The sequence below is a fragment of the Papaver somniferum genome, chromosome 5 (assembly GCF_003573695.1).
Source record: "Papaver somniferum cultivar HN1 chromosome 5, ASM357369v1, whole genome shotgun sequence".
Classification (NCBI taxonomy): domain Eukaryota; kingdom Viridiplantae; phylum Streptophyta; class Magnoliopsida; order Ranunculales; family Papaveraceae; genus Papaver; species Papaver somniferum.
This window is the reverse complement of record NC_039362.1, coordinates 185,465,807-185,535,128: the sequence shown is the minus strand read 5'-3', so window position 1 is coordinate 185,535,128 and position 69,322 is coordinate 185,465,807. Positions and strand designations below refer to the sequence as shown.

Below are 69,322 nucleotides of genomic sequence, written 5' to 3'. Positions count from 1 at the left end.
AAAAAAAAAAAATCTAAAATCCTAAAAACAAGTCCGCGTCGGCGGCGCCAAAAATTGATGTAATTTGTAGATAGTGGTAAAAGTGGTTCGATTCTCAGACTTGTGAAGGATATTAATTAGACTTAAATCCTAATATTCAAATAGAAAACTCACTAAAAATTATAGGCCACGGATTCTGCGACTGTCTTCGTCTGTCCAATGTCTTTCAGCTTCGTCTTCTTCCTCCTGCTGTTGCAACTTTCTCTGCAGTGTGATTTCTTCGTACCAGAGCTTCCCCTAAACTACGTAAAGGCCCCAAACTACTCGATAATCCCCCTTTGTGATACTCTCCTCTTATTTATATACCACAGGTCATATGAATCCCGAGAATATCTTCATTTTTCTTCTCTCCCAAGTTCCGTAACTTCCTGTTGTTTTCCTTACTTTCACGCCTCTCTGATTTGGTTAAAACTCTTCAAAACAGAGAGTAAAATCTCTCGAGAATATATCCTCTCTTAGCTTCACACGTACCTTCCCTTTAATGAACAGGAATTCCCGAAAATATGCTAACTTCCTGTTTTACCCAACTCGAAGATATTTCCTTCTATTTCTCTTCTGCACGCGTTAAACAGAGTCTGCGACCTTCTAAACCTTTCCTTATTCGAAAGATACGAATCCTGGAGGAATTTATCTTCTTCTTGTTGCACGTAATTCCCATATTTAGACACATAAAAATCCCAAGACTTACCACTACCTGTTTTGCGTCAAATCAATAATCAGACTTGTTTAATCGACCAAAACTCCTATGTTATCCATGTTCATCACTAACAGGCAAAAATAAATCCATTCCCGTAAAAATCTCTTGTTAAATCTCGTCCAAATCCAAACCAGCAAATACACAGAGAGTTGTAACCATTTTCCCGCCAAATTTAATTTTTCAAACGGAGAAGATGACCTCCCCCTAACCAACTGTCGGGTGTCTTTAACACTTGGGGTGTCCTGGTTGTAAATAACAAGTGGGTGCCCTTTAGTAATTGAGTGTCCCTTATCCAAATGAGGGGTGTCTTTAGTGATTTTCTCCCACGAGCGCAAATAACACTTTTCGAGCCAATTTCGCCGCATAATCTTATTTTTCCAAAAACACCTACAAAGACATAAAAAGCCAAAATAAATACAAAATCGAGCACTAACAATATATACAATTGAGATTATATCAGACACTAAAATGTGTCTTTCAACATTTAAGTTTCTAAAATTGTGTCTAAAATGATAAACACTTCCGAATTTTTCGTAAAAACTCTACATTTGATATTGTTATTTGTGCTCATTGCGTAGATTTTTTTATAACCTTTCCAACGAGATAAAATTTGTAAAATTCTAAAACACGGATTTTTAGATATGTTATATTAAAGTTTGTTTTCCAATTATACCCCTTAAAGAATAGGATACAAACCAGCAAACCAGCAACAGAATGAACACAAAAAATACTGCAACAAACCCATTTTATTGCACTAGAGGAAGATTAAAAACTCGTCCATCACATGGACCAAAACAGGCCATTCACCAAAATTATTGATCTCTAAGCTATTTATACATGTTAAAGATCAGGTCAAAACTGCGTAAAACGGCTTGCACATCCTACAGACAGCCACATGTCCACAGGTAGTTTTCCTAACCGCCAATCTGCTTTTGAACTGCCATCTTTTGTGTTGTCTTGCAGATTAATGCCACACATGTATTGAATGGTTAGGGACACTCTAATAAGGTTATGAACTCATTTCATAACCCTTCCAACTTGTCCTGCACCTTTGGCACGCTTGTGAAGCCAATAACCAACTTGTAACAGCCACCTGAGCCATATTGCATAACTGTTGTGCTTCACTGAATTCTGCCTTGATCCATTGTTCAGCCATCTTAAACCTGCATGCTTATCACTTTCAGCTAATGCACGGACAATCCTTGTGCTTCAATCATCGAGTCCAGCTCTTTAAGCTCATTCTGGTTGCTAATGGGTCATATGTTTCACTTAGCCAATTTGCTTGACAATGGTAATGCCACTCTTGCATTACTAGCTTGTTTGTATTATTCAATATTTGGCCTTGCCTTGAACTAATGCATGGACTAATTCTTAGTCTATTTTACCCGCTTGCATCATCCTTGAGTTTGGGCCAACTCAATTCCACAGACATGCCATAATGTCAAAATCGCATGTTTCATGTTGCATCTTGAAACTTTGGCTTTGTCTTACCTTTTCCTTAATGAAGCTTTATTGTGTCGGCCAATATACTTCATTACTTAGCCAAATTCATTTACAATATAGCGTCACGCTTGCGCTAAATTGGCCCTGTAGGGTTATGCCATTCTTAGCACTTGAAAGTCTATGCTGTGTCGCACAATCATTGTCGGACACTGACTTGGCCTACAACTCTGTAACGTGCAATCATTGTGCGCCACTTTCCAGGCACGTCACAGACATCCCCCACCTAATCCGTTCAACGCGCTCGTTGAACGCAACCAAGTATAAACTCTATACTGGTCTCAATCTTCCTGCATGCACTTTCAGAACCTTTTCTGAAATTCAGCAATCTTTGCTAGCTTTTTTAAAACGCACTTTGCCAACTTCTATGCTTTAGCATCAGCACCACTTATCTTCACTTCTTCTCCATTGATCTCATATACTTGAGCCACTTCTCGGCGGCATGCATTACGCTTACACGGTTACTCAAATCATGCATCAATACCCAAATGCACTTGCAATCTGTTCTATGCACTTTCAGAACTCCTCTGAAATTCAGCAGTACTCTTTGTACCATATCTTGTTTTTGAGTGTTTTGCTCCATTTCGTCGCACTTGTTCTACTTCTGTTGGACTTGGGAACTTGGATTCTTGGAGTAATTATCTTCCAAGATCATTTGTAGATTTTACAAGAATGATGTTGGTGAATCACGAAGAAGGAAGTTCAAGAATGGGCAGTAGTACGCATTGTTATGGATTCTTGAATGTTCACAATCATCTGATGTGAACCATGATGCATGGTCTTTAATGACTTTGTATGTTCTTCTTTGTTAAGAAAATATTTTTATACGCCTTTGGTAACTACTCTTGGTGTAAATCCGTGTGAAAAAGATTGATTCTACCTTCCATGGGCAAAGATTATTTTTGCAATATTAATCTTTATGATTTTATATGTTGCAAATTGTTATGAGATATGTTGTTTACGTCTGTGAACCTGTGACTGTCCCATACTTGTTCAAAAGTTATCTCTATTATGTCGATATTAATGTGTTGATAAAAGATAGCATGAACTTTTGACAAACAAAAGTTAAAGCCTTTTATGTCATTATTTTTATGGAAGAAAGGATGAACCTTTGTTTACAAAGATTAAGTCAATTATATGTCATTGTGCAAATAGTGATGAAAGATAGAATGAATCATTGTCTATTCCACAGTATTGGTCGATCTCCGATCCACATATTGTGTATGTACTGTGTTGCTCCATAAGTTTTCTTATGATTGAGCATAATCAATTGAATTGATCATTCTCGTGGTTAATTTAGTTGTATTGCTCCGTAAGGTCTCTTATGTCGAGAATGGCTAATTGAATTGATCACCTTCTTGTAGTTAATTTAGTTGTGTATTCCGATTGAATTAATCATGGGTTCTCTTGTGGTTAATTCAATTCAAATTTTGGATACAAATTCATGTTTTCATGTGATTTGGTTATATCCAAAGAAATCCTTCTTTTCTTGTAAAAGCAAGGTCTCCTTTGTTGTTCTTTCGAGAATGACATCATATGAGGGAGAGTTATTTTGAACTTGCTCTTAATTTCCATATCCTTGTGGGGAGTGCGGCTGTGGAATATTATAGGAGTTATCTTGTATCTTTATAAACTCCTTGATGAATGCATTTATCTTTGACTATATGATTGTATCTTTGGTCTTGAAGCATCTCCTTGGAAATTTCATTATAGGAGTTATCTTGTATCTTTATAAAGTTGATATGTTCTTTTCTTTGGTCTTGAAGCATCTCCGTGGAAATTTCATTAGGATCCCGTTTTCATACCTTTGCCAATTTTATTGACAAAAAGGGGGAGAATTAATATGTAGCACACACTACAAATACATATGGTTTTTGGATCATTGTGTAAGGGGGAGTGGTTTTCATGTTGAGATGAAAGTATTGACTAAGGGGGGGTGATACATATCACCATAGTATTGTTGTCAAAGTTGTGATACAATTGAACTTTGATATTGTGTAATAATATTATGACATTGTATAACAATGATCTAGAGCTTTTGTTTTCTCATTGTTATGGCTACGGATCTTCAACAACTATGATGCTGAACTGAACATCTATGGAATAATGGGAGTGCTTGGAAATGACGAAGTTTTCGAGTAATATTGAAGAACCAAGGAGATCAAGCATGTGGACGAGAAGCTACAAAGTTTTTATTTATTTTATAATCCATATGTATTGATAGTTTCGCCACTAAAATTGACAAAGGGGGAGATTGTTAGAGCACTTCTCGGTCAAACTCGCAAGCGTTGCTAACTCAAGCTTGTTTGTCAAATTTAGTTGTCAAAACTATATGTCTTGATTTCTAGTCTACTTATAGCTAAGTCTCGGACTAGGATAGTTAAGTGTATTTGAGCTCCAGACTCCACCGCGATCATCTTACGAAGACGAAGAACTACTCAAGGAACCAATGTAACTTCATCCGACCAAAGGTATGTGGAGACTTGAACTTATCTATCACTCGAAAGTCTATCTACTCTATCTCCTACTCTTGAGCCAAAAGTCGTATACGTATGTAGTTTTCACTTATACACATTTGCTATTTCGAGCCGAGTTTATCTCGCCTATCTATTTCTCGAAATATGTCTTTTCGCTTTAACCAAATTCATCTTTTCCCGTGACGAAAGTCATGATGATATTTCAATATCTTGAAAATTACTTTGATGAAAAATAGTTTGTGAATAACAACTATATAACATTCTCTAAGAATTTTTCAATGATTGAAATGTAGAGTTAAGAATATGTAACCATCTTTGGATATAAGCATATATAGTGTGTTCGCACATTAGTGTATAAATCCATAGACTGGAAACCAAGTGTATGCATATGTGTGCATACGGAATTGGTGAAGGAGACGGGTTAAGTATGCGTACCCGTACACATACTGGCGGAAGTTCACGTCCATGAATATCTGCTGAGTTTGGAGTTTATAAACTTGCTTAACCAGTCACCTAGAGTATGCGTACCTGTACGCATACTAGCGGAACTTTTCTTCCCGTAAAATTCTGTTTAGTTTGGAAACCAAAACCAACTCAATTCTGGTTGCTTGAGTAAGCATACCTGTATGCATACTTAGGATGGTTATTTCTCAAATCGGTAGTTCATGAACTTAAACAAATAAATTATAAGGAATGGGATCTTTGCAAACCATGGCTATATTGTTCATGAATTGATTCAAATGAATCAAACCGGTTTTGTTTCAATTGTGTCTATGCATAAAGACCTAAGCAATTGAACAACTCTTCAACTAGTTATTTTGAAGTCATTTGAACTAGTTGTGATGATGATGAATACGGTTAATGTGAAAGTGCTCATATGGCTAACCATTGGTTAACTATTGTTGAACCAACTAAGTGTACACGTTCAGGTATGGTTACCCAAACATAAATGAAATAAATTTCATTTGTATATGACAAGCTAAGTTTCGATCTAACGGTTGAAAGATATTATCTTGGTTGAATCAGGTTTTTCATCTAACGGTGAATATTGAATACTTTGTTACCAAGGTAACTTAGATTGCAAACCCTGATTTGAAAACTATATAAAGGAGAACTCTAGCAACTGGGAAACCTAATCCCCACACCTCTTGTGTGATACTAGTTGGTTTAGCTAGAGTCGATTCTTCTTTAACCTTAGATTTCTTCTCGAGACCCTGTAGGTTAACGACTTAAAGACTTCATTGGGATTGTGAAACCAGACGAAACTACTTCTCTTGTAGTTGAGAGATATGATATTGCCATTTTCTATCGTATGAGTTCAACTGAAAGATTGAATTGAGATTAAATCTCCGATAGGGCAAGATAAAAAGAAATCACAAACATCTTCGTCTCATCGTTTGTGATTCCGAAATATCTTGTTTCGCTACCATACGATTAAGATTATTGTGAGGTGATTGATAATTCTAGGTTGTTCTTCGTGAATATAAGTCAGGGTTATCGATTGGTTTCTATTCACCTTGATTGTATCAAAAGACGGAACAAAACTCGTAGGTTTATCAGTGGGAGACAGATTTATCTATTACCGTAGACTTTTCTGTGTGATACAGATTTGTTTATTCAAGTTTTCGACTTTGGGTCGCAGCAACTCTTGGTTGTGGGAGAGATTAACTAAGGGAATCAAGTGTGTAGCATCCTGCTGGGATCAGAGATGTAAGGAGCGCAACTGTACCTTGAATCAGTGTGAGATTGATTTGGGTTCAACTGTAGTCCATAGCGAAGTTAGTTTGTAGTAGGCTAGTGTCTGTAGCGTCTTAATACAGTGTGGTGTTCAATCTGGACTAGGCCCTGGGGTGTTTCTGCATTTGCGGTTTCCTGTATAATAAAACTTCTGGTGTCTGTGTGTTATTTCTATTCCGCGTTATATTTTGTTATATAATTGAAATATCACAGGTTGTGCGTTGTATCGATCAATAGTGAAATCCAACCTTTGATTGTTGATTGGAAATTGAATAATCCTTGGATATTGGTCTTTGGTACCATCCAAGTTTATTTCTCTTGTATTTAATAAAGACTCGCAGATTTCTATTTGCTTGAGTAAAGATTAAATCAAGAGATCGAGATATTAACTCCTCGATATACTTTTATTAATATTTAGTCTGACTGTCTAGTTGATTCTCTTAAAAGTATATTGGAGGTAGTCCATACAGATTGCCATCTTCTCGAAATATGTGTTGGAAAGATTTTTGCTTTAACTACGTTCATCATTATTCTTCTTGAGTTTAGTTTGAAACAATTTATTTTTTGGAAACTTAATAATGAGTCAAAAGGTGATCATGTGAAAATCTCCTTGTAACATCTTACATGATTTGTGTGAGACCGTCATTTGATGTAGACTTGGAATGTTTCGTATTGAACATTCGATCACTTGAAAATTACTTATAAGCTAATAGTCTGTGTGAGACAGCTATTGTCTTCTTCTAAGGATGTTTCAATGATTGAAATGGGAGTTTATAACAATGAAACCATTATATGGATATAGCATATTATGCATACACGTATGCAAACTGTTGTGAAGTAATTCAGGTCCGAGAACGAAGTATGCATACCCGTATGCAAATGATTTTACTGTGAAAGTCCAGGAAATAAGTTTTCATACCCGTTTTCAAACTGTTTCACCTGAGTTCGGTCCGGAACAACAGTATGCATACCCGTTTGTGAACTGTCGAACATGACCAAGGTCCGGAACGACAGTATGCGTACCCGTTTAAGAACTGTCGGACATGACCAAAGTCCGGAACTCTAGATTGCGTACCCGTTTGCAAACTGAGTTGGTTTAAGTTTTTAAATCGGTTAAGTATGATTTCATACTCATGAACAAATACATTTATAAATTAAGGAATGCAATCTTTGCATACCGTGGCTAAAGTGTTAATGAACTAAAAAAAATTTAATCAATCCGATTTTGCTTCAATTGTGTCTTGTATATTTCTATGAGAATATAAACAATTGAACAAATCTATGAGTAACACAATTAGATTTATTTGATTATCATTTGATCTAAAAGTGTTAGATGAATGTGGTTAATGTAAAAGTGTTCATATGGCTAATTTCGGTTAAATATTATGAGCCAACTCAATATATACATTTAGGTACGGTTACCCATATCTAAATGAAGGTATATTTCATTTGTGTGTAACAAGCTAAGACCATATAACGGTGGAGAGATGTTTCTTTGGTTTTAAGAAAACTTAACTTGTACCTTAGATCAGATTTTCTTCTAATGGTGAATATGGAATGCTTTGTCAGCAAATCCTGATTTGAGAGGCTATATAAAGGAGAACTCTACAAACTGAAAAACCTAATCCTCAAACTTCATGTGTGATACTAGTTGCAACTAGATTCGGTTCTCCTTTAACCTAGGTTTTTCCTAAAACCATTATAGGTTAACAACTTGAAGACTTCATTGGGATTCTGAATCCCGACCCAACTATTTTCTCAATAGTTGAGTTTTCTGATCTTACTTGTTATATTGTATTGCGTACTATCTTCTCTAAGATTTTCTCGAGATTTATCTCCGATAGGTAATCTATAAAAAGTAATTATAATTAAAGCGCTTCGTCTCATTCTTTGAGATTCCGCAATAACTTGTTCTACTACCATGTAGTTAAGTTATTATGAGATGATTGATATTTATAGGTTGTTCTTAAGGAATATAAGACCGGGTTGTCAATTGGTTCCTGTTCACCTTGATTTACCAAAACACAGAACAAAACATCATAGGTATTTCCATGGGAGACAGATTTATCTATCAAAATAGACTCTTTTGTGGGAGACAGATTTGTTTATAAAGTCTTCTACCTTGAGTCGTAGAAAATCTTAGTTGTGGGTGAGATTAGCTAAGGGAATCAAGTGCGTAGAGTCTTGCTGGGATTCAGAGGCGTAAGGAACGCGACTGTACCTTAATCGGTGTGAGACTTGGTTAGAGCTCAACTATATTCCAGTCCGAAGTTAACTTGTAGTAGTCCAATGTCTGTAGAGGCTTAATACAGTGTGGTGTTCAAAACTGGACTAGGGTCTCTGGGTTTTTCTGCATTTTCGGTTTCCTCGTTAACAAAACTTCTGGTGTTTGTGTTATTTATTTTCCGTATTATATTTTCTATTTAATTTAAATATCACAGCTAGTGCGTAGTTCAATCAATTATTAAATCCAACCTTTGGTTGTTGATTAAAATTGATTGACACTTGAATATTGGTTTTTGGTACCGTTCAAGTTGTTTCTCATAATAATCATGCTCACGGATTCGATCGGTTTGATTTGCTGGTTACATTGAGAAACTGAGATAAAACTCTTGGATATATTTCCTTGATTGAGTATGACTGTCTAGTTGATTCTCTTGGAATTATATTGGAGTTAGTCCATACATATTGCCTAACGAAATATTGGGTGTGGTTGTTAGACCCCCGCTTTTTCAATTGGTATCAGAGCAGGAAAACACGTTAAAGACCTCATAATTTTGTGTTTGTAGAAATCTGAATCTATGGACAATAGTGTTATCTTGGAAAACGCATCACCAGAGACAAAAGTTTTGTTTCTATGAAATCTATTAAAGAGAAAGACTTGTCGATCTCGCATATAGATGAACATTCTGTTCCCATGAAATAAAAAAGTATTGATAAGTGTTACCCTGATTATCTTACTGACGAGTATGACTCTGAAGTAGAAAGGGAAGCAGCCCAAAAGATTGCAACGATTCTAAAACTTGTTAGAATCCAGGAAGTTGAAATCAATATGCTGAAACACAAGGTCAATATGATGATTGGTATGGTAAAAGATCGTGATTCCCGATTAAGGGTTCTTTATGATGGGTTTCTGAACAATTTACCTTCTTAACCGAAACCAAAAACCTCTTCTCCATTTAGACCATCCAATCAGATAATAGACCATATATATATATATATATCCACAGAAAACCTCTTCATCATAACTTCTTTCTATACACCCCACCTAAATACGCAGTACAAAAAAACTTTAAAATTTCTTTACGTATAAAAACAAGGGGAAATTAGGGGGAGACCCAAAAAAATAATATTCTCATTCTCAGACCCACAATTAATTTTGTATACCGTGACACCCATAATTATTTCTCTGACACCCAAAATTATCCAAAATTATTAAGAATTAATACATAACTCGTTATGCATACTATTTTTTCAGGCATAACTCATTATGCAACCTAATTTTTCAGGGGTATAATTGGCAGCGCAACTTGGATATAACATATCTAAAAATCCGCGCCTTGGAATTTTACAAATTTTATATTGTTGGAAATATTTTTAAGAGAGCTACACAACGAGTACAAACAACAATATCAAATTTTTGTTTTTCACGAAAAAATCGGAGGTGATCATCATTTTAGGCTAAATTTTCGAAAACTTGATACATAACCATTATGCAGTCACCAAAAAAGATGCATAACACCTTCTGCAGACGCATAACGAATTATGCAACCATTTTCTCCACTGCATAATTTGCATAACAAAGTTATGCATCTATAACAAGTTATGTAGTCATTGTATTAGTGCGTAACTACATAAAAAATTGATGCATAATGCATTATGCATCTATTTTCTCGATGCATAAAAGATCGTGCAACAATTTTCTCGATGCATTATGCAGACATACTTTCGGATGCATAACAGGTTATGCATCCATTTTCACGACTGCATAACATGTTATGCAGATATTATTATAGGTGCATGACAAGTTATGCGGTCTTTGTTTTTGTTATGCAGATATTATTATAGGTGCATAACAAGTTATGCTCTCTTTATTTTTATTGGTTTCAATAGTCACAAAAAAGTTACTACATAACGTGTTATGCAACCATTTTCTAAATTGCATAACAAGTTATGCAACAACTTTTGTATATGAATAACAGGTTATGCAACCATTTTCAAATCTGCATAACGAGTAATGCATCAATCAAGTCTTAGCTTCCTTGTTCAGGTCATGGCAGCAGCAACACCTCTGATTCAATCGACTACTCATACAGCATGCATCCTCTTCCCTCCACTTCCTTTCTTATTCTCTGACCAGCTAACCAACAACAATATCTCATCTATTCTCGACTAGTGCAGCCAACAAACATCTCAACTTCGAATTCAAATCAGCCAACAAACAGTCCATCTCCGAGTTCAAAGACTATAACACCTTTTAAAATCAACATATATAAGCCAAGTGCGGCGGGGACCACCTCCATCATCGCAGCCACTATCATCGTCGCTGTCATTGTCGTCGCCGCCACCATTGACGTGTCGTTATGGCTTTACGGCAGAGATTATCTACCAATAGCAGTCGCCACTACTAGAGTAAAAAACATTGGATTGAATACACCTATAAGGAAGTGGCACAATAAGTGTATCCCGTCACTTTGTGTTGTGTAGTTCTGCACCTTGCTCTCATCTTTTTATTGAATGCCCATTCAGTAAGGTCTTTTGGTTTGGTCTAGGTATACCTTGCCCTACCATTAGAAATAATTCTTTAGGATGAAAATCATGGAGTGACTAAGATGAAATACTTATTGTCTGGGAAATTTGGATGTGTACGAATAAAGTGGTTTTTGAAAATTTGAAACCCAATCCTACAGATGATCAGTGCAGATGGTCTGACTACGGACGGTCAAATACGGGATTAGTGCTACAGATTTTGGAAGAAACGATTTTGCTTTTAAGTTTTTGACACAGAAAATCCACATATGTGTCTGGTTCACTACCAGATTCTCTTTCTGTTCATCACAGCAGTTTCTTGCTTGAAACCCCCATCAACCACTATATTCTTCAATAGCAACAACCCATGGCAGTAACAGCTCCATTAACCTTCTCAGACGCTATAATCAACCAAACCCATTTTTTATTTCATCACATAACTTCAATTTATCCTTCTTTGTTCTCTATTGCAGCTCAACTTCATGTCTTCATTGTAAACTCTAACACAACCACCGTAAATCCATTTTTCCATCTACGAATTCAAACCCCCCTTCCTATAATTCAATTTTTATACCTTCAGTAAACCCTAACCTTCTATATAATAACCTAATTAAACCCATCAGAACACACTCCTCAATCGTCAACAACATCAGCGATTCAACTTCCAAATCCCACATCGATTTTCAACAGTAAAACCACTTCAAATAATATTTTTACTGGGAAGAAGAAGGTCCAGAAACAGCATCAACAGATCTAGAAGCAAATATCAATGAAGCAGATAATAATCTTTTTCCTCTTCTTCTCAATACAGCGGCAGCCATGGATAAAAAAGAAATCTCGGGAAAACATGATTTTTATATATTTTGGGTTTGAGAATAATTTTCTTTCAGAATTTGGGTGCGCGCCTGTAGTTTTGGGAGCGTGAGTTTCACAGTAGAGACATCAGGGAGAATGGGTCTCCCCGTAGTTTTCACTAAAAACAAATACAAAGGCCATTAAGATTTCAAATTTGCGTTGTTTAGATATTCTACACATTCTGTTGTTTACTTTCGTTTTTGCACGGCGGGCCTTCTTAATGGGCTTTCTCCATCAGGAACTTGGTTCAAACCTTCACGATGGGCCGGTGGTCAAAGAGATTGGCTGCTTCGATTATGCCAGTGCAGGGACTAGGGAGTCCATGATAGACAAAGTGGGTGGAAAAGTGATATTTTGACACCAACAGAATGTCACAATATCACTTTTCGAGAAACGGAAAATTAATCGATCCATAAACCAAAATATGGTTGCATGATGTGTTATGCATCCTTTGTGGTGATTTTTATAATGACTATGTATTCAATTTTCGAAAATTGTGTCTAAAGTGAAAGTATCATTTTTCTTGAAACGGAATACGTACATACATAAAAAAATATATTTTGAAGCATGTACATACATTTTATTAGTTGCAACGGAAAATTAGTTGATGTATAAACCAAAATATGGCTACATAAAGTATTATGTATCCTTTGTGGTGATTTGCATAATGGATATACATTTAATTTTCTAAAATTGTGTCTAAAATGATAAACACTTCCGAATTTTTCGTAAAAACTCTAGATTTGATATTGTTGTTTGTGCTCATTGCTTAGATTTTTTTATAACCTTTCCAACGAGATAAAATTTGTAAAATTCTAAGACACGGATTTTTAGATATGTTATATTAAAGTTTGTTTTCCAATTATACCCCTTAAAGAATAGGATACGTAAGAAAAACTAGGATACAAAAGGAATTATGTGAAAACGCTTCACCAAAAAAAGCCTCACCAAATTGAACATTTTTGTTAGGTTTCAATTTACAAAAAAGTGGTCATAAAAGGGACTCCCTCCCTTGGGGCCCTCCGGTCGGTCTGCCCAATTATAAATTTACAACACAAGATACTGAAATAACACAACATACTGAAATAAATGTGATTTCTTATGCATTAAACAAAAGAGGTATTATTCTCGAAAGAAAAAAAGGATATTGCGTGTGAAAAATAGTCTTCACATGCACCTTGAATTCTAATATATAATGTGAACCTGAGAAAGTGTCACATGCCCATTTGATCGTATAAAATTTTCATGGGACATGACCGGCAATGAATGTGGTTCAGTGAATCAACTTCACCCAAAATCACTCATCCTTGCATACTTGTATCAAAGTACGCATCTGCCTTTACTCTAAAGGATTTTCACAACGGAAGACTTTACTTATTTCTCTCTAACTCTTCATGCCCCTATAAGCATAAGAGGTTCTGTCATGTACTTGAACAATTCTCACACAAACCAGCAACACAATGAACACAAAGAATACTGCAACAATCCCATTTTATTGCACTAAAGGAAGATTAAAAACTCTTCCATCACATGGACCAAAACAGGTCATTCACCCTCTTAGTGAATGCCAAAAACACTCTCTACATTAGTGGTTCTTCTCTCAATTGAACAACACCAAAATTATTGATCTCTAAGCTATTTATACATGTTAAAGATCAGGCCAAAACTGTGTGAAACCGCTTGCACATCCTACAGACAGCCACATGTCCACAGGTAGTTTTCCTAACCGCCAATCTGCTTTTGAACTGCCATCTTTTTTGTTGTCTTGCAGATTAATGCCACACATGTATTGAATGGTTAGAGACACTCTAATAAGGTTATGACCACATTTCATAACCCGTCCAACTTGTCCCGCACCTTTGGCACGCTTGTGAAGCCAATAACCAACTTGTAACCGCCACCTGAGCCATATTGCATAACTGTTGTGCTTCACTAAATTCTGCCTTGATCCATTTTTCAGCCATCTTGAACCTGCATGCTTATCACTTTAAGCTAATGCATGGACAATCTTTGTGCTTCAATCATCGAGGCCATCTCTTTAAGCTCATTCTGGTTGCTAATGGGTCATATGTTTCACTTAGCCATTTTTCTTGACAATGGTAATACCACTCTTTCATTACTAGCTTGTTTGTATTATTCAAGATTTGGCCTTGCCTTGAACTAATGCATGTACTAATTCTTAGTCTATTCTACCCGCTTGCACCATCCTTGAGTTTGGGCCAACTCAATTCCACATACATGCCATAATGTCAAAATCGCATGTTTCATGTTGCATCTTGCAACTTTGGATTTGTCTTGCCTTTTCCTCAATGAAGCTTTATTGTGTCGGCCAATATGCTTCATTACTTAGCCAAATGTCTTTACAATGTAGCGCCACTCTTGCGCTTCATTGGCCCTGTAGGGTTATGCAATTCTTAGCACTTGAAAGTCAATGATATGTCGCACAATCATTGTCGGACACTGACTTGGCCTACAACTCTGTAACGTGCAATCATTGTGCGCCACTTTCCAGGCACGTCACAGACAGCCCCCGCCTAATCCGTTCAACGCGCTTGTTGAACGCAACCAAGTATAAACTCTATACTGGTCTCAATCTTCCTGCATGCACTTTCAGAACCTTTTCTGAAATTCAGCAATCTTTGCTAGCTTTTTTAAAACGCACTTTGTCAACTTCTATGCTTTAGCATCAGCACCACTTAGCTTCACTTGAGCTACTTCTCGGCGTCATGCATTACGCTTACACGGTTACTCAAATCATGCATCAATACCCAAATGCACTTGCAATCTGTTGCTATGCACTTTCAGAACTCCTCGAAATTCAGCAGTACTCTTTGTACCATATCTTGTTTTTGAGTGTTTTGCTCCATTTCATCGCACTTGTTCTACTACTGTTGGACTTGGGCACTTGGATTCTTGGAGTAATTATCTTCCAAGATCATTTGTAGATTTTACAAGAATGATGTTGGTGAATCACGAAGAAGGAAGTTCAAGAATGGGCAGTAGTACGCATTGTTATGGATTCTTGAATGTTCACAATCATCTGATGTGAACCATGATGCATGGTCTTTAATGACTTTGTATGTTCTTCTTTGTTAAGAAAATCTTTTTATACGCCTTTGGTAACTACTCTTGGTGTAAATCCGTGCGAAAAAGATTGATTCTACCTTCCATGGGCAAAGATTATTTTTGCAATATTAATCTTTATGATTTTATATATTGAAAATTGTTATGGGATATGTTGTTTACGTCTGTGAACCTGTGACTGTCCCATACTTGTTCAAAAGTTATCTCTATTATGTCGATATTAATCTGTTGATAAAAGATAGCATGAACTTTTGACAAACAAAAGTTAAAGCCTTTTATGTCATTATTTTGATGGAAGAAAGGATGAACCTTTGTTTACAAAGATTAAGTCTATTATATGTCATTGTGCAAATTGTGATGAAAGATAGAATGAATCATTGTCTATTCCGCAGTATTGGTCGATCTCCAATCCACATATTGTGTATGTACTGTTGCTCCATAAGTTTTCTTATGATTGAGCATAATCAATTGAATTGATCATTCTCGTGGTTAATTTAGTTGTGTTGCTCCGTAAGGTCTCTTATGTCGAGAATGGCCAATTGAATTTATCACCTTCTTGTGGTTAATTTAGTTGTATATTCCGATTGAATTAATCATGGGTTCTCTTGTGGTTAATTCAATTGAAATTTTGGATACAAATTCATGTTTTCATGTGATTTGGTTATATCCAAAGAAATCCTTCTTTTCTTGTAAAAGAAAGGTCGCCTTTGTTGTTCTTTCGAAAATGACATCATATGGGGGAGAGTTTTTTTGAACTTGCGCTTAATTTCCATATCTTTGTGGGGAGTGCGGCTGTGGAATATTATAGGAGTTATCTTGTATCTTTATAAACTCCTTGATGTATGCATTTATCTTCGGCTATATGATTGCATCTTTGGTCTTGAAGCATCTCCGTGGAAATTTCATTATAGGAGTTATCTTGTATCTTTATAAAGTTGATATGTGCTTTTCTTTGGTCTTGAAGCATCTCCGTGGAAATTTCATTAGGATCCCGTTTTCGTACCTTTGACAATTTTATTGACAAAAAGGGGGAGAATTAATATGTAGTTCACACTACAAATACATATGGTTTTTGGATCATTGTGTAAGGGGGAGTGGTTTTCATGTTCAGATGAAATTATTGAATAAGGGGGAGTGATACATATCACCATAGTATTGTTGTCAAAGTTGTGATACAATTGAACTTTGATATTGTGTAATAATACTATGACACTGTATAACAATGATCGAGAACTTTTGTTTTCTCATTGTTATGGCTACGGATCTTCAACAAATATGATGCTGAACTGATCATCTATGGAATCATAGGGGTACTTGGAAAAGACGAAGTTTTCGAGTAATGTTGAAGAACCAAGGAGATCAAGCATGTGGACGAGAAGCTACAAAGTTTTTATTTATTTTATAATCCATATGTATTGATAGTTTCACCACTAAAATTGACAAAGGGGGAGATTGTTAGAGCACTTATCGGTCGAAATCACAAGCGTTGCTATCTCAAGCTTGTTTGTCAAATTTAGTTGTCAAAACTATATGTCTTGATTTCTAGTCTACATATAGCTAAGTCTCGGACTAGGATAGTTAAGTGTATTTGAGCTCCAAACTCCACCGCGATCATCTTGCGAAGACGAAGAACTACTCAAGGAACCAGTGGAACTTCATCCGACCAAAAGTATGTGGAGACTTGAACTTAGCTATCACTCAAAAGTCTATCTACTCTATCTCCTACTTTTGAGACAAAAGTCGTATAAGTATGTAGTTTTCACTTATACACATTTACTATTTCGAGCCGAGTTTATCTCTCCTATCTATTTCTCGAAATATGTGTTGGTAAGCTTTTCGCTTTAATCAAATTCATCTTTACCCGTGACGGAAGTCATGATGACATTTCAATATCTTGAAAATTGCTTTGATGAAAAATAGTTTGTGAATAACAACTATATAACATCCTCCAAGAATGTTTCAATGATTGAAATGTAGAGTTGATAATATGTAACCATCTTTGCATATAAGCATATATAGTGTGTTCGCATATTAGTGTATAAATCCATAGACCAGAAACCAAGTGTGTGCATACGGAATTGGTGAAGGAGACAGGTTAAGTATGCGTAACCGTACACATACTGGCGGAAGTTCACGTCCATGAATATGTACTGAGTTTGGAGTTTACAAACTTTCTTAACCAATCACCTAGAGTATGCGTACCCGTACGCATACTAGCGTAACTTTTCTTCCCGAATATTCTGTCGAGTTTGGAAACCAAAACCAACTCAATTCCGGTTGCTTGAGTACGCATACCCGTATGCATACTTAGGATGGTTATTTCTCAAATCGGTAGTTCATGAACTTAAACAAAAAAATTATAAGGAATGCGGTCTTTGCAAACCGTGGCTATATTGTTCATGAATTGATTCAAATGAATCAAACCTGTTTTGTTTCAATTGTGACTATGCATAAAGACCTAAGCAATTGAACAACTCTTCAACTAGTTCTTTTGAAGTCATTTGAACTAGTTGTGATGAAGATGAATACGGTTAATGTTAAAGTGCTCATATGGCTAATCATTGGTTAACTATTGTTGAACCAACTAAGTGTACACGTTTAGGTACGGTTACTCAAACATAAATGAAATAAATTTCATTTTTTTATGAAAAGCTAAGTTTCAATCTAACGGTTGAAAGATATTAGCTTGGTTGAATCAGGTTTTTCATCTAACGGTGAATATTGAATGCTTTGTTACCAAGGTAACTTAGATTGCAAACCCTGATTTGAAAACTATATAAAGGAGAACTCTATCAACTGGGAGACCTAATCCCCACACCTCTTGTGTGATACTAGTTGGTTTAGCTAGAGTCGATTCTTCTTTAACCTTAGATTTCTTCTCGAGACCCTGTAGGTTAACGACTTAAAGACTTCATTGGGATTGTGAAGCCAGATGAAACTACTTCTCTTGTAGTTGAGAGATATGATATTGTCATTTTCTATCGTATGAGTTAAACTGAAAGATTGAAATGAGATTAAATCTCCGATAAGGCAAGATAAAAAGAAATCACAAACATCTTCGTCTCATCGTTCGTGATTCTGAAATATCTTGTTTCGCTACCATACGATTAAGATTATTGTGAGGTGATTGATAATTCTAGGTTGTTCTTCGGGAATATAAGTCCGGGTTATCAATTGGTTCTTATTCACCTTGATTATATCAAAAGACGGAACAAAACTCGTAGGTTTATCTGTGGGAGACAGATTTATCTATTACCATAGACTTTTCTGTGTGATACAGATTTGTTTATTCAAGTTTCCGACTTTGGGTCGCAACAACTCTTGGTTGTGGGTGAGATAAACTAAGGGAATCAAGTGTGTAGCATCCTGCTGGGATCAGAGACGTAAGGAGCGCAACTGTACCTTGAATCAGTGTGAGATTGATTTGGGTTCAACTGTAGTCCATATCGAAGTTAGTTTGCAGTAGGCTAGTGTCTGTAGCGTCTTAATACAGTGTGGTGTTCAATCTGGACTAGGTCCCGGGGTGTTTCTGCATTTGCGGTTTCCTGTATAACAAAACTTCTGGTGTCTGTGTGTTATTTCTATTCCGCGTTATATTTTGTTATATAATTGAAATATCACAGGTTGTGCGTTGTATCGATCAATAGTGAAATCCAACCTTTGATTGTTGATTGGAAATTGAATAATCCTTGGATATTGGTCTTTGGTACCATCCAAGTTTATTTCTCTTGTATTTAATAAAGACTCGCAGATTTCTATTTGCTTGAGTAAAGATTAAATCAAGAGATCGAGATATTAACTCCTCGATATACTTTTATTAATATTTAGTCTGACTGTCTAGTTGATTCTCTTAAAAGTATATTGGAGGTAGTCCATACAGATTGCCATCTTTCTCGAAATATGTGTTGGAAAGCTTTTTGCTTTAACTACGTTCATCATTATTCTTGTTGAGTTTATTTGGAAACAATTTATTTTTTGGAAACTTAATAATGAGTCAAAAGGTGATCATGTGAAAATCTCCTTGTAACATCTTACATGATTTGTGTGAGACCGTCATTTGATGTAGACTTGGAATGTTTCGTATTGAACATTCGATCACTTGAAAATTACTTATAAGCTAATAGTTTGTGTGATACAGCTATTGTCTTCTTCTAAGGATGTTTCAATGATTGAAATGGGAGTTTAAAACAATGAAACCATTGTCTGGATATAGCATATTATGCATACACGTATGTAAACTGTTGTGAAGTAATTCAGGTCCGAGAACGAAGTATGCATACCCGTATGCAAATGATTTTACTGTGAAAGTCCATGAAATAAGTTTTCATACCCGTTTGCAAACTGTTTCACCTGAGTTAGGTCCGGAACAACAGTATGCGTACCCGTTTGTGAACTGTCGAACATGACCAAGGTCCGGAACGACAGTATGCGTACCCGTTTAAGAACTGTCGGACATGACCAAAGTCCGGAATTCTAGATTGCATGCCCGTTTGCAAACTGAGTTGGTTTAAGTTCTTAAATCGGTTAAGTATGATTTCATACTCATGAACAAATACATATATAAATTAAGGAATGCAAACCATGGCTAAAGTGTTTTAATCAATCCGATTTTGCTTCAATTGTGTCTTGTATACTTCTATGAGAATATAAACAACTGAACAAATCTATGAGTAACACAATTAGATTCATTTGATCTAAAAGTGTTAGATGAATGTGGTTAATGTAAAAGTGTTCATATGGCTAACTTCGGTTAAATATTATGAGCCAACTCAATATATACATTTAGGTACGGTTACCCATATCTAAATGAAGGTATATTTCACTTGTGTTTAACAAGCTAAGACCATATAACGGTGGAGAGATGTTTCTTTGGTTTTAAGAAAACTTAGATTGTACCTTAGATCAGATTTTCTTCTAATGGTGAATATGGAATGCTTTATCAGCAAATCCTGATTTGAGAGGCTATATAAAGGAGAACTCTATAAACTGAAAAACCTAATCTCCAAACTTCATGTGTGATACTAGTTGCAACTAGATTCGGTTCTCCTTTAACCTAGGTTTTTCCTAAAACCATTATAGGTTAACAACTTGAAGACTTCATTGGGATTCTGAAGCCCGACCCAACTATTTTCTCAATGGTTGAGTTTTCTGATCTTACTTGTTATATTGTATTGCGTACTATCTTCTCTAAGATTTGCTCGAGATTTATCTCCGATAGGTAATCTATAAAAAGTAATTATAATTAAAGCGCTTCATCTCATTCTTTGAGATTCTGCAATAACTTGTTCTACTACCATGTAGTTAAGTTATTATGAGATGATTGATATTTCTAGGTTGTTCTTAAGGAATATAAGACCGGGTTGTCAATTGGTTCCTGTTCACCTTGATTTACCAAAACACAGAACAAAACATCATAGGTATTTCCATGGGAGACAGATTTATCTATCAAAATAGACTCTTTTGTGGGAGACAGATTTGTTTATAAAGTCTTCTACCTTGAGTCGTAGCAAATCTTAGTTGTGGGTGAGATCAGCTAAGGGAATCAAGTGCGTAGAGTCTTGATGGGATTCAGAGGCGTAAGGAACGCGACTGTACCTTAATCGGTGTGAGACTTGGTTAGAGCTCAACTATATTCCAGTCCGAAGTTAACTTGTAGTAGGCCAGTGTCTGTGGAGGCTTAATACAGTGTGGTGTTCAAAACTGGACTAGGTCCCTGGGTTTTTCTGCATTTTCGGTGTCCTCGTTAACAAAACTTCTGGTGTTTGTGTTATTTATTTTTCGTATTATATTTTCTATATAATTTAAATATCACAGGTAATGTGTAGTTCAATCAATTATTAAATCCAACCTTTGGTTGTTGATTAAAATTGATTGACACTTGAACATTGGTTTTTGGTACCGTTCAAGTTGTTTCTCATAATAATCATGCTCACGGATTCGATCGGTTTGATTTGCTGATTACATTGAGAAACTGAGATAAATTTCTTGGATATATTTCCTTGATTGAGTATGACTGTCTAGTTGATTCTATTGGAATTATATTGAAGTTAGTCCATACAGATTGCCTGTGGTTGTTAGACCCCCACTTTTTCAATTGGTACCAGAGCAGGAAAACACGTTAAAGGCCTCATAAGTCTGTGTTTGTAGAAATCTGAATCTATGGACAACAGTGCTATCTCGGAAAAACGCATCACCAGAGACAAAAGTTTTGTTTCTATAAAATATATTAAAGAGAAAGACTTGTCGATCTCTCATATAGATGAAAGTTCTGTTCCCATGAAATAGAAAAGTATAGATAAGTGTTCCCCTGATTATCTTACTGACGAGTATGACTCTGAAGTAGAAAGGGAAGCAGCCCAAGAGATTGCAACGATTCTAAAACTTGTTAGAATCCAGGCAGTTGAAATCAATATGCTGAAACACAAGGTCAATATGATGATTGGTATGGTAAAAGATCGTGATTCCCAATAAAGGGTTCTTTATGAGGAAAATGCTATAGGCTGTTCTTCCCGAACCTTACCCGAAGATAAACTCAAGGAAGATGCCCTGGAAATTGAACGCATGTTGAGTAAACTCTCTATTCAATGTAAAGGATGTCCCGAGGAATCCGTCATACCAATTCCTTCCGACACATCTGTGATATTAGAAAACATGGATACTAGTAATATTGTTTCTCTGATGAAACCAGCTTCAGAAGCTAAACTACAAACCCTTCTTATTGCTAAAGAGGTGCTTGGTTCTTCCACTAACCAAGGAACCACCACATCTCATGGAATGAAGAAATCTTCTAGCTATATTTCTAATCCTACACACTCTAATTACTCCGGAGATCAGAAAGTATGTCTCTTTTGTGATTCAGAAGGACATGTTCAATGGAAGAGCAAATATCTCTAACTCAGTTGATTGTTGTTTTATTTGATGATTTTTTTTTATTTTTTGATTATTGATCAGCAGACGAGTTTATGAACAAGAAGAAGACTGCCGCAATTAAGGTATATTTTGACAAACCCTAACTTTATTTCTCTTTTATGTTATTTTGCATGTTCAATTTTTGTTCTTATTTCGGGTTTTTTCTTTATCAATTTAATATTAAGGATTTCTGTTTGCAGATTTGTTTAATGGATTTTAAATCATGGGTTTTTATTCGATTATGAAATTAGGGTCTTCATAGTTGTTTATGAGTGATATTAACTCTACTAGTTTGTCACCCGTGCTACGCATGGGTTTGGTTCTTGCTTATGAAATAATTTTATTATAATAATTTAATAAAAAAGATAAAATTTCATAAAATATTACAGAAAACTAATAAAAGTTCAATCAACACTTGAATAATTTAGAAGTTATGCTCGTCCAAACAGGGCGGAGCCAGCCCATTGTAAGGGTGTACACTTGCATCTCCTGCCCAGATGGCTCCAAAGCCTACTTAGGCCCAATAAGAAGTTTTTTTCTATATTTTAAGCCTACTTTTGCATTTTGCACCCCCTAAAGAATATTTTTTTGCACCCTAAAGCAAATTTTGCACCTCTATAACAAAAATTTTGGCTGCACCCCTATGTCCAATCTCTTTTCAAAATTTGATATTCCATAAGTTTTTGGAGCTATATTTTTGTTCCTTTTCTTTTTATGTACTTTTGCTCTTTTGGTCCACCAACCATTATATGCCTCTTTTGTGCGATACATGATGGAATATCATTAAGAAACTTGATTTTTATACATTCTCCCATCTCAATTATGCTATATGATTTTGTTGGTGTTTTATTGTGATATAATTGATATCTAGCAACGGTTTCTTTCGATAGCTTCATAATCTTCTTTTTATTTTCCATATTTCTACACAAACCAGAAAATATTTTACGTGCACACATATACCCCCTTTGGCCCTGATGTAATTCCTAACAAATCATGGATGGATCAAATTATTATCGTGAGTGATATAGTCATCAAATATATATATATAGTTGTATGAAATTATGAATTGTGTTGGATAAAAATATCAAGAAACAACATAAAAAATAATTTTTTCCATCTCCTTTGTTACCAGTGGAGTTGAGAGGGTGAGTAAAACATGCACCCAGAATTAGCCCGTTGTCGAACGTTTCTTTGTACCTCGAAAAAAGACTTCTCTCCATTCATACATCAAATAGATAGTGCCATATTTAAGAAATAAGAAAAGTATCTTGATAATAACTTCTGTATCTATAGGGTTTCTAACCCACAAACTGCTTGAAATTAGAAAAATGAATAAAGGAGATGTTTGTGATCGATTACTTGAGTAGCGCCAGCCGCGAAATCTATAACTTTTTCGACAACATCCAACTTATCGAAGCTGATCTCACAGTGAATGAGAGTAAAAGTGTTAAACCTTACGACAATGTTAAGAGATATTACCTTTATTTTGGGAAAAGTGATAATTTCACTTTTTTTTTGTTCTGTTTGGATTAATATTCGGTAGATTTTCCATGTTCCTTTTATTTTCTATGTTCCTTTTATATATTTTACATGTATTTAAATTTAATGTTATGTTAGTGTTTAGTAGACATACACGCACTTATACAACTTATCACTTAGTAACCAGGCAATGAGCATATCTAAATGATTGGAATTTATTGTCATTTGAGTCATCTAGAAAAATTGGTGCCGAAATTGTAAGTGTAATCTTATCAATGGATTTCCGCTCTCTGGTATCCGTCAACTTGTGCTTCATACAATTTATTAAGTTATTATTTCTCGTTGTTCAATACCGCTGGTGGTGTAAAATTTCACATTTATGTTCATGCATAGTTGTGCATGCATATAATTGATCTAGAACATCTAAATGACATGGATGCACAATTCGTGTCTACAAAAATACTCCAGAATACTAATGGCACAAAAATTTGTTTCTATAATGTAATACAGAAAAAACTTTGCAATTTCATTTTTTGACGATTTAATTTATATATTTATATTGATGACGTAACTTGAGTTACAACTCCATGATGAATTCTTGTAGTATCAACTCACCCTTTAACAACATGTATTTTATTTGAAAGTCGTTAGGCTTTTCGAAAACCTTATATTTAGTAGGAGTCAGTGACTGCTTCTTTGAAATCGTGGGTTCTATTCACTACACGGCATCGTATAACGGTACAAATATGTAAATATTAATTATACAACCTGCTTGGGAAGGGCCTGCATTTAAGTAACCCCATCTTCAAGCCTGAAGACGTCTTTGGTAGTCGAAATTATTTGAGTAACAATAATGTCCATATATCATTTTTGATTCTCAAACTCCATTGGGAAACTAATTTGACGAAGATAAACAAATAATTGGGACCAACATTTTAAAAGACAAATTTCTAGTCGTAGTTAGTTGTTAACCTGTTCCTGGGTGGATCATTTAATTGAGTTTAATTTTTTCATTCTTTTGAATTCGTGCTAATAAGGTTGTTTTCCTTATTCATATTCTCTTCACCATGTCATTCTCAATGGACCATATTTTTTAAGTGATTCAACGAAAAAATTGACCATTTTTCTTTTAGCAAAAAGAATAGGGACACAGATAGTGGAAAAAGAAATAGCATGGTTTCTACCTGCTAAAACAAAAACTGATAAGCCCAATTAGATTCCGAAAAAAAAACATGACGTAAAAATGCTCATTAAACAATGTTTGAAGCAATAATTCCCAGGTAAAAATATTTGTATACGGTGCTAAACTATTAATCACTTTAACATATAACGACTGACGACTGGTTGATGGTCAGTATTCAGGAAAAAAAAACAGTTAAGGCAAAAATGCATGAAAACCGTTAAGAGATGCTTACAACTGCATAAAGGTCAGTTCAATTTGGTATGCGCGCACACACAGAAAAAAAATGAAAAAAACTAAATTGACTTGATTTTTTAGTACCATATATATCGTAGGTATATCATACATCATTTTATCTTGTCAGATTCCATGTGGACGAATTTGTCATTTGGTTTGAAAAGGATTGAGTCAATAAGGAGAAGACTTTAAACTTTTTTCTTAAAAATTTTATGAGATTTTTTCTTCACAAATTATGTACGTCCTGTTTATATTTATAATGGCGCAACTGGAATATTTTTCTTTTCTTAAGCATATATATGGAAAAAAATCAGGTTGGCTCTTTTTCTAAATGTAAAAGAACTCCAATCATGACCTCCTATTTCCATGATGAGTTTTCCTACTCAAACACTTCCACCCCTTCAAAAGCTAATGGCACATGTAAACAAACTAATGTGTAACGAGGAATGTAATAAGAGAGGTACAGAATACCACCTGTTCAAGGAAACTTATAGAACATGCCATCTTTGGTTCGAATAAAAGATGAATTTCATCCATATTACACCATCAAAGTTTTCAACTTGTGTCGATTCAATCAGTTCTCCCTCACCCTCTTCGTACATATAGTGTACCCCCTGATTGATTGACAAAAATCAAGTTGTAGTTGAAGCAAAAAGAACAGGGACACGGATAATGAAAAAAAACATGGTTCCACCTGCTAAAAGAAAAACTTGTAAGCCCAATTAGATTTCGAAAAAAGACAGCTCTAAGAGACAGAAAAAAAAAATTAGGGCCAACAAAATACCCCTTAAATCTTGTGGTTCAGTAATGGCTACTAACTCATTCTTTTCATAAATGAGACTACAAACTGCAAAAGAGAGAAACCTTGCGGATCACAAATTGATGTTATCCCACCATAAAAAAAGAAAGCAAAACAAAAAACCAATAAGAACTTCTATAGCCAATAGAAAAAAGAACAAAAAAACCTGATGAGCTGCTTTCAAAAGAGAGAACATCATCCATCGAATACACTTTTTTCGATACCTGTAACACAAACGACAATCACAGGTCAACGAAATCAATGTAAGCAGATTGAAAACTCGCCTAACCATCAATAAAGCCCGCACAAATGAAATCTATCTGTAAAATTTACAGGTTATCATAACATTAAGAGGACTGATTATCATGTATCAAAACAAAAAAAAGAGGATTGATTATCAGAAACAATTAAAAACTTTATCACCGAACTAATAAGACTTCAAAGCAATTAAATTATTACCCGAGTTGTTTTTTAAAGACAAAAGCGGCACCAATCTACTACGGATGCAAGCAAACTCGAAGGTTCCTGCAAAAAAACACGTAAGAATCCATATAATAAAACCCTATTACAGAAACCCTAATAAAAAATATGAAAAAAAAAGCGGCGTCGACGGGAAATACTGAAATAGATTTATTTATATACAAGCTTATTAACGCCCGGGACAATAATTTTCGGAAATAATGTTAAATAATATCTAAACATATCTAGAATTTTAATATACTTACCTAAATATATTTGTTGTTGTCTTATTTTTATTAATTAAAACCGGTTATGAAAATATCATTTCTATAATTTTGGAAAAATTATATTAGAAGAAAATAAAAATATACTTAACTTAATATCATTTCTATATCATTTCTGAATTTTAATCTTAAATGTTGTTAGTATTAAAATATTCTAAACGATTTTTTTCAATATATTTTTGGTAATTTGTTATAATATTTTATGACAGTTAGTATTTTGGTAATATTTTTTCTTAAATTTCATTAGTCAAAAAATATATTGTAGAATCAAAAGATCCTTCTCAAATTCTGTTGGTTGAAAATTTAAATGGTGGGGCCAGAATCAACCAGAAGCTCTGATTATTCACATCGCTCGAAAAACTCTGTTTTTATATAGAGAATTGGTTAGATGATGTCTTTTGATTGTAAAGTGGTATGTTTGTTTGTTAGTGAAGATGCTCTTTGTTTTTGTGGTGAAATAGTGATAGTATTCTCTATATTAGTGTGCTCTGAAAGCCTGGATCCTACCAGTTTTTAAACTTCTAGGTATCCAAATCAAAAAAATGGTACCCAACTGTTTGACGATATGTTTAGATGATCAAGTTTATGTCTGTGCCGCTTGAAAACATTTTTGACTCACCCAGAAATGGAATTAGTTACGGTTCCTTTCTAAACCAATATAGGCCTACGAGAGACGATTTCGAAATAATACTAATGTTACTTTCCACTATTACTTACCCCTAATTTAAGATGGGTCTTCGTTTAGTGTTTTTCAGTCATTGTTCATTTTTTTTCCTGCTATATTATGACTTAGCTATTGGCGGTTTCTTATAACTTATGGAGATGGGTAAGGTGAGTCTTCTTGGTTATGTTTGAGGTCAGATCAGGTCTTAAGTGATCTAAAGAACATAAGGGCAAGTTACGGATGCTCTGATATATCAGCTACAGTCAAAATATGAGCATTTTATGTCTTGTTTTTCTTACTATGGTGAGGTTAAATTGAGGATGATCTGATGAAGTTTATGTCGTACATGGTTTCTAAAAGAATGTTCTCGTTAGCATGTCTTCATATTGCTTAGTTTCTGTAAAATTCCATGGGGCTATGTTCATTGTGTTTTTGTTTGAGTTTCAGGTGGGAATATATCGAAAAGGAAGGCGAGGCAGGGAAAGACGAATACTACATTTTGCTTGACTGACTTGTGAGTTGGCTGGTTACGGGATAGAAATTGTTGCCTGTTTTTCTGGTATACATTTTATTTTGGGATAATGTTACTTCAGATGTTTTGCTTACACATATATTTTGTGTTACATACTTTATCTGCACATGTTAGGAAATTTGTACATAGTTGTACGGGTATCTAATATATCGTTTTATTTTCCCCGAATTCTGAATGGTTTGATGACTTATCAGTTTTTTAGTTGGGGATAATCATGTGGTAGCTGAACTGTTAAGTTTTGGATTGGTCATCCAGATTACTACACATTATTTTGTTTCTTTTGATGCAGAGCGTGTAGAATAATACAATCATGGTAGACTTAAAAAGGTTAGGTAATCATTTTGGTGAAATGGACATGTATCATGTTAATGATTCTATCCCTGTTATAAGCTGGTTTGTTGGTAAAGATGATATGTTTCTGAAATCAAGTATAAAGTATTGAAGATAATATTGCTCCATGTTAGTTAAAATATGCTCACATAAGATGATATGTTTCTGAAATCAAGTATAAAGTGGTGAAGATAATATTGCTCCATGTTAGTTAAAATATGCTTCCAAGTTAGTGATACCATAAAGTTTGTTCTATTATGATAGATATGTATGTTAGTCATGATTATTAATGTCCCATAAGCTAGAGTTTTCTGTTTCTGGCGCAGTCTAATTTGTGTAGTCATACTTCCCTTTTGTTTTCTTGTCGTTAATTATAATCTAGTTTGTGTTGGGGGTTATAGAATGACTGAACAATGTGAGAAAGGATTTGATGACTATTGAATATAGGTGTAGTTCTTTTTATATAGAAGGGGTGGCTAAGTTTATTGCTTTTGCATACAAGAACAGAATTAGAAACTCGCAGTTCTGTTCCTGTCCTTGTCGTCGTTTTCATAATAGGAAATCCATGACTTTTACACTGGTGATACATGATTTACTAGCATATGGCATGCTTGATTCATATGTATCTAAGTCTCTACATTGGGAGAAGTCGAAACCGAGATCAACATCATCATCACGTCAGTGTCATATGTAAATCAGAACAATGAAGCAGATACAGTTGAAGAAGAAACAGTAGTGGAGGAAGTTGTTCAAGAGAGTCATCGAGATGATAGGTTAAATAAATTTGTTGATAACGCATTTGAAATATTCGGAGGATTAAATGAGAATGTCAATGCTGGTGATTCTGAACATCCCTTTCAGGAGCCTGATGTAGGTGAAAAATACAACAAGAGTACCAAAAGTTAGCGGAAGAGAAGATTTATCCAACATGTGAGAATGGTGCGATAACTCTTTTTGTGATTTTGGAACTGCATCATGTCAAGAAGATATTTGTTTGGTCTGCAAATAGCGTCACTTACCTTTTGGGATTACTAAGAAAATAGTTTCCAGAGGGTAACACTTTCCTTGCAAAGTACTCGGTAATGAAAGAGATGTTGAAGGATATGGTAATATAGGAAGATAACATCCATGCTTGCATTAACCACTGCATGTTGTTCCAAGAAGATTTGAAAGATGAGATAGAATGTCCAATTTGTGGAGCATCTAGGTACAAATTCATACAAGGGAAAGATGGAGTTCAAAGAGTAAAAAAGGAGAATGTTTTAGTATTGCGATATTTTTTACTTCCTCTCAGACTTAAGAAATGCTATATTATACCATGGATTTCTGAGGATATGACGTGGCATGATCATGCAGAAGCTTATTCCGAGTATATGCGACACCCAATCGACTCTCCACAATGGCAAAACATGAAGATAAAGTTTCATGAGTTTGCAAAGGAAGCACGAAATGTGTGGATGGGCATTTCTACTGATGGTTTTAATCCTCGCGGCATCCAGTGTACCAGTTACAGTTGTTGGCCAGTCATCTTGGTTCCTTAAAATATGCCGCCATCACTGTGTATGAATCCATAGTTTCAGATCATGTCACTACTAATACCAGGACCTAGGGAACCGGGTCAAGACATATGCGTTATGCTTAGGCCATTAATAGATGACCTGATTAAACTTTGGGAAGGAGTCGATACTGTAGATATGCATATAAAGCAGTCATTCAAGTTGTGAGCTATCCTAATGTGGGTTATACATGATTTACCTGCATATGGTAATGTTTCTGGTTGTGTAGTTCACGGGTAAAAAGAGTGTCCTAGATGTGGAGATGATACTGGAAGCAATTGGTTACATCATTCAAGAAAGATTGTGTGACGAAATTTTCGAAGATTTCTGAAGTTGACTCATCCTTTCAAGAAAGGAAAGTACTTGGGACTGAAAACAGTGGAGAGTGAACTGGCGCCATCTCGATTAAGTGGAGAATAAATACAGATAAAGACTAGGAATGTTCATTATCTTCCCAGTAAGATTACCAAATACGATAAGAAGAGAAAGAGAGATTTTTATGAAGTTATACCTGATGAACCCAATGCAACAACTAAAGCATTTTACAAGAGGCCAAAGTTGTTTGATGTTCCTACATGGGTCTCTAATACTTATCGTCATTGTCTCGACGTAATGCACTGCGAGAAGAATTTTATTGAACATCTAGTAAATGAACTTCTCGGCATAAAGAAGAAATCAAAAGATAGTGTGAATGCAAGAGAAAATATGAAGGATCTGAACATTCAAAGAGAGCAGTGGATCACTACAGATCCGAAAACAGTGAAAAATGTAATCCTATGTAAGTATACATAAAGTTAAAGTCAAAGATCTGAACTTAGAATTTTCGGGCGGGATAAATGAAAGAAAACCCTTAATCCTAAGAGGAAACATCCTATGGAAGTACACATAAAATTTTCTTTGCGAGTGATAAGAAGAGAATGTTTGTAAACATTTTCAAAAGTGACTTTGAAATAAAATAAAAAAATCAGAAAAGGTCGGAATTAAACCGGAAATAAAATTTAAGAATGATTTCTTGGAGTAAAAAAATTAACAAAACTTTCATTACTAACCCTATTCCGGTTGTCTTACCATCGCCACCCAAAGGAATGTTAATAGAAGTCGGAAGAAGCCTCCCATGACGATTATTGTAATGATCTACCAAATCCATAAGATTCATGTTGGTTTTCCCTCCAAATTTGTGCTAACTTTGAATAATCCTCCTCCTTCTCCTCCATTAACTAAAACAATTGACAGAAAAATCTTCATAAAGAAGAAGATGATAAGATATCGAGGAATGGGGAAAATATATTTCTACTAATGCAAGGAATGGGGAAAAAATTGACAGAGCAACCTCCAAATTCCGAGAGTAGTAGTTCAAGTCATTTATACTCAAGGTCGGTCCTGCGAAATTGATGCCCTGAAGTTAATCTTTGGGATGTTGCCCATATATAAGTCTATATACATAATAACAAGAGAAACTAGATATTTTCTTAGGCCATCTTCTTAACAATGTTAGGCAACTATTTATTTTATTATATCTTGATTAAAAATATAATAGAACAAAAAGATGAAGTCAAAAAATATATTAAATAAGAGCGAACATATTAGCTAACTTTTTTCAAGTACCAGTTGTGTTTAAACTTTGTGGACTATTTTCCTCATTTGAAAATTTTTCTTACACCATGTAGTATTGCTAACATAGGATCTTAGTTACAACAAAGATAAACCACAATTTAGTTTGAGCAGAAACCATAGTATTCTAGATAAGTTCGAAGAAACTAAATAAATGTAGAGTATGAGGTTAAACATATCACCCATATACATAAGCTAAAACTAAGGAACTGCATTAGAAGTTTGTATATATCCGAATCTTTACAAACCCCACATGTACTCTACTCTGTTTATTGTACTTTGATGTATAACTGGGGATGTTTGGGATGCTTGAGTCTCAACAGTTGCAGGGATGGGGAAAAGTTTTAAGGAATGGGGAAAAGATATTAACCTAAATATTTTCTTTACTTTTCTACGGATACCCTTGATAAAAGTCTTCGAGCATTAACATTGTTACCACATTTAAGAGAAGTTATAAGAACATTATTGATGCTAGTAGTAGCAAAAGAAACTCCTAATAATAAAAGAGCATTATTGATGCTAGTAAAGACTTTGTTATTCAAATGTCAACAACGGAATTTACTTTTCGAATATGTACAAGATATTGTGCCGTTGAAACTTGGAATCATACATACGTAGAATGAGTTATTTTGTAATTCGCTTATCTCCATATGTAATAGAGTTAATTATATTATCAAGTTAAAATTATATTTAGGGTAATAGAGTTAATTATATTTTGTAACTAGCATTAGCAGCACCATCAGCTGTTTTCTTTATTATCAAGTTATCAGGATGAGCAGAATTGGTTGTGGCGATGAAAAAAGTAAAACCATGTCCACCACCACTATTGAAACAACAAAAACAAAAACAACAATAATTAAGAAGAATATAGCCCACATAAGAAAGAAGTGTCGTCATCATGATTTAATCATCGAGGAAATACTAACCAAGGTTCTAGTTAAAACACTGCTTCGTTGTATTGCAGTCACTAAAATCTGGTATAACTCGATTCATAATGATAAACGCTTAACCTATTCCCACTTGCGTCAATCGCAAAAACAACCTGGTTTTATGCTTTACGTTTTAAATGGTATGTTTGGGGTTACTGATACTGGTAGGGTTAGACAACAATTTTATATTACCACAATATGTTTACTATATGCAATAATACTAACTTAATTATAAAAAAAAATGTTTTTTTTGTGATAAACACATAATAAATAAATGTGATTTCTTGAAAAATATGGAAAATTGTGATATAAGTTGAGTCCCTTCATTTTAAACCCATTATATATTTTCCTACATCAGTTGTGTCCATTTATTTTAAAACCGTTACTTTGCACTTCGTTGTATAAGTTGTGTCTCTTCATTTGAAAATATTTTAAACCCATTGTCTAATAACCACACCCAACAATTCGTTTGGAAATCTGAGAGGACTTACTCCAATATACTTTCTAGAGAATCAAATAGAAAGTCAGACTCAATCTAGAATAAAGTATATCAAAGAGTACAATATCTCTAACTCTTAATTCAATCCGTAATCAGCAAATAGAAATCTGCGAGCCCTATCGAATATAAGAGGATTTACTTGAATGGTACCAAATACCAATGTTCAAGTGTCAATCAATCAACAACCAAAGGTTGGATATTCTAATTAATTGATCTTAACGCACAACCTGTGATATTTCAATTATATAACAAAATATAATGCGGAATAGAAATAACAGATACACCAGAATTTTTTTAAAGAGGAAACCGCAAATGCAGAAAAACCCCGAGACCTAGTCCATATTTAACACCAAACTGTATTAAGACGCTACAGACACTAGCCTACTACCAATTAACTTCGGACTGGAATATAGTTGAACCCTAATCAATATCACACTGATTCAAGATACAGTTGCGCTCCTTACGTCTATGATCCCAACAGGATACTACGCACTTGATTACCTTAGCTTATCTCACCCATAACCAAGAGTTTCTACGAACCAAAGTCGAAGACTTGATAAACAAATCTGTCTCACATAGAAAAGTCTATAGGATTGAATAAATCTATCTCCCACAAAAATACCCAAGAGTTTTAGTTCCGTCTTTTGATAAATCAAGGTGAACAAGAACCAATTGATAAACCGTTCTTATATTCCCGAAGAACATCCTAGTATTATCAATCACCTCACAATAATATTAATTAACTAGCGAAACAAGATATTGCGGAATCACAAACGATGAGACGAAGATGTTTGTGACTACCTTTTTATCTTGCCTATCGGAGATATAAATCTCAAGCCAATTTTACAGTTGTACTCGTACGATAGAAACAACAAGATCAGATCACACAACTACAAGAAAAGTAGTTTCGGTCTGGCCTCACAATCCCAATGAAGTCTTTAAGTCGTTAACCTACAGGGTCTCGAGAAGAAACCTAAAGTTAAAGGAGAATCGACTCTAACAATACAACTAGTATCACACAGGAGATGTGGGGATTAGGTTTCCCAGTTGTTGGAGTTCTCCTTTATATAGTTTTCAATTCAGGGTTTGCAATCTAAGTTACCTTGGTAACAAAGCATTCAATATTCACCGTTAGATGAAAAACCTGAATCAACAAAGCTAATATCTTTCAACCGTTAGATAGAACTTAGTTTGTTACACACAAATGTAATGTACCCTCATTTAGGTTTATGTAACCGTACCCAAACGTGTACACCATGTTGGTTCACAAATAGTTAGCCATATGTTTACTCTCATATTAACCTTATTCAGCTTCACCATAACTAGTTCAAATGACTTCAAATGAAACTAGTTAATGAGTCGTTCAATTGCATAGAAGACACGGTCGAAACAAAATCTTTTGATTCACTTGAATCAATCATGAAAATTATAGCCACGGTTTGCAAAGATTGAATTCCTTATGATTTAAATATTTAAGTTCATGAACATACCGATTTGATAAAATAACCAGCTTAACTATGCGTACGGGTATGCGTACCTAAGCAACCGGATTTGAGTTTGTTAAGTTTCCAAACTCAGCAGAAATTTTCGTTCGAAAACTTCCGCCAGTATGCGTACCGGTACGCATACTTAAGGTGACTAGTTTAGGAGTTTGTAATTCCCAAACTCAGCAGATATTTTCGGTTCGAAAAATTCCTCAAGTATGCATAACAAACTCATCAGATACAGAGGAATTTTTCGTTTAACAGAGTAAAGATGGTTACAAAGCAAGATGTAAATATTGTCTCCTTCACTTATATTTCAAGATGTAAATCAACAACCAAAGGTTGAATATTCTAATATATTGATCTTAACGCACAACCTATGATATTTCAATTATATAACAAAATACAATGCGGAATAGAAATAACACAGACACCAGAATTTTGTTAACGAGTAAACTGCAAATGCAGAAAAACCCCGGGACCTAGTCCAGATTGAACACCACACTGTATTAAGCCGCTACAGACACTAGCCTACTACCAATTAACTTCGGATTGGACTGTAGTTGAACCCTAACCAATCTCACAATGATTCAAGGTACAGTTACGCTCCTTACGTCTCTGATCCCAGCAGGATACTACGCACTTGATTCCCATAGCTGATCTCACCCACAACCAAGAGTTTCTATGACCCAAAGTCGAAGACTCGATAAACAAATTTGCCTCACACAGAAAAGTTTATATGATTGAATAAATCCGTCTCCTACAGAAGTACCCAAGAGTTTTTGTTCCGTCTTTTGATAAATCAAGGTGAACGGGAACCAATTGATAAACCGATCTTATATTCCCGAAGAACAGCCTAGTATTATCAATCACCTCACAATAATCTTAATCGACTATTGAAACAAGATATTGTGGAATCTAGAAATACAAATAGTATCGCATAGAAGGTGTGGGGATTAGGTTTCCCAGTTGTTAGAGTTCTCCTTTATATATCTTTCAAATCAGGGTTTGCAATCTAAGTTACCTTGGTAACAAACCATTCAATATTCACCGTTAGATGAAAACCTTGATTCACCCAAGCTAATATCTTTCAGCCGTTAGATCGAACTTAGATTGTTACACAAAAAATGAAATGTATCCTTATTTAGGTTTATGTAACCGTACCCAAACGTGTACACCATGTTGGTTCACAAATAGTTAACCGAGGTTAGCCATATGTTTACTCTCATATTAAACTTATTCATCTTCACCATAATTAGTTCAAATGACTTCAAATGAAACTAGTTAATGAGTTGTTCAATTACATAGAAGACACAATCAAAATAAAATCGGTTTGATTCACTTAAATCAATCATGAACATTATAGCCACGGTTTGCAAAGATTGCATTCCTTATGATTTAAATGTTTAAGTTCATGAACAGACCGATTTGATAAAATAACCATCTTAAGTATGCGTACAGGTATGCGTACCTAAGCAACCAAATTTTAGTTTGTTAAGTTTCCAAACTCTGCAGAAATTTTAGGTTCGAAAACTTCCGCCAGTATGCATACGGGTACGCATACTTAAGGTGACTAGTTTAGGAGTCTGTAATTCCCAAACTCTGCAGATATTTTCGGTTAGAAACTTCCTCCAGTATGCGTATTAAGGTGACTAGTTTAGGAGTTTGTAATTCCCAAACCCAGCAGATATTGTCGGTTTGAAAACTTCTACCAGTATGCGTACGGGTACGCATACTTATCTTGTCTCATTCACCAATTTGGTATACACACATATGCATACACTTGGCTCCTGGTTTATGGATTTATACACTAATGTGCGAACACACTATATATGCTTGTATCCAAAGATGGTTACATTATCAATTCTACATTCCAATCATTCTTAGAGGATGACAATAGCCGTTTTCACACACTATTAACATCAAAGCAATTTTCAAGTTATTGAAATGTCAACATGACTTTCGTCACGAGTAAAGATGAACATGGCTAAATAAAAAGCTTGCCAACACATATTTCGAGAAATATGTAAGCGAGATATACTCAGCTCGAAATCTCAAATCTGTATTGTGGAAAACTATATCGTAAATACGACTTATGTCTCAATATAAGAGATAGAGTAGAAATAGACTTTCCTAGTGATAGATGATTTTAAGTATCCGCATACCTTTTTTGTCGATGATTTTCCACAATCTCCCCTTAGTAGTTTTTCGTCTTCAAATGATGAACGCCGAAAAATCTAAGCTCAATTACACTGTCTATGTCCTAATCCGAGAATCTATAAATAGGTTAGAGATCAAGACTTATAGTTTTGATCACTAACATTGACAAACATGCTTGATATAGAAATGCATGCGATTTCGACCGAGCAATGCTCTAACAATATTGTTGATTCTTGTGCAAGACATGTCTATATTTTGGCCAAAAAAAAACGAAGATGAATTATGTTTCCCTGTATTTTAAAGTTATTAGAGCATTGCTCGGTTGAACCCACCAAGCGTTGGTACGTCAAGTTTGGATGTCATATTTTAGTGAACCAAAAATCATTTAAAGAGTCATTTAATTATATACTAGACTCAACTTCGTATAGGTTAGCTAGAAAGTTACTAGGATATGAGACATACAAGTATTACTCGAAGACTTGAATAATGTGAAGAAGTAAAGAGATACATTGCAACATCATCCTTCCTCTTGAGGTTAATAATATTTTGACTTGAACTGTTTCGTTTTTCACGTATCTTTCAAGTACCAAGTCTTAGTAATTGGTGTAACCGATCCTATGACTTATGCAATCGATCACAAGTAAATACCATAAGAATGTGGTAACCGATCCTAGTACATGGTTAACCAATTTTTGGAAACTAGTGTAACCGATCCTTGTACCCACATGGAGGTGGAACCAAAACTTATGCTTGGTATAACCGTTAAACCCATGATTAGTGATTTGATATGATGATCAATCATATAGTTCTTGGCAATTAGATGAACCAATTCTAAACTTGTTTGGAAGTGTGGCAAATCGATTCCAATATTGTCAATATGAAAAAAGAATTTACAAAGAAAGATGTCGACATACTTTGAACATGTGCAATAATTCTGATCTATTATTGTTCAAAGATATATTCCTTAATAACTAAAGTAAAATCCCGTATCGAAATAAATTGAGAATCTTTTAATTAAGGTTTTTAGTTTTATATGCTTTTAATTTCCAGCAATTAAATGCATATCTTTAGAAGAAAAAAAAATTAGTAATGTGCATTTACTAATTGGAGATTTTCTACTGAGATTTCGGTCAATATTTGGATAGAGCATTTCCAGGAATTATGAAAACCGATTTGGGGATTTATTGCATATCTTTGAGAATATTCGGTTTTGGAAATTCCTTGGTATCCAAACTTCCTTTGTCTATAAATATTGAAGTTTGCATTTCGAGCAAACTAATCCTTAGAACCAACAAAACTACCTATTTGTGTTGTTACTGGTGGAGCCGTCTATTGGGAGAGGAAAGTAACCTAATTAGGCGAAATCTCTTACGACCGCTCGTTTTAAAGCATCTTTGGGATTGAGAAGCTCTATGAGTACCGTTGGTGGGAAACTAGGTAATTGCAGTATTATTAGTTTTTGATTTGATTTGATAGACTAACAGTTGTTGAACTTTGATTGCACCTAGTTTGTTTATGCTTGAGAATCTTCTCTTCTGATATAAGATTCACTCAAACTAGATCGAAATGTCGACGGGGATCTTTAGACTGTTTGTAGATCTAAAGATATCTTTTGATAATCCATCGTTAACAGACTCCATTCAATGTGTTATTGATCACAAGAAATTCAAGTTGTTTGTGTGAAGGTGTTTATTGAAGATCTAAGAAGATTTGAAGAAAAAGAAGATTTCTTATTTGAGTTCATAATCTTTGGTGTGCACAAAACTTGATCGGAAAGGGATCCAACTATAATTGGTTTATCTTTGTGATAGATTGGATTGATTAGTTGCGTATCCTAGACAATTACTTTGGTAGTTGTTGAATAGATTGATCTAAGAACCCGACAAAGGAGTTTATTGGGATAAACGGAAGAGCCTTTTGTCAAACTCATATCACGTTGTTTAAGAGTTGTTACTGAATAAATTTGTTGTTCCTTTACTGTTTGGATTACGAGCCAAATGAATTGTTCCAAGTGCGTGACTTATTGCAAGTTGGAGGCGCTGGGATACTGAGGGAACTAGGTGAACTATAGGTTTAGTTGCTTGGTCTCAACTATGCGAAGTTGGTTTAGATTTTGTATAGCGTATTAATTCTGAGAGATTCAATTCTGGACAAGGTCCCGGAGTTTTACTGCATTTGCGGTTTCCTCGTTAACAAAATCTTGCTGTGTCATTTACTTTTATTTCCCGCAATTATAATTGTTTATTATAATTTAAAGTAAATCACATAGACGTTAATTCATTATTACTTGATAACAATCCTATAGTGTTTGGTTAAGTCTGAACCTATTATCAAGTAATCACACTTTATTTGTTGTATTGTTTCGATCTCGTATCCATAGACGATCACACTAAGTATGAATACTGATTCGTTGTATTGTCTCGACTCAGTCTATAGACAATCACTTTCGGAGAAAGGACTTGTAGGTGGAAAAAATTTAGATTGAGGTATATTTGGGTACTCTCGTATTTTCAAAAGTTATTGTGTCATTTATTTTAAACTTATTATTTTGCCACATGACACTTTAAATTATTTAAGAAAATGTAAAACTGAATGTAGTGTTACCAAGTCAAAAGAAATGATCCTCCTTTATATGATAACTATTGATTGATTGATCACTTTATTCCCTAAATTTAATTTTAACAAAAGAAAAAGAACAAATCAATTAATCCAGATAGGATGATTAGTGAATTGATAATTCGTTAAAAGAACTAATGAGTTACATAGTTACCTTGTATTGTTTTAAAGGAATATTAATTTCCCAATTCTTTTTCTCTCCCTTTTTATGTTCTGATATAGAAGAAAGAAAAAAGATAAATTCTCTTGTATTATACTTGCTTGCACCAAACATTTTTTTTACTTTTTTATGCGCACCATTATAGAAGTCTTTGAGCACTAATATTATTACCACATTAAAGAAAAAAAATACAAGAGTATTATTGATGCTAGAAGTAGCAATTACGTACCTAACATACTATCTCCAAAGCATCACCAATGTTTTTTTACTAGATCCAAATTCGAGTTCACTTCGGTTAGTATATGTCACGGGATGACCGGTGGTGATTGAACCTACACTTAATCAATGCCTCAGGAAATTCATTAAGATAGCGGATGATAGACACATTTTTTTGTCTAAGTTGTCCTCAATTTCCTGTATTGTTGGTACTCGATTTCGTACTTATTATGGTGTTTTTTGTATTTGTAGGTATTTTTGGGAAATAAACATTTTTGGAAAATTCGGCTCGAGAAGTTTCTCGGGGCACCCCGGAGGACATTTTCTATACGGACCCCAGATTTGGCTAAGGAGCACCCACGGCTGTCTACAGCCCAAATTCATTCTCAGCACCCATGGATATTCGCACCCCAGAACTGGATATGGGCACTCCATCTTCACCTTCGTTTGAAACAAATTTTGGCGGGAAAATGGAGCACTAACTGGCAGAGTTTAGATTCACGAATTGGATGTGATTTCATGAGACTCAATGGCTGATTTTTGTTGCGTAGGCTTGATTCAGCTAAACAGGGATGGTAAATCTTGCGGAATCAAGAAAACAGGCATGTAACGTATCTTTTGGAGTAAACAGAGCACGAGATATTCTCGAGATTCTGTTGAACGAGTTTGTGAAGATTACGTGATTAGAGTGTGTAGATATTCCCCTTTCACGAGCTTAACTCAATTATAGGCGAGCTTATGGCATGTTTGGAGTGTGCAGATGGCAGGAAGACGTGTAATGGAGGTGAAAATGGAAAGATATTCCCGTAACTGCATGGAGAATAATTCTCTTCACTGTCTAGTTACCGGAGATCTTTTGGAGTTATAAGGGGTAATCCTTGGTCATGTAGAGTATATATAGAGTTCTGGGGAATCACAGAGAAAATGAGGGAGTTTGGGATAGTTTAGAACGCTACAGAGACGTAAATAATCGAGTTTCAGGAAACTGCCATTTATGCTGCTGAAGCTGAAGAACACGAAGAACATCGACCCGCAGAGGCAGTCGTTTTGCTACAGTGACAACGACAGTTAGGTTCTATCTTCCCTGTAACAGTTATAACTGTTACAAACCCGGTTTTAATTGATTTCTCTCCCATTTCATCATTTGTACACCACCTTTGAGCAATAAAAATGAATTTTGAGCGTGTTTCCATGATGAAGAGCTAAACCCAATCCTTGGGGCGATGGAGGAAGTTGTTGTTTCTGTAAAAGTGATATATCCTTATTTTAAATTAATTATAGCAATTCTATTATGATTTTTGCATTGAACTAAAAATGGATTATATGATTTTGATTAGTTAGATGTATTTTCTCTTGATAAAATATTCTTGCTTTAGAGTTTTGATATTCTATGCTTGAATTAACATTTATTCTTTTAAAAATCTACATGTATAGGCAATACTATTAGAATCAATTTGAATGTTGATTTGCGAAATTATTGTTTTATTAAATCACTAATATCGACCAATGGTGGAATACTAACCCCAGTCTCTCCACAATATCCATATCACCTTTTTATTTGAGTTTATTATTACCATTTATAAAATTTAAATCTAAAAAATCTGCTTTCACAAGTCTTGAACGAACCATCTTACTACAACATCATTGAAAATAACCATCAGCGGACCAAGGTAAGGAAATAGAACTTGCACACACACATAACTGCAAGAAACAAAACAACAAAACTAGCTAGCAGAAATTCATATTATCAAATGTCAAGTTGATATATATGTGTGTAACTAATAATAAATCCTGAACCATATGTACATAGCATAACTAGCTAGCAATTTCCTTGGATGGAGATACTGAACCTTCTTATCAAGATGACTTGGTAACCATTATCATTTCGACTAAATAATGCATCAAGAAGATAACATTGGTTCCAACTGTCGTACTTTTATGCTTTTCTCTTTTCATCAGAAGGTTTCCACTTAGACATTTATAGATACTAGGAAGTTTCTTGTATACTGCAGTTTAACGGATACCATTTTCACAGCGATCAAACTTTTGAAAATCAAGGGAATCTATTCTGTTTTTGTATACCCATATTTATGGGTGTAAAACCAGCGCATCCCAGCTCACGAAATCACGTGCTTAGCGTGATGTGTGTCGTGCACCGTGTTGTGATATGTCAGAGATTAAGATGTGCCTTGTTGTGTCGTGCTAGAAGTCGTGTTGTGCTATGTTGTGTCGGAAAAATAAACAAGTTTTGCTTGTTGTGTTGGGATGGGAACATTTATTTTATGTCTTTCAGTATAAATATTTAGGTATTATATGTGTTGTTATGAAATGAGTCAAAATAGCGACAACAAAATGTCAATAATTGGCTAGAATAAAGGTTCTTTTGTGAAACGTACACAAATATGATGTATTGTGCCATGTTGTGTAGTATTTTATACTCCCTCTTTTATTTACCGTCCTAATTGACAAAGTCAAAATATTAAGAAAATCTTACAAAATGTCATTACTAACCGGACTAGCCCTATTAATGTTATGTTATTGCTAAAACTAAAATTAATTTATTAAAAAGTCTAAATTGGATAATATTAGTACGACATAAAGAAAGAGACAGAAAAAGTAGAAACATAAGAAGAATTCTTATTCAATTGTGTATCGAGAAGGGAGAATACAACCTCTATTTATATATGCTAGACACAAGGGCATCTAAGTAAAATAAACGTAAAACCCTAGATGTTTCCTAGATTACAACCCGTGCAATACATGTTTATAACACTCCTCCTGGTGACCACTGTGTCTAAGTCACAAAATATATCAGGAAAATCAATAGAGAAAAACCTGAAATATGTGAGACTCAGAATAGTGTTGGACATGCATATGCTGCCTCATTAAAACCTTGACAAGTAAACCCAGTAGGACAAACCTTGACGAAGGAAATAGTACAACGGGTTTAAGTCCTAATGATGCTCCCCCTGATGGATACTTCAGATAAATCTTGGCCTACAAATCTTTAAGTCGATGCATTTAAATCTTGTGAACTAGTTTCTTGAATGTAGAAGTTCGTAATGCTTTAGGGAAGAGGTATGCTAGATTATGATTTGAACGTACTTGTTGGATATCAATCACACCATCATTTTGTAGATCATGTGAGAAAAAGAACTTCGGACTGATGTGTTTTATTCAATCACCTTTGATGAATTCTTCCTTTAGTTGTGTAATACAAGCAGTATTGTCTTCGTATAATATTGTTAGTGAATCTTTATTTGAAGGAAGTCCACATGATTCTTGAATATAATTTATTACTTACCTTAACCAGACGCTATCACGGCTTGCTTCATGGATTGCTATTAGTTCAGAATGATTTGTAGATGTAGCTGAAATTGTTTGTTTCACTAACCGCCAAGATATAGATGTATCTGCATGAGTAAACAAATACCCAGTTTGTGATCGTCCTTTGTGTGGATCTGAAAGGTAACATGCATCTGCGTACCCAATTAGTTTTGATTTAGATTCATAAGGGTAAATAGACCTAAATCAATAGTGCCACTAAAATAACGTAATAAATGTTTGATTCCATTCCAGTGTCTTCGAGTTGGAGCAGAACTGTATCTAGCTGACAGATTAATTGAAAATGCAATATCTGTCCTTGTGCAATTCGCAAGATACATAAGAGCACCAATTTCACTTAGATATGGTACTTCCGGATCAAGAAGTTCTTCACCATCTTCTTTAGGTCGAAATGGGTTTTTATTCACGTCAAGTGATTTCACAACCATAGGGGAACTCAGTAGATGTGCTTTATCCATATAAAATCGTTTTAATACTTTTTCTGTATAAGCAGATTGATGGAAAAATATCGACATGCTCAATTTGTAAACCAATATAATACTTAGTTTTACCAAGATTTTTCATCTCAAATTCCTTTTGCAAGTAAGCAGCGGTTTCAGTGAGTTCTTTTAGAATTCCAACAAGATTTAGATCCTCAACGTATACTGCAATAATAGCAAACCCAGAATTGGATTTCTTAATGAAAACACATGGAAAAATAGCATTATTAGTATATCCCTCTCTCAGTAAAAATTCACTAAGGCGATTATACCACATTCTTCCAGATTGCTTTAGTCCATATAGAGCTCTTTGAAGTTTTGTTGAATATACATTGCGATCTTTGGACTTGTCTGCTTCAGGCATACGAAATACCTCGAGAATTTTCATATAAATTTCACTATCAAGTGACCCATAAAGATAAGCTGTAACTACATCCATAAGACGCATTTCAAGCTTTGCTGAAGTTTCCAAACCAATAAGAAACCGGAATGTAATGGCATCCATCACTGGAGAATAAGTTTCTTGATAATCAATACCTGGTCTTTGTGAAAAACCTTGTGCAACTAGTCGAGCTTTATATCTCACAATTTCATTTTTCTTGTTACGTTTTCATACGAATACCCGTTTGTATCCGATAGTTTTTACATTTTCAGGAGTTACAACAATAGGACCAAGAACTCCAAGTTTTACTAATGAGTTGTACGTTGCTTGGATTGCAACTTCACACTTAGGCCAATCTTTTCTACGAAGACATTCTTCGATATATTGTGGTTCAGGATCATCAATATTTTCAATGACATCCAAAGCAACTGTAAAAGAAAATTTACGATCAGGAATAATTGTATTCCTATCCCAGTTTTATCTTGTACCAACATAGTTTATAGAGATCTCATTGTTTTGAGGTACATGTGCCTCTTTAGGTGCAACTTGTGTATCAGTATTTGATTGATCAATCAATGTATCAGAGATAATGGCTTTTTCCGGAATGCCAACTACTAATCTTTTTTTCCGCGGAACTAAATCCTTTGCACCAAGAGGTATTCCACGTTTTAAGAGTATCGTGGACTGATTATCATGATGTCCTTCTGGGATACTTACTCTCGCAGGAGTATTTTGCAGCAGGTATATGTGATTTTGTTACCTTACTTGTATCACTAAATGTATCAGGCATTTGGTTTGCAATATTTTGGAAATGTATGATTCTTTGAACCTCAAGTTCACATTGTTTTGTACGAGGATCAAAGTGGGATAATTATGGTGTATTCCACGAAATTTCACGGCATTCATCAAGTTTTGGCTTATCTCCTCCTAACGACGGGAAATTTGATTCATCAAATTGGAAATAAGCAAATCTTGCTTTAAAAACATCTCCTGTTTGAGGTTCTAAATATCGAATGATATATGGAGAGTCATATCCAACATATATGTTGAGTCTACGTTGAGGACCCATTTTCGCTCTCTGTGGTGGAGCAATGGAAACATACACATCACAAGCAAAAGTTCGAAGATGATATATATTTGGTTGATGCTCATATACAAGTTGTACATGTGAGTATTTTTGATGCTTATACGGACCAATGCTGCAGCATGTAATATTGCATGAACCCATGCCGAAAATGGCAAGTTAGACCTTAAGATTAATGGTCGGGCAATCAATTGTAAGCGCTTATAAATGATTCCGCTAAGCCATTTTGAGTGTGCACGTGAGCGATGGAGTGTTCGACATCAATGTCAATTGACATGCAATAATCATTAAATATTTTAGAAGTAAATTCACCAGCATTATCAAGACGAATAGTTTTGATAGGAAAACCTGGAAACTGAGTTCGTAGCTTATTAATTTGTGCAAGAAGTCTTGCAAATGCAACAGTACAAGTTGAAAGTAAGCAAACATGTGACCATCGTGTTGAAGCATCAATAGGAACCATAAAATAACGAAACGGTCCACATGAAGGGTGAATTGGTCCACATATATCACCTTGAATACGTTGCAGAAAATTAGGTGATTCGATGCCAACTTTTATCAATGATGGCGTAATAATCGATTCTCCTTGATAACAAGCGATGCATGGACAATCATTAAATGATAAGACTATTATTATATTTAGAGGATGTTCATATGAGTTTTCAATAACTCGATGCATCATAGTTGACCCCGGATGACCCAAATGGTCATGCCAAAGTTTAAAAACACCAGGATCAGAAGTCTTAGGATGACTCACAACATGTGATTCTATTAGGATAGTGTGATATAATCCAGAAGACAGAGATGGAAGATTTTCTAGGACTTGTTTCTTACCCGAGACAATGGAAGTAATGCATAGATACTCTTTATTAGCATCGTTTGTTGTCTCCATATGATACCATTTAAGACAAATGTCTTTAAAACTCAACAAGTTGCATATCTTGTTGAAAATAAGGCATCTTGGACATGGATTTTTGTACCATTAGGGACCATTATCGATGCTTTTCCATGTCCCTCAAAAAGATTAGAAATACCTGAAATTGTAGTAACATTGGTCGTAGTTATCATTAAATGGGAGAAAAACCTTTTGTTACGAAAAATTATGTGCATTGTTGCACTGTCAACAAGACATATATCTTCGTCACTTGTTTTCGGCTTTCCATTAGCAATATCAATATCCCTTTAGAAAAATAAACACAATAATATAAGTTATGAAGAATATATATTAAGAAAATAATTTCATTACTAAAGAGAATTTCAATAACTAATACATTAAAATCAACTGCCTAAAGAAAAATAATCTCTAAAAAAATATGACAGAACATTGTCACTTATTCAAACCTAACTACTACTCAATCTACTAAAAAGAACTGATCATAAAACAGATAAACTCAGATATCCTTGATGAAGGAATCCATGTATCCAATTCATTTCCATCATTCTTGAAGTCAGAAATATCAAGATGGGTCATATCCATCGGTATGTCATATTGCACAAAATTGGTTTCAGCCTTGTTTTCCTTTAATAGACGTCTGATAAAGATCAACAAGGTTCCTTGCAGTATGGCAAACATTTTTTCAGTGCCCTGGTGAACCACAATGGCGACAGACAGATTCATGGTGCTTTGAATGGCTTTGCGAGCTTTTGCCTTTGTGTTTTGGGAACACATTCTTATTACCCTTTTGATGATGGGAATTATTACCAGCCTTCTTTTTGTTGTTAGGATTTTTAGGGACTAACGTTTTTGTCCTTTCCCACGGCTTTTAGAAGCATTGCCACGACTTTCTGTAGCATTCATATCAGGAGCAGCTGTTGAACCTGCTGGGTGACTTTAATGGTTCTTGAGTAACAACTTATTATTCTGCTCAGCTACTAGAAGGCAAGAGATAAGCTCAGATTATTTCTTAAACTGCCTTTTATGATATTGATGTTGAAGCAAAATGTTTGAAGCATGAAAGGTGGAATAAGTCTTCTCCAAAAGATCAACATCATTAATTATTTCTCCGTATAGTTTTAAGCGAGAGACAATCTGCAATAAAGTCGAGTTATATTCACTTACGATTTTAAAATCTTGTAAGCGGAGGTGCATTCACTCATATCTAGCTCTTGGAAGGATGATTGTTTTTTGATGGTCAAACCTATCCTTCAGCTCTGTCCATAGAGTGTACGGGTCTTTCACTGTAAGATACGACTGGGACTTCAAAGCTTCGTCTAAGTGATGACGAATAAAACTTAATGCTTTGGAGCGATCTTCTTGGTACTCCTTATTGTCCTTAGTAATAATCTTATCACGTGATCTAGCACCCAAATGTACCTCTGCGTCTAGAACCAAGACAAATAATTCTGGCCGGATATGTCAAGGATTTTGACGTTCACCTTTGAAAGAGTCGACATGATCTGAATATTAATAAAATAAAAGATGATCAGTAGTTTATATATATTAAATTAAGGAAAATAAAACCCTTAATACAATATATATCTTTGGTTACAAGGGTGTGACAACATAAACTAAGAACACTGCTTGCATGATTAAAGTGTGGTACATAACACACAGATAGAATGGGAAAAGAAAAAAAATTGTGACATGCGGAAAATTAAAGGTTGGTGTTAGTCATATTGCGTATTAAGAGAAATAAATCGTTCTCTTTTAATGCTAGCTAATATGTTGCGTGTTAATAGAAAATTAACAAAGTACAAAAGAAAAGAAATCAAACGAGACTGAAATCAAGCATTACGTAGTACTCAACATACATGGATGATTTTGAGTGAAAAATAAAAGTAAAGTTTAAGACAGAAGAGAATAAAGGATTACCACTCAGTTGGTGAGCAAGTGCGTGATAACATAGTATGACACAAAGAAAAAGACAGTAAAAGTAAAGAGATAAGAAGAATTATTATTCAATTGTGTATCCAGAAGGGAGAATACAACCTCTATTTATATAGGCTAGACACAGGGGCATCTAAGTAAAATAAACGTAAAACCCTAGATATTCCCTAGATTACAACCCGTGCAATACACGTTTATAACAAATATTATTATTTTAGAAATATTTCAAGAAAATAAAAACAAAGATTATGTAAGAATAACTAGAAGCTTTACTAGGAATTTTATAACTACCCATAAATATTTTTATTAGTACAAAGAGAATGACGATTAATACAAAGATATTGAATAGATTCTTTCCTTATATAAAGTGATAATATTAAATATTTTGAATTAAGTTTATATTAAAAATGATTTTATGATTATAAAAAATAAAAGAGTATATATTTGGTAATTTAAGGGAAAAATAAGCCTATAAACAGAGCGGACAGATAAAAAAAGACAGACCAAAGTATAAATTAGGACAAATAGAAAAAGACAGAGGGAGTACATATTATGACGTGCTTTCTTAACGTGTTGTGTTGTATTGTGTCACGTGCTTATCCGTGCCGCGTGTTGTGCTAGGCTACTGTGTCGATTAGTATAACCCAGCTCGTCCCATGAAACTAACGTGTTGCGTCGTGCTGCATTAAGTCACGTGATGGACTGGGTTGTGCTCAAATTTTAACGTGTTGTGTTGGGCTGTGCTCGTGCTGGCACAACCCAGTTTACACCTTCACCCATATTCTTGGTTGTTTAATATTTTATACATGCAATTTTCCCAGCTTCATTAATGCATCTAGTGTTTTTAAATGGAAACCAGTTTGTAGTTATTTTCATTATCTCAACTATCTAATAATTTTCCCCACATTAAAACCATTCCTCCAGCATATTAGCTAGCATTTTTCACGCACCAGTTGTGTTTTAACTTTTTGGACTGTTTACCTCATTTTCCAAGTTTTCTTATACTGACCCTCTAGTGTTGCTGAAATAGGATCTTAATTACAACAAAGATAAACCACAATTCAGTTTGAGCAGAAACCACAGTAAGTTCGAAGAAACTAAATAAATATAGAGTATTAAGTTAAACAGATCACCCAGATACAAAAGTTAAAACTAAGGAACTACATTAGAAGTTTGTATATACCCCAATCCTTACAAACCCCACCTACACTCTCCTCTGCTTGTTGTACTTTGATGTATGACTGAGGATGTTTGGAATGCTTGAGTCTCAACAGTTGCAGGGATGGGAAAAGTTTTAAGGAATGAGGAAAAGATATTACCCCAAACATTTTCTTTACTTTTGTAGATCCACCCTTGCTAAAAGTCTTTGAGCATTAACATTGTTACCACATTTAAGAGAAAATACAAGAGCATTATTGATGTTAGTAGTAGCAAAAGAAACTCCTAATAATAAATGATCATTATTGATGCTAGTAAAGGCTTTGTTATTCAAATGTCAACAACGACATTTATTTTTTGAATATGTACAAGATATTGTGTTGTTGAAACTTGGAATCAAGCATATGTAGAATGGGTTATTTTGTAATTCGCTTATCTCCATATGTAATAGAGTTTTGTCACTAGGGCGATTGTTAGAGCATGGCTCGGTTAAACCCACCAAGCGTTGGTATGTCAAGTTTGGTTGTCATATTTTAGTATCAAAACTCATCTAGAGTCGCTTGATTAATTACTAGAGTCAACTTCGTTTAGGTTAGACTAGAATGTCTAGGATTGATGAGACTTAAAAGTATTACTCTGAAGACCTGAAGAATGTGAAGAAGCAACGACTACAACGAAGACATCATCCTTCCGCTTGAGGTTAGTAATACTGGCTTGACTTGTTTCCCTTCCAAACATATCTTTCAAGTTGTTGTATATTGAAAACATAAGATGAGAAGTTATATTTATAACACTCTAGTGATTAGACTTGGTCATAACATTATGATCAAAGTGACAAGGAATTATATTATTGCGAAGTATTACGCTTAATTATCTTTTGAACTTCGTAAATACGACATCAACATAATCTATGTATATAGTTGTTTGATTATGTGTAGGATATTGGTGTGATTTCATCCTAAAAAACTATGTAGTATTACATTGGTTGAAGGAAGTAGATGCATGAACATGTTTCGTAATCGAAAGGGAAATTAGTGTGTTGGTCAGGTTTTTCATTGAATAATGTTTGGATGACCAGTGCAAGATGACAAGGTAGAACCAATCTGAACTTATGTTAAAAATCAAGGTAGAACCGGTCATAACATATATTGTGTGATAAGGTATAACCAATCCTAACTAGTTTTGGGAAGCATGGTATAACCGGTCATAACCTATATTTAGTGACATGGTATAACTGATCCTAACTAATATTGGGATGCAAGGTATAAGTGGTCATAACCTATATTGGGAGTCATGGTATAACCAGTATGAACTTAGTTTGGGAGTCATGGTATAACCGGTCGCAAGAGCAAAATTGGGTTTCCAGCATATCATGAACTTAGTTTTGGAGTCATGGTCATAAAATATTTCTTTATGTTATGTGTAAATTTAGAATTAGGGTTTTCTAAGATAGGAAACTTCTAAATGTCGATATTATTTGAGCATGTGCATAACTCTTATTAATTGTTCAAAGATATTCATTGATGCTCAAGGTGATCCAAACCGAAGTTTTGAAAATCATTTAATTATGATTTTCGATTTTATATGTTTTAATTTCCAACAATTAAAGCATATACTCTAAAAAAGGATTATTAGTTAATATGCTAAACTAATAACAGAAATTTTCTAAGAGAAATTTCAAAAATATTGTTTGACATTAATTGAAAATAAGAAAACCGAAATTAGGTACTATAATGCATATCTCGAGCATATTTTCGGTTTTGGTATTTCCTTGTTGTCCAAAAAACCTTGGTCTAAAAGTACTTGAGTTTGCATTTCTTGCAAACTACCCAAAGAGTCAGGCAAACTTCATTCATGTTGTCTCTAGTGGATCCGTCTATCCCGAGAGGAAAGTAACCTAATTAGGTGAAATCTCTGACGATGGATTGTTTAAAGACTTATGTGTGATCAAGAAGCTCTACAAGTACCGTTAGTGTGAAAACTAAATAATTGCATTGTCATTTTAGTTTTTGATTATTGATTTGATTGACTAATTGTTGTTGAAACTTTGATTGCGCCGAATTTGATTATTCTTGAGATCCTGCTCTTCTAACATAAGGGTCACTATATCAAAATACTGATAGGATATTTTGTGTGCAGATACTTTAAAGATAATCGAAGATTTGAAGATGAAGAAAATTTATCTAATTAGTTTCATATCTTGTGAATTTTGTGCATACATCTTGATTGGCTGGGTTCCGACTTCACCGTCCATCCTTCTTGTATATTTTATTTCTTATTAGTAGATAAGTCTAATATCAGATCTCACCTGACATTAGATGGCTCTACTAGCTATGTTCCCATATTCGTCATCATATATAGACCGTCTGGATGATTGTGTGTATACAACAATCACTTCTCCAAGATTAACCAACATGCACACATATATGGAAAAGTTTTGCAACAAAGCATAAGTCCTAATATCGCTTAGCATTATAGGACATACATGAAAACTTCCTAAAGGATGGTCAAGAGTCAAGACTACCCTAAATGCATCGTGCAACAAACACCATCATTTGGCAACCACTAGTATAATTGCTATGGATAGACTGATGAAACAGAATCCATCCGGATAAGCATATACTGAACAAGTTGAAGCCCTCAACCTCCATGATAATATCCGTGATCCAAGAAAACACAATCTTACACCTTGTTCGTTTGCACCTAACTCATCTGAGTCGTCTGGAAATGACTGAAATCACCTGACTCATCTAGATTTGACTCAATATGCTTGTCAGATCTAACTCATCTGACTCAAAACTATGTGAGTGAATAGTTTGGTCCCATGAGTCTGAGGTATTTTCGTACCTGACTCAAATAGGCTCGAGTCAAGGATCAGATATAAATCAGAGATCAAGTCAAATCGAACTTAAAATAGAAAACAAACGGTACACATGATTGACGATGAGTCCGGAATTTACCAAATCCAGATCACGAGTCAGATGCAAATAAACGTGACGTTAATCCAAATATGCTTTGAAAGTGACCGTCTCACCCACAGACAAAAAAAAATTGTTGTTAAACGAACAATAATTTTCCAATTTGCTTATACCAACTTCAAATGTAAGGAGAGGGTTTGCAGATAAGAAAACTCAGACCAAGTACTAATACCATCGAGTGATATTGGGAGCTGAAAGTATAGCTACCATCAAAATCAAGAGTGAAAAACATCGCTTCACCATTATTGATACCTTTGCTAGCTCTCTCCCCCTACTGACATCAAAATGAATTGAAATCTTAGAAGAAAGACAAAAGTGCGACAAGACACATAGCAAGCAGCATGGTTAATGGCCCTTATGAGTTGGCCCGGTTCCCCACCCTCCGGTATGTTTAGCCTCCTCACCAGGTCATCTCTGATATCACGTGTAGAGAAAACACCCCACATGAGCTAGTCGTCCTGGGCTGGCACTGCCTCCATTGTTGAAGACAAAATCACTGACCCCACTTTCTTTCATCTTGGACCCACATTTCCCCTCTGACGCCTAAACTGAAAAAAAAATCATGTGAAAAGATGAAGTTTGATGACAATTGTACCTTCAATATTTGATTTTTTTTCTTTTTTTGATGAAAACCGATTCAAGTTCCAAACTAAATTTGTGTGTGGTGGTTGGATGGATCAAAATCAACGTGATAAGCATATAAGTTATGCATAAACTTGATGATTTTGTTGTTAATGTACCAAATCCAGTGTACCTAAAATTTCACTGTGTTGCACCTTTACCATTCCTAGTGTTCATTTCGAGGAGCTAAAAGTTGGAATCCTTGTTTCCAAGGTAGCTCTATCATCATCGAACGTAACGTTTGGTCTAATCCTCCCACTGCAAGTCGCAATTAAAACATTTTACTAATCTGTTTTAGGGAAAATGGTACTTTTACTTTTTAAATTTGGCTTGGAAGTATCACTTTTCCTGAATCCCTGAAACAGAAGGAGTAATATGAATCTGGCAATGGGTAGAAGTTCTTAACACAGTGAGTATCATCGGGATTTTCGATTCATGACATTCATCTTTACTGACAAAACGCGTGCACAATTATTATTTTTTTATATGTTCAGGGTAGACTGGATTTAATGATTACTACCCACAACTTTGAAAAGGTTTTATTTGGTTATTCAGTTCCCACCCTACCAGTTCGAACTTTGAATTTTACATGTTCCTTCAAATTCAAGGAAAGGGTTTCATTCCAATGAGAACATGTAACCACGTGCTTTGAAAAATTATAACTTACTTTTCATTGTTTGCTGCTGCTGGACATTGTACTAGAATGGCAGCAGTTCAATCTGAATCTGGTATGAATTCTATAAAGGATATAGGGGGGAAAAAAACCAATGATTTTGATTTGAATATGTTTGTTGCATGAGGTAGTGCACATATATGTCAATATGGTTACAACTAAAGGTAAAAAAGGAAAAACACAGTAAAAAAATTGGCATTCGCAACATCATAGTCGTTGCTCAGTACTAGATGAGAGCTTTACCTTTTGATCTACACGGCTCTCAAGCTTTAGGAGGTTGATTAAGATACAGACAGTTTCTTACTGTCATCCGCTTCTTGAACTCTACTTTCCCCCAAGATTTCAGCTAATCTTTCCTTCAAACTGGCCTCCCATGCTATATTTGGATTTGGACTATCACAATGCGCACTGCCAAGATCCCATGAAGGTCGATGTTGTCCCCATTCTTTCGTTGTACTTGTGAAGTCTTGGGGCAGTGCAGTTTTTGATCTGGACAAATTCTTTTCTGCTTTTGATTTATGTTTCTGAGTACCGACTTCGAAATGTTCTTGTCCATTAATTTGTTTGTCATGCTCGGAGATCTTTCCCCAGTTTGAGAAATTTTCATTGCTGAAATCCCAACCTATACCATCTGAATCACGCCTTCCGATTGAAAAATTCCTCTTTGTAATTTTACTTGAGGTGGATTTTCTCCCTTTGGTTTCTTTGTCAACAGAAAGTCTCTTCGGATCTTCTTGAGCAGCTCCGTCAACGAAATTCCACACATAGCCTGAGTTATTAGCATCCTCTATGTTTAATTCAATGGAATGGAGATCACTGTCAGACGAACCTTCTTCTTCACCCGAGTCCAAATCTCCGTCATTGCTTTCCTCATCTACTACTTGTCCTCCTCTTTGGATCTTATCAAACACATTCGGTTTACTCAAATAGATTGCAACATCTCCTCTGCTGCCACATTTCCCTGACCTGTTTTTATTACCTTTAGACTTTTTGGTTTTAAGAAAGGTTTCTAGTTCAAGCTTTAACTTGTCTACCGCTGCATTTTTCTCCTCGAACTGATACTTGGCTTCGCACAGCTTCATTTGAACTCTCTCCTCGCGCAGAGTATCCGCCAAGTGAAGCATCTCCCTCTCTTTCTCAACCTCCTCTCTAACCATTGCAGACTCTCTCTTCAATGCTTCTACCTTTGCTTTATCCTCGCCAATTCCTCTAGCCAACTCATCGCATATTTGCTCCATTATCTCTCGCGCCCTCTTCTCAGTCTCAAGCTCTTTAGTTGCTTTCAAGAGAGCAGATTTAGTCTCAGCCAATTCTCTACCAAGACTCTTATTCAAGCTCTCAGTTCTTCTCCTCAACTTCCTCTCTCCCTCGAGATCTCCTTTAATCGGTCTCAAAGCCATCTCTATCTTTTCTTGCTCATTGCATTTCCAAGCTGCTTTCTCTTGTGCAAAGCGCTTCAGTAGACACTCCATTTCCTTACTACGATCAGAAGAAGGATTTTCGCGAACCAGATGGTTAACTTGACCGTGCGCTCTCTCAATTTCAGCTCTTAGAGCTGATATGATTGACATACTTGCTGACTGATGTTCTTCAACACCCCAGAATCGATTGAGCACTTTTAAAAGCTCTTTCGAGTTTGTCAGACCGTCAGAAACATCCTTCAAACGCGACTTATGATTGTGAACCCCAACTGAAGATCCCGTCGGAGTCATTCCCCGAGAACGCGGCCGAATCTGCAGACAAATACATGAGTTGTGGTCCAGATAATCACAAAACTCATCATTGCTCAGTAGATTTTAAATTATTACCTCCATTTGATTGGCATTGCTAATGGAATCAAAACCTCCATTGATATAATCAGTAAGCTTGAGCTTCTGAGATGTCATAGAGTTTCTTCTGTGATGACTTCCATTTCTAGACCGATCCAATCTCTGCGTAATTGGCGAAACAAACAACAGCGAAATTCAATCACATTTCACCAAAAATTTCAAAAAAAAAACAAAAAACAGCCCAGGAAGATAAAGATAGAAGGGAAAGAAAACGTACATCTGAAACAGGACTATGAGAAGGATCAGAGAGAACAGAGTAAACTCTGTTTCCACCACCTCTATCTCGAGTACTACTTCTTGATTCTTTCTTACAATCTAAAATCTCTTTCATTCTCGGGGAAGGAACTTCATTCATTTGCCAAAGAGTAGCAACAAGTTTTCTAGCAGAGACTTGTCTATTAGAATTTGGTGTCAGAATTCTATGATTACTTGATCTTGAATTATTGTTATTATCAATCCTCCAAGTTGGAACTGGAGTAGTGTTTGATCCTCTACCTCTTTTACCAACTAAAAGTGCTCTCTTAAATCTATAATTCTGTATCACTGAAGATGATGATGATGTTGATGATGAACAACCTCGCTTACGTATCTTTCCACCTTGAATCAGACCTTCTATACTTGTATTATGTTTATGTCTCAACATTCTCTGGTTTTAATCAGTCCAAGAATTTGTTTGTATGTAAATAAAAAACTGGAGAAATATGATGAATAAGTTTGAATCAGGAAATGAGGTTTGGTTTGGACTTATGAGAATTCAAGTCTCCACAGTAATGAGAAACGATATTACTGTAGATAATTGAATTACAGAAAAGCAATGAATTTAAGTGGAGTATAAATAAAGAGAGAGAGGCAGAGGAAGCAGAACAGAGTTTTATGTGGAAGCAGAGAAGAAGAAGAAGAAGAAGGTTTTTTGAAGTAATCAAATATGAATTCATTGAGTCAATTCATCAAGGGATTTTTCATCTGTACCCCCTTCATGTTATGTACTAAACTCTATCAGGCCCTTAATGTATGATTAAATTGCTTTGCTGACCAAAAGTCATCTTTTCCATCTATTTGATGGTCAAGTGCCATGTCATCTGTTACCTGACTAAACTACCCTTTCATCCAAACCCAACCATTTCACTCTAACTCAAGGTTTTACAGTTTGAAAAGGGAAGTAGAAATTCAAGCAGATGGTAAAATTGAATTGTTTGTTCTTGTCGGGTTCAATGGATAAAGCTTCCCAGGATTGAGAAACATAGACAAGACATGCTATGGTTTGATTATAAAAAGAAAAAGACTAACTAGAATATGCACAGGAACTACAATTAACATACCAATACAATTCTCCAGCAACTTGGTGGTAGCTCCTGTTGCGTGTAAGCTCATCCCAAAGTTCCCTAATGACCTGTATATGCAGAGCTTGTGGTGAGTGAAAAAAGCACGCAAGAAATTTACAATTAGAAAATAGTGGAGGTTTGTAACGTTTTCACCTTGATTTCTCCTGTTCAAAGGAGCAATGGTACTTCTTCTTCCCCTGCGCCCTTGCATATAAAGAGTTCGTTTACCACCATTTTCAACAAGCTGCAGTTTCTATTGGAGCTTGATATATTCGTCGATTTTTACCAGCTCTCTATTGTTACACAAAAATCAAATGTCATAGACACAAACAGAACTTAAACATAATATCTCACTCTTGATTAATTCTGTACTATAATTGAATGAATTAAATGAGAGTAGACAGACTTTCAGTTTCAATCTTGATACAACAACAGTCAGTTACTTTATATGTACAATTTTCTTGGATGATTCAAGGTAGACATTGCCAAAATACCTCGATACTGTTTGAGTACATGCCACGCAGAAAAATTGTAAGATTAAGAGGTGCAGCAAAAACATAGGCTGGATTTACATGGAGGGGAAGAGTTTTCACGAGCATTTTGCGCTAATCTATAAGTGTAGATATAGATTTTTCATAAAAGCAGATTAACCAGAGGCAACGACATAAATTGAGCGGGTTACTACTTAGTTTTTTGTGGAGTCTCCGTGTTAGGTTGTAGAAAGTGATTTATCATCACTACATTCAAGGAATTTGAAGGCGGGAAACAACAAAAAAACAATATTATTACAAATGAGACAGTTGAGGTCATATACCTTATAGAAATGAATGGCACATTATCAAGATACTCCTGAGCTTGCTGAGACCACATACTACGAAAGGTTTAACTGCTTCGATCACCTCCACAGCACGATTGAGTAGCTTCGTTACAACAGACATGTCTTTCACTGAGTGTCCACTCTATCACCACAAGTTGATTCTTATTTTTGACGCTAAAATTGTGGTGATAGAGTTAACAATGCAGTGAAAGACATGGGAGTCAGAATTGAATTCCTATTATACATTTGCCATTAATTTGGCAAACCCTTGTTTAATCTTTACAGGGATGTGAATCATGTGATGCGGTATCACACTATCAAATTGTGGTGATTGAGTTGACAGTGCGGTGATAGACATGTCTGTTGTAATGAAGCACGATTCAGTTGCTGACACTGATACTAAACTCTAACAAAACTTAAGAACATCAACTGTTTGTTAAAATGCGTATGAGAAAGAAAAATACAAAATGCTAACAAAAACTTCATGAGAAATGGCTAAAATCAAGAAATAAACAAACCCATCGGTAAATTAATGAAAAGAATCACCTGAACTTTTAACGTAAGGAGAATTACCATTAGGAGCTTTATTACAGGGAAACAAGAACCTCTGGGCAGTACATTTTGAGTGGTTTGTTTGGAGGCAGAGTCAGATGAGCACGTGGATATAAATTCTGGTTTTGGACGGAAAGTCCAACTTGTTGGACCTCATAACAATCTTGCTATTAATTGGGTGTCGGATAAAATTTAATACATAATTTGGGGGGTACGGACAGATGCCATAAAAGGGACACACGAGAAGAAGTGGTAATTAATGCTGATGAAAACTTATGAACCTCTCTTTTTTCTTATTTTCTTTTTCTTTTTTCTCTTTTGTCTCGTGAGCTTGGGGTAGTGGTGGTGGTGGAGTCTGTAATTAAATCAAATCACACACCCCGACTTTTTACAAAATGACAAAAACATTTAGGCAACTACAGTACTACTACTGCTTATTTGGTTGGAGTCCTATGATGATGACCTCTTATGCGTCATGCTAGCTAACTCCATATAGACTAGTAGATGTAGAAAGGCAATTGCCCCCCGAACATTTAATGATTGGGGTTATCTCGTCAAAAAGGAATGCCGCGTGGTTAAAAATAATCATAAATGATATTCATCTCTCAAATAAATGGGCAAATACTGATCCATGATTATTCAGAATACCAGGAGCGATTTTATGGTTCAGATAGTTGTTAGGAACTTGGACAAATAAATGGGCAGTGGGCACACATTGTCCTGATATACGTTATTGGAATGTCCTCTTTAGCTATAACATTTCATTTTTTTGAATAGGGTAAAGGCTAATATTCCCTATTCCTTTGGATTTTTTGCCTTGATAAAGCAGGCTACTTCAAATCAAACAAGAAAAAGGAGGATAAAGAAGAAAAAAATAAAATAATTATAGGACATGAGTGAGATGCTCTTTTGATCATTTGATTTTTGAATTTCAACTTTCAAACTTTGAATACGAGTGTTGTTTTTATTTTTTTTCTCTTGCTTGGCCTTGACTAATTAGTTATAGTTAGTTAACATGTGTTAATCAACTAACTACTTATTAACTGCTACCAAACGGTATTAGAGTTACTTAATTAGGCGGCGCTCGGAATATTTAGCCTAATCAGGTCACACCAACTCTTCTTCATGGATAAAGAGTAAGATGTGGTCTACACAAACACTTTCTTTTTAAGGATAATTGACAAGAATATGGTGCAAGTGTCGTTGCGTAAAGGAATCAGGCTATTAATGGTAGCAGTACTGGTGTTGTTAGATGGACAAATAATAATAATGTGATCAATAATTGCAAACATTTTATTTTGATGTTTTGAGTCATGGAACTAAAGATGTCGCTAATCATCTTGCAACAGAGGCAAAACTTACGCGTACCCGGGGGAATGATTTTCCTGGATGGTTTTAAACTCTCATTATAAGAAATGAAATTTTCATTCCTACTTAAAAAAAGATGAAGCTAAAGGAGTAATAATATGTATGTATAGATTTGGATTAGTTTATGCACAAAGGAGAACATGCAAAACAATAATTGATGAAGAAGATTAGGTGTTCTGCATGTAACCAAAGAATCTTTAAATTCATACTTAATCTTTAAAATCCTAAATTAATTAATACAAACAACATTATTAACTGACTGCTGTGCTGACTATACTCTACAAATTAAGGATCTACTAGTGGGATTCCCACATGACGACTGTCTCTCTGTAAACATACAAACCATACAACCAAGAAAGACGTGAGAGATTAAGAGATTATGACCATTTAACTTCTAATTCATCTATCCACTATTACGAGTTTCCTTATTAAAATGGTTCTGTGAATCAAATTTTAATCTATTCAAAGAGCATCTTATTTTGTTATCCGGTTTCAACTAAAAAACGGTTAGACGTGAAGAAATAGACCCAGAAATCAAAGTTTGAATTGCATTTCTTATGCGATTCCAACTAATAAACCGTTAGACATGAAGAAGTAGAACCAAAAACATGTTAGTATGATCTTAAGTGACGTATCAGCTTCACTCTCCTCCATTAACAAAAGCAATTGAAAATATACAACCCCTTCGTAACGGTAAGAGAAGGTGTACTTCTGCGGAGCTGACAAGCAAATGTTACAATCTATCAAAGGTAAATAGTCCTAATAGATGCTTGTTGCACTCGGTTATAACTCGTCTCCTAATGCTCTGAAACAGAAACTGTGCAGAACATAACTTTGGAAGGACAATGTGATCAACTGAGTATATGAATGCTGTTTACAAGGATGACCAATTGCCCATAACAAAAATTGTATGATCAACATAAGCTGCACCTTGTCAAGAAATATGCTTGCTTGGTTGGAGATGACAGTTTGCACATATCAACAAAATGTTAGGCGAACTAATTAACTAGCAAACCAGGTAAAGGAACAGCACTTGCATGCTCATCATCCTTGGCTGAACTTAACATTCCTTGCAACATAGATTCACCACTACTCTAATCATCAAAGTACTATTGCCTTCCTGTTGAAGCTAATTTCAATTCAATGGAAGTAAAAATATCAGCAGAAGAAGCTGATATTCTTACTTCAAAGCATGTACAACTAGACTCAGCCGTAAGGTTGCTGGTTGACAAAGCATGTACCAGTGCAATCATCATATATTATTCACATGGCACACACACCTAGGAAACCAGACTTTGACAAATTTTTCAACATTATGACTTCACCAAAATTTAACAACATGCACACATGTATCGCACAAGTGAAAACTCAATTTACAGGATGGACCAAGACACTACTACATGGATCAATACACACATACTACCCTCCAAAAGGATGGACCAAGACACTACTACATGCATCTTTTAACTAACACCATCCATCATTTGGCAACTACAAGTCTAATAGAATCTGAAAAAGTCAGAGGACATGGCGCACTTGCACTTGAAGGAATTACCGTTGGACAAAGTTGGAAAAAAAAAAAAAAACATTCTGCCACAGATCAACAAGACCTGGCTAGTTATTAGGAGCATCAAAGTAGTATATAAGCTGGTAAAGTTTTTAGCAGTTTCACCATTTAAAAGGATTAGGAGGTTCAAATAATCACTCTGAAATCAGTTGCTCAAAGGGGTATGCGGAGAAGAAACCAGGGAAAGCAGGGAAAGTTTTTAGCAAACAAAACAAGGACTGGAAAGCCGTGACAAGTTTATAAGATGACAGTGGCTATCAAAAAGACAAGTGCACCAAAACAATGACAGGCAGCAGATTAAAAGTTTCAACATAACCACCCATACAAACAATCACCACTCGTCACCAAAACTAGACATACATGCATCATTTAAACACAATCATTTGGCAACCAACTCTATCCATCCAAATAAGGAGGCAGATACTGAACAAGTTGAGGCCATCAACCTCCATTGTAATATCCTTCAGGCAAGGAAACTAAATCTTAGTCAAAATGAGCTAGAAAGTGACTATCAATAACATAAGGCAGTAAACGGCTGTAATAATAATCAAGTCTGCTAATCCCAAGTCCTTTCTAAAGGACTTAGTATAAAGGAACAAAATGAAACCACACAGAGCTTAGTGAACTTAAAGACTGATGTATATCCAACTATAGTTATCCCTTGCAGTTCCAATCTTTTGTTGCACTTATAAATGTAACAATTGACTGAAAAGTATAATAGCATTTAAAATTAATCTGAAAGCACCGGGGCAAAAGCTTTCTTTTCAAACTTACAATAACTTCGAATTTGTTTACCAACTACAAAATGATAGTTCTAAATAAGAAAACTTAAACTGAATACTACCAATATCGGAACACTAAAGCTCGCAATGTAGAACTTCACCACCACAAGACGTAATCTTCAACCTACAATTCAAAACACAAATATGAGAGATCGAAAACTATACCAACTCACAAGAAGCATCACATCACACATAAAAAGAATGAAGTCCTCAGTTTAAGAGTTTGTTCATAATGTCTACATAACAGAATAGATGGACATGAAGTTGAGTTACTTTGGCTCAACACTATCAAATGGGTACAAAAAGCATGGCATGCATTATCCTATCAGAAAGTGATCTATATCTAAGCAATCCCAGAATTTTATTACCAGTTATGCAAAGAACCATTACAAATCTTCTAACTAATATACCACTTATTCTTTCTTGAGAAAGTGACATATTAAACTTCAAAGCAAAGTACCTGAGATTAGACCCCTTCTATTGGCTGCCCCTAAATCTTCCACAGGGGCATCATAAGGGGTTAACTCCAAAAGATTAGGTATCTCCAAAATAGTTGTGACATTGTCACTTACATTCACATTTGAGAAATAAATGCTTTCTTATCATAATTTAGTGTGCTTCTTAAACAGGGATATACCATTTCAATGCATGCTGTTCAATTATAATTCTAAACAAAAATAACAAAAAATCTAGGCCTAAATTAGTGGGTACCAATGACATATCAACCATTCTATTCAAGAAAATGTCTTCCTAGCTGTATAAGAGCTCTCCTTTAACTCATGGAGAAACTGATACTAATTTCCAACATGCACATTTCTCTAACAGAACTTCAAAATTATAACATACTAAAACCAAATTATCAAACACCATTTTCAACAAAAAGTATTAGTACCTTAGATGTTGCTTGGGTACATGAACACTCTAACTCTCATTCCCTACACATAAAAAATATCAAATTATAACTTCAACCCTATTTAGAAAATTACTTCATGTATTAAAAACAAAAACAGATTGAAGTTTGTTGATCCCTGCTTACCATGGATTTAGGTGGCAAGTTGGAGGTGAATTTAGCACGAACAACACCACTGTTACCATGAGGCCTGATAACTTTTCCCCAAATGCATCGGTAGTGAGAACCATTAGTCTTGACCTTAGCCTTGTAGATGTAAGCCACCCTCTTACCAGCATACCATTGTACTTCCTCTTTGGTGTTCACTCCTTCAATCTGAACCAATGATGTGTTTGGGTATTGGTTCGACTTTGACCTACAATCACCCAACAGAAATCAACAAAAAATTCTAAAAAAAATCCAAGAAAAAAATCGAAAAAAATAATTACACAGCATAGAGGATAATCAGTGATTACATACCTCTTGTATCCAAGAATGGTTCCTCTAACGTAGAGTCTGTATTCACCAACACAGAAAAGTACAGAATCAGATAAAAGTTATACAAGATTTCGAAACCATTGATTCGAAATCTGGAGTTAATGGTGGAATCAGAGAGTAAGAGTGTATACCTGATACGTTCACCTTCACGACCTTTCACCATTTTTGCTGAAAATGAAGAAAATCGCCTTTCTTCTTCTTCTTTCTGCTGCTGCAACTGTAGAGACGGAGGAGATGCGCAGTGAAAAGACTGTAAACAAAACCCTAGGATGTTTTTATACTATAACCCTAATTGAGTTTACCTATTATACCCTTTAAGTTATGGACTGGGCTTCATAGGTTAGACCAACGTGGATAGAACAAAGCCCATTTTCATTTACAAGAGAATTGCCGAGTGTTGAAATCCAATGCAGCATATATGGCACGCAAGAAAGCAAAGGAATCCTTCTGACTCAACGACCAATTCAATGCAGCAGGAGTACGCTTTAAACTGTTGTTCGAAGGATTCATGGGAAGCATCAAGTGTCATCACTTGAAACAACCGTGCTTTCTTGTGCATATGACAGTATTCAATAAGAGCAGCAGTGCACATATAATCTTGATAGGAAAAGCGATTTACAAATATATAAACATAATTTGATCATCCAGACCAAACAAGGAACCTTGATTTTTATGGAATCTCAAAAGACTTGGGACACAAAAGCTTTACTTCAGAATGACATGAAGTTCAGGTGTTTAAAAAAGATGGAGCTAATACAAAAAATGCCCAGACATTTCAAATGTTTTTGCAAGTCTAGCAAGTATAAAATAGTAGTACAAAACAGTACAAATGACTGAATGAGGGAACCCAAGAAGGTTAAACTACATACAAACTTGGCATTTTATCCCAACCAAATATTCTTTAGCTTAGCTTTCTGCTTATCCCAAGAAGGATAAGCCTTCAGTTAGCTTAGCTTGCTGGCCGCGCAAATATTCTTCAGATAGTAGTAATGCATCAATGTGGTGAAGGAAAATGACTTCACTCGTATGTTTCCAAAACTACAGGAAATTCCCAAAAGGAAACGTACAACAACACATGGCCATATTTGTGCCCCAATTGCGTTAGAAGCTCGTCACTAATGAACTATCTTAAACCTCAGACTGTTGACACCCTTATTGATTTGCAATGAAATCGAGATATATCACTACTGGATCTCTGGGTGAGACCGATATCTCACGGAATTTACTGCAGACATAAATGATGACATCCGAGATGGATCCTTTTGGATGCCATCAGAACCGCAAATGCCACTGCTCACATCAATTCCATGTGGTTGAAGGGAACCAAGGGCGTCACAAACATTCTCTGGATGAATCCCTCCAGCTAAAAGCCACCCATGTTTGCTTGTAATATGTGGTAGCTTAAACTTTGACCAATCGAATCCTTTGCCACTGTAAACAAAAAATCAACATTCAGTAAACTGGAAGCATTGTGTAGAACGGAATCCTTTGCCACTATGAACACAAAAATCAACATAAATTGGAAGCATTGTGTATTACGGAAAACCCAGAAGAGATTTAAAGTATAATTCTCTTATGTGATAAAAAAAAAAAAGAACTATTAACAACATATACCATTAAACCCCGTTTCAGTCAATAGTATCACTGACTCCATGGTAATACTATGTTCATGTTGTAGGATGAATCTATTCTTCTTCTTTTTAGGTAGAACAAGTAGATCATCCACGTACAATAAAATCTGATTAATGTACTAAAAGGGGCAACAAAAGCATCATAGACCATCCATCTGGATGCCGGAACACATATCACTAAACCAGCATAAATGAATTTTTAATTCGCTCGAAGAGAAAATATTAGTATTGCTTTCCTACACACTAATAGGTTGAAGAAAGATAAAAGAATACAAAAGAAATGTTTCTCACCTGCCACCTTTGGCGGAATCGACCAGGATCCAATCGGCTAAAGAACAATCTTCATCAGTAATCTGATTTAGAAGGTCGCCTTCTTCATTAGCATGGAGTACATAGATTATTCTTCTTTCTTGCTGCAGAATCGAAAAAGCCTCTCTTGAACAATTTCCATGAAGCTGCACATTTTTTCACTTAGTCATAATCTTAAATTCATCAAATAACTGAATAAGCAACGGATCGTTTGAAATTTGATGATTTTACCTGCAGGAGGTCAAGTTTTGCTGCATCAGACGCCCTTAGTATCGTGTCTGCGTCGTCATCTACAAATACACCAACAGCCTCTGCCCCATATTCCTTTGCAACTTTTGATATCTCTTTGGCAACAGAGAGTGACACTGAACGTTTTGAATTGGGCCACATGATCATTCCAATAAGATTTGCACCTGCTTCTGCAGCCATAGCAGCATCTCTAGCTGATGTTATTCCACACATCTTCACTAATGGGAGATCACGTCTACAGTTTTCGTGAACGATTGACATACTAGCCTTCTCAGACATTCCTGATCTTATTGTACTTAACCTCAACCTGTTCGTTGAGAAGCCCAATTCTCTGACATGACAACCTGCAAAAATGCCGCATTCCATGAGAAATCTGTTGAGTTTAACGCATTCATGTAGTGATAAGCACTTTAAGCTACTACACACACAAAATTTGTAAAATAAAATAATAACTTGTTCAATTCTATAGCACTTTTGCATATATAATGAACCAGAATTCAACAATACCAGTATTCTGTGTTCTCTGGACATTAAGAATGTTGGGCTGAACACGAATTCAGGATATCGATCCTAAAGAGCAATCAAAACAAGAGTTGCCAAATTATCAAACTCGCAATACCAAAATCCGTAGTCAATTAAGTAAAAAGACAATAAGAGTTCCTAATAATTCAACTGATCACATAATTCTCCGAAAAGAATAACTATAATACTTGAGGCAATATCAAACATATTCAATAGCTTCACATTGACATTTTGAGATTCCACAAACTAGCTAAGTGATTGATATGCGCGGTTAAAAGCTTTCTATGAAGCAATTTATCAAACACTAAAAGTTCAAATATTCTCTTATCAGATTATTATTCATTCTTGTTAAAATAACACATGAACTAATACTTGTTATTGATATAAATAAAATTCTCAGTTTTAAATCCCACTATGAGAATGGTATTTGGAATTGGATTCAAGTATAAAAATAGGAAGACAGAGAGATGGGGTACCAGTAAACATATTTGCTTCAATTGAGGGCAATTTTTGATATACAGAAAGCAAAAGAAGGATGAATGGCAAAGTGATGAAGACCCACGCCAATTTGAATGCTTGGTGCGGAAACAGTCGACTGAGTGATACTGGTGCCGGGCTTGGAACCAATATTTAATACACCGAGCCCATGACTGCATAAATCAATTTCAACATGAGTCCGATTTTTTTGGATTTTTGTTAGAGGGAGAGCAAACTGCGATCGGAGGAGAGTGAAAATTGTAGTGGACTAGTCAACTCATATCTATTCGATATATTTTTCTTATTAAGACTAAATTGCTCTACTACACACGTACTAACCATGTAAAACTTCTGTCATTCCCTAAATAAAAACTACCCCACCAGACCGCCACCACCATCACCAACACCCAATCAATTCCATCGTGGATGCTATGACGACCAAATGCAAAATATCTTTGCCACCACCATCTCGACTCTTATTGTATACTAATGTATGCAAGTTTAAGGATTTTCACGTCTTAGCATGGTTTCATTCTAATTAAGTTTTTGAATTCATATCAATGTATATCATCGTGATCATTTACTTCAATAGTCTTGCCTTTCTTTCATCCTTTGTGTTATAAATTGTATTTTTTGATTTATGAACTGTATCGGAAGTTGGTGTATTCTTATTTATCAACTGGTGTTCCTTCTCCCTCAAGTGGTAGTCCATCTTTATCTTCAAAATCAATATCATAGTGGCATGTTATTTCGGTATGAAATATTGATGACCAAGGTACCGTTACATGATCCAATGTGTAAAATGGGTTAACTTGTGACGAGGTTTAAAAAAGTAACAAGCCTGGTTGACAACTCTGGCCAACACCCCCATATAGATGCAACAACTTTCTAGCTTATAGCTCGCACCAATGAGATTAAAAAATTATAAGAATCAAATGCTTGTAAAACCCATGTGTGATAAAATTGTATACATAAAAGGCAGCACCAAACCAAAAGCTTGTGGACCAATGATAAAATACTAATGAAGCTACCGGAACTTTGTCGCACCAAAACCTTCTTCAACTTAAGTTGTAACCTTTTTTTTATTGGTAGTAGTTGAAGATTTTCGCCTAATCATAGTATTTAACAAGTTTGAAACCCATTTTTTAGCAGGAGAAATAGAGAAGCACGAGGAGAAATCAGAAATCGACAGATACAGGTGCCATCAAAAAACCCAACACTCAATTAAACCCAAATATTTTGCAAGAAAAAGTAAAGGTACACCTAAAATCGGAAATTAGTGGCTTTAAGTTGTGTTACTATAAACCTCAAATGTTAATGAAATAGAGTTTCAGGTTTATGGTTGTTCGAAAGACCGAAATAGAGATAAGTGAAAAGGATAAAAGGAAAAAAATGCAAGACAGAGATGAGAGAAGTACAAACAAGTAAAGGAGAAAGTAAAATTTCAATGGTGGTAAAAATTGTAGCGCCCCCAAAGCTAGCAGCTAACTAATGTAAGAGATTAACTAAATAAAGAGGCACTAAAGATCTAAATCATATACTTAAGCACTCAATTAAGAAATCTGCTACAAAACTTAACCCAAAAACTAGCCCCAATCTGAAATATACATATATACAAGAACTCCTCTCAAATGATACATATACAATAGTCATTTGGTTTACAAATAGAATAAACAACATAATAAACACAACCGAAGTTAACCAACTATCAGACTCAACTCCTTGAAGCTTCTGTTGCGCAGCTCTGATCTGTCTCTAAAATTGAAAGTGGGAATGAGTGAGCACATCATCCCTAAAAGGGGTGCCCAGTGGAAATAACATTTAACTTTCATGTAATCACTGGAATGGTCGATCTGGAAAACAATACATGTTTTTCCTAAACATTAAAAGGCAACCAATTCACAAAATTAAATAATCATGTATATGGAACTAACTCCTTCGTCAAACAATGTATAATATTGATGCTAACCATACTAGTAGGTAATATTATGATGTATCGCCCTAGCCATAACATAAAAGATGAAAGTAAGTAGGTATAAATGAAGGAGCGGTATCCTATATACCACATATGGGAATTCTTATTTCCCAAGTATTCAAATGGAAATTCTTATTTCCCAAACATTTATAAAGACAAACAAAGCATTACAATTCCTTTCCAACAAATGGAAAGATTAAAAGAAACAAAAGTACTTTCGGAATTGTAAATAAAATAATGCATGGAATACGTAATCAGACAATGCATGAATTTGTTAAACATAAACTTATGTAAAAGAAAACAACAATAATCACGAAAGAGTTAAATGTAAATTCCCATATCTTTTGATGACAAGCCACGCCAACCTCGAGATCCACGATCTACTGGTTCATCCTTTGAATCGATCGTTGTTAATATAAACTAATTGTTAATCACACAAGAACTCTAAGAATCTAGCCAAAATGGCTCACACAAGAATCATACAAGTCTATCTAATGGTTCTAAGCCCATTTACGGTTCTACACCTTTTTATTATGTATCTTTAGCATATGTAAGGTTTACTAATTCAATTAGGTTGGTTCTATAGTCCAATGGCTAAGTCTTATGAATATTCTTTGCAGAAGGAACCAAAGACTAATTCGGACCATAAGGGGTCCAAAATATCAATTTAGGAAAACATGGTTCATCCTAGTCAACTAACAGTCGCTAACAGTCAAACTGATAGTCAAAGGTTAGCTAACAGTCAACCTATAAGTCTAGTTCAAAGTCAAAGGTCAATCAACGGGTCAAAGTCAATGGGTCAAAGTCAGATCAACTGGTTAACTCAGTTAACTAACTGAGTCGGGCGAGTCAAAACCGAGTCCAAAGATACAACTCAGTCAGATCATAACATTCAGATAAGTCAGTTAAACTGACTGGGATGACTAACCATCCTGATTCTATTATAGTTACAAGACACAATCAACCTGATTCTATTCATTCCATACACAAATTATTCATTCTAATTCTACAATTCAATACAATTTTAATTTAAACTTACCTGCAATTCCAATACAAGCAACACTTATTCTACATATAATCCATCAGTTGCGGCCAAACTAAAGACTACTTCAACTGAACTCAGTTCAACATTATCATCTTCTTCTCGTGCTCAATTAACCATAGCATAATCACTTACTCCTTCGAGTCCACAAACTACATACTTCCTAAGAATCATTCACCTCAAATTTACGCTCAATTGAAGTCGACATACGAGAAGGAGATGAAGAAGAGAGAGAAGATAAAAGAAGAAATAAGAAGAAGGAGATAGTATAAGATAAGAATGAATTCCTCTCGACCGGTTTTAGAGATAAGGCCGACCAGATTTACTGAGGCACCCAATAGCTTAGATATGGGCTGCCAAGGCGGCTAAACTGCAAAATAACTATTTTCCCCTTCAAACAAATATGATGATATCTTCTTCTTCTGATATCCGAATGACACGTTCGAGTAGTCCATTTTGCATAAATTTTCGAGATCTATCTAGAGGTACTAGTTTTGTATCTAAATCGTTGTTAGATTAATTTATAATAATGAAAGTTCGTGTCAAGCTAATCGAGTTATTAGCGGCTAAGACGTGTCTCTTGACTAGTCTAATAGTATTAATGAGCTTGAGGGTATTTACAAAAACGAAGAGTAAAAATGAATTTGCTCGGGTTTTTAACACGTATTTTACTGAATATAGAAGGTAGGAATTTGGGGGGGGGG

At 35.1% G+C, this 69,322-nt stretch overlaps 3 protein-coding genes across 4 annotated transcripts; all 3 read right to left on the bottom strand.

Annotated features, from left to right (window-relative positions):
- Positions 1–52,867: 52,867 nt before the first annotated feature.
- LOC113283937 (uncharacterized protein At5g41620-like) lies at positions 52,868–57,417 on the bottom strand. The gene is made up of 7 exons (XM_026533315.1): positions 57,304–57,417; positions 56,755–57,117; positions 56,094–56,233; positions 55,938–56,008; positions 54,836–55,264; positions 54,598–54,720; positions 52,868–54,522 (listed from the first exon to the last, which is right to left on the bottom strand). The coding sequence occupies exons 5-7, from the start codon at positions 55,259–55,261 to the stop codon at positions 53,071–53,073; spliced, it is 2,001 nt and encodes a 666-aa protein (XP_026389100.1). The 5' UTR covers positions 55,262–55,264; positions 55,938–56,008; positions 56,094–56,233; positions 56,755–57,117; positions 57,304–57,417; the 3' UTR covers positions 52,868–53,070.
- A 3,447-nt stretch (positions 57,418–60,864) lies between these two features.
- Positions 60,865–62,674, bottom strand: LOC113283939 (60S ribosomal protein L35a-3-like). The gene is made up of 5 exons (XM_026533319.1): positions 62,545–62,674; positions 62,396–62,431; positions 62,063–62,291; positions 61,919–61,961; positions 60,865–61,150 (listed from the first exon to the last, which is right to left on the bottom strand). Exons 1-4 carry the CDS (start codon positions 62,574–62,576, stop codon positions 61,920–61,922), a joined length of 339 nt encoding a protein of 112 aa, XP_026389104.1. The 5' UTR covers positions 62,577–62,674; the 3' UTR covers positions 60,865–61,150; position 61,919.
- A 464-nt stretch (positions 62,675–63,138) lies between these two features.
- LOC113283938 (N-(5'-phosphoribosyl)anthranilate isomerase 1, chloroplastic-like) lies at positions 63,139–65,725 on the bottom strand. 2 transcript variants are annotated; one of them, XM_026533317.1, is made up of 5 exons: positions 65,601–65,725; positions 65,110–65,172; positions 64,585–64,946; positions 64,336–64,499; positions 63,139–63,844 (listed from the first exon to the last, which is right to left on the bottom strand). In XM_026533317.1, the coding sequence occupies exons 3-5, from the start codon at positions 64,879–64,881 to the stop codon at positions 63,598–63,600; spliced, it is 708 nt and encodes a 235-aa protein (XP_026389102.1). In that variant the 5' UTR covers positions 64,882–64,946; positions 65,110–65,172; positions 65,601–65,725; the 3' UTR covers positions 63,139–63,597. The 2 variants fall into 2 exon arrangements, with proteins under 2 accessions (XP_026389102.1, XP_026389101.1); XM_026533316.1 differs by lacking the exon at positions 65,110–65,172 and having other exon boundaries at positions 65,601–65,714.
- Between the last annotated feature and the right edge of the window lie 3,597 nt (positions 65,726–69,322).

Excerpts from the sequence above, each read along its gene's own strand:
- LOC113283937 (XM_026533315.1), bottom strand. The coding sequence starts at position 55,261 with ATGTTGAGACATAAACATAATACAAGTATAGAAGGTCTGATTCAAGGT. Across the intron at positions 54,721-54,835 it reads CTCATAGTCCTGTTTCAGAT|AGATTGGATCGGTCTAGAAA; the intron begins GTACGTTTTCTT and ends CCAATTACGCAG. Across the intron at positions 54,523-54,597 it reads GCAATGCCAATCAAATGGAG|ATTCGGCCGCGTTCTCGGGG; the intron begins GTAATAATTTAA and ends ATTTGTCTGCAG.
- LOC113283939 (XM_026533319.1), bottom strand. The coding sequence starts at position 62,576 with ATGGTGAAAGGTCGTGAAGGTGAACGTATCAG. Across the intron at positions 62,292-62,395 it reads ACCATTCTTGGATACAAGAG|GTCAAAGTCGAACCAATACC; the intron begins GTATGTAATCAC and ends GGGTGATTGTAG. Across the intron at positions 61,962-62,062 it reads ACTTGCCACCTAAATCCATG|GGAATGAGAGTTAGAGTGTT; the intron begins GTAAGCAGGGAT and ends TTTTATGTGTAG.
- LOC113283938 (XM_026533316.1), bottom strand. Across the intron at positions 64,500-64,584 it reads CAAAACTTGACCTCCTGCAG|CTTCATGGAAATTGTTCAAG; the intron begins GTAAAATCATCA and ends AAAAATGTGCAG. Across the intron at positions 63,845-64,335 it reads GATTCCGCCAAAGGTGGCAG|TGGCAAAGGATTCGATTGGT; the intron begins GTGAGAAACATT and ends TTTTGTTTACAG.